This window comes from Dendronephthya gigantea, unplaced genomic scaffold (assembly GCF_004324835.1).
Source record: "Dendronephthya gigantea isolate DGI-Jeju-01 unplaced genomic scaffold, DenGig_1.0 000053F, whole genome shotgun sequence".
Taxonomy (NCBI): domain Eukaryota; kingdom Metazoa; phylum Cnidaria; class Anthozoa; order Malacalcyonacea; family Nephtheidae; genus Dendronephthya; species Dendronephthya gigantea.
The window spans coordinates 1-71101 of record NW_021163063.1 but is presented as its reverse complement, the minus strand read 5'-3'; the positions used below and the strand labels follow the sequence as shown (position 1 = coordinate 71101).

Genomic DNA, 71101 nt, shown 5'->3' with positions numbered 1-71101 from the left:
ACTCGTGAGATAATATCCATATCTTCTCGCAACCGTTTAATGTCCTATATGCATGTTCTAAGTCCTGGATTAATAAAGTAAATCAATTAGATGAGTAATTTGGAAAATTTTATTACTCTGGTTAAAATAAAGATTTCAAGGTTTTTTAGCAGATAGGGAGTTACGAAATAGACACAAAATATCATTTTAAACAGGAAATTAAAAAATTCAAATTAAAACATTTTCAAACTCTTCCAACCGTTTTGTAAAAAACCGACGTGAAATTCGAATTTGGGCAGGAACTCATGCATGAAATGAACGCATTTCGTGATTTCTAATAGTACTGATGAAAACCCCCATCTTAAAATTCAATTTATTAGGGGAATTTTCCATTAGGCACATGAAGACGAAAAGTACTTCATTATGTACTTCATTTTGTTAGCCCTAGGAGCTGTTTACATGAGCCCAGTTACCCGAGGTTCAACTAAGCGTGAGATAATTTTGAGGTATTGAAATGAGCAGATAACATGATTCTGGCAGTCGTATAATCACCGCAACAATAGCATGTGCTTGTTTGGTGACATAAAGACTTATTTCAATACCTCAAAGTCCTCTCACGCTTCGTTGAATCTCTCATGTAAACAGTTAAAGTAAAAGTATTACCTTATTGACTGACAAGTGCGTCTAGAAATCATTTTGAGGTAACATAATGTCAAAAGTATTTTGTTTGTGATGCACATGCGCCTTTTGACAGGTGCCAATCAAGCAAGCAAGAAAGCGCTGATTACATGCGTCGTATTATATATTATTCAGGCAAAATTCTCTCAAAAACCGTACACAACTGTGCATTTTGTTGTCTTGAAGGAAAATTTGCGAGATTTTCAAATTTTTCACGTTCAAATTGAAAAATAGTTAGCGTGAGATATGCAAATATAATTAGGAATAACACGAGAATTTACAATATAACATGGCTATTGTTGGTGAACACTAAAAAATAAAATGTTTTGTTATTTTCTTCGTCAATGGCCATTGATCGTTGACTAACTGTGAACGATCATTGAGTACCAAGCTTTATAGGCAGAATCGAAAATCATATAATGAAAATCTGGCGTTGCAATGTACACTTTCTAGCAATCTTTCTTTTTAGAAATTCAAATTAGAACCCTTTCAAACTCTTCTGTAAAAAAACACTTCGTAATTTATGCTAAAGAATTAGTAAAATTCTAATTTGGGAAGGAACTCATGCATGAAATGAATGAATTTCGTGATTTCTTAAGAATGCAATTTGCAGATATATGCATAGTAGTATTTCCTTCTCTTACATAATGCCGTAATATTATGTAATTATAATCATAATAGCGTTATATATACTTTAATACTATAACTATATATATTCGATGAACTTTATTACTATATTCGGTAAACTTAGACTTACATGCATGAGTAAGCAAATAGCTATCCACACCTTATTCCACAAACGCGTAACAAGATGTCGACCACAAACCACGATAGCATGCATGTGCTACAACGCACTGTATTAAGTAGTGGAAATGACTTGTACAGGGTGTCTCAAAAAAAATGCAGCTACTTAAATATGCATGAATATTAATATTGTTCGGGTTTGCACCGCAGTTCAGCTAAGATGACTTTTAGCATTTTAAATGAAGGATTAGGGGCCATTTTCAATTCCCAGAGGTGCTTATCTATTGCGCTTTAGAGCTGTATTAATGTCTTGCATTATTTTAGACACCCTGTAGTTTTAGTTTAACTAAGCGTATAAAGCCAGAGCACAAATTTTGCATGCGTGATTCACACGGCAATAGCCTGAATAACACGACAATATATATGAAAAGAAATACCGAGAGACACACAAATGCTGAGGAGAGACGAGAAGGCTAGATCTAAATAAAGCCATGCATGCACCTGACAATGTTAATTTAAGCTGAACAGTGGTAGCAGTAGTGTCAACACACCTCTACATGGATTTCCAACCAGGACGTTATTCGCTGTTCAAGTTACCAGTCAGGCTATCGAACTATCTTAGGGCCTACTCTGACCAGATAAATGAATATTAAGAAATAGGATAATGTTTAAATTACTATAGTTCACTAAAAGTTTAAAAATGCTCAACACTGTTCTCATTTTTTTTCCGTCGCACCGGCGAACGTAACACTTCCCTCGGAAAAAGTTCTTCCGAACAGGGTCATAGCTAGAAGTTTAATTGAGGAAGGGGTGTATGTTTATATACTCGTCTTATACGCGACTGATTTCTTTTGCACGATATTGTACGTTCCTATGATATGTAAAAATGAATTTGTTAAAAAGATTTTGTTTGTGATCCACATGTACGTTTTGACAGGTGCCAATCTAGCAAGCAAGAAAAGCGATGATTACATGCGTCTTATTACATAATATTCAGGCAAAAATCTCTCAAAAACCGTATTCAACTGTACATTTGGTTTTTTTTCAACATTTATTCAAGAGATTTGAGAGTTTTTCACGTTTAAATTGAAAAATACTAAGCTTGAAATATATGCAAATATAATTGGGATAACATGCAAATTTACAATATAACATGTGTGAATAACATAGGAACAAAGCACTTGTTTGATTACGATTTTAACAGAACTTTAAACTTGAATAATAAGTTATTGTTGTGATAGCTAAAGTACAGATAGCTACATTTAATAGTTACTTCGTTGAAATTGATTAATTATTTGGCTTCGAAATAAATTGAATTCTTAGTTTGGAAATGGTATTGCATGAATTCTGTGAAAGGCGTAGAAAGTCAGTACTTGTGATGGTTTTATATATATTATTCCGGTCAGGTTTTTCCCAATTGCTTAGTTTTATGCAAACACAGCCTTTAAGCAGAAAATCAAAAATTTCACATTAAAACACTCTCAAAGTCTTCTAACTCTTTCGTGAAAAAACTCTGTAATTTCTGCTAAAGAAATTAATAAAATTCGAATTTCGAAAGGAACTCGTGCATGAGATGAACGGATTTCGTGATTTCCCCAGAATGTAATTTGCAGATATAGCTATGCATGCAGAATGTGATTTTTAGATGTATGCTTTTAAAGTCGACTGCAAATATTCGCAGCATATCGAAAGAATAAGATTTGACGTTCAGACCTGAAGATTTTGTACTGTTTTGACGTTTTGAAGGTTGAATTTTTAACAATTACTAAGCTTAAAGAGTCCATAAATTGTAACTGGGGCATAGACTAATAAATTTCCAGATTGAAGCAGCTCAAAAACGGGTGATGTAAAACTTCAGTTTTATGGCTAGATGTTGACTATACATTTGATTCCGAAAAACAGCATTAAATCAGTTATCGACTCATTTAAGTCATGGCATAATATAAGCTTAGATTTCGCTAGCTGGATTAAATTGGCAAGAGATAATTGCATGCATGTATTTCTTGTATAGTATTTATTGAGATGGTTTTATATACTATTAACTTTTTCCTGGTTAAATAATATTTCAAAGCATTTTGTAGATTAGCACGTATAATTTATTTTAAAATCAAACAGATGATTTTTTTAGAACAAAATATAGACTATACCACTATTAATTTTATTGTCATTTATATTGATTCTTCTCTTTCGGAGTCCATTTTCTCACTCCTCGTTAGAATCGCCTTCTAGTATTAAAGCGATACAAAATGCGTTACTTTAGACCTGTTATTCCTTCTATATTTACATTTATACTTTTTGAACATGGAATCAATTGGTACGTATTCGACTCCTCCTCAGAATCCCCCTCTATCATTCAAAGTGAGCAACATGCGTTAGTCTCACATTGCTGTCTTTACTTCATGTTAAATAATTTCAAGTAGATCCAACCAAACAGGCCACTTACCAGGAGGTTCATCTTCTGCTGCCTCTGAGTTCGAAGAATCTCCTGGTTCCTCTTCAGAATTCCCTTGTAAGATTTCAAGAATCATTATGCGTTAGTCTCACATTGCCGATTTTACTTATAGTTCTACAAAGAAACTTGGATATGAGTTCAAATAGATCACGAGACAAGCCACTTACCAGGAGGTTCATCTTCTGCTGCTTCTGAGTTCGGAGAATCTTCTGGTTCCTCTTCAGAATTTCCTTGTAAGATTTCAAGAATCAATATGCGTTAGTCTCACACTGCTGATTTTACTTATAGTTCTACAAAGAAATTTGGAAATGAGTTCAAATACATCCAACGAGATAAGCCATGCACTTACCAGAAGGTTCATCTTCGGCTGTTTCTGAGCTCGGAGAATCTGCTAATTCCTCTTCAGAATCCGCTTCTGTCATTTTAAGTGATCAATATGCGTTAGTCTCACACTGCTGATTTTACTTATAGTTCTACAAAGAAATTTGGAAATGAGTTCAAATACATCCAACGAGATAAGCCATGCACTTACCAGGAGGTTCATCTTCGGCAGTTTCAGAGCTCGGAGAATCTGCTAATTCCTCTTCAGAATCCGCTTCTGTCATTTTAAGTGATCAACAGATAAGAGTTAAGGTTTATTCGGAAAGTTTTATGATAAACATACTTGCGGGGAGGTGAGTCAGGGATACACCGGGTGTAGCAGGATGAATTTGGGAAACTCTAACCCCCCGTGGCGCGTAAATCCTGCGCGGACTCACCTAACCTGCAAGTATGTTTAGCTTTTACCTCGTGCCAGTTCGGGAAAAAGTGTTAAGAAAGTTACGCATCGGGTTAGGCAGGTGGGTTCGGGTTTGGAATAAATCGTCTGTCTCTAAGTTCAGATAATTCTCTGATTCCTCTTTAGAACCCCATTGTACCTCTTACGTCATCAACATGCGTAAGTGCGACATTACTGAATTTACTTACAGTCGAAAAAACTGAGTTAGAAGTTCAAGCTCAGCAAGACAGGCCGCTTACCAGTAGGCTCGTCTTCTTCTTCACCTGAGTCCAATGATTCTTCTGATTCGTCCGTAGGATCATCTTCTAACAATAAGCATTATTATCAATAATTTTAATGAAGAAATACATGGTAGTTCAACACAACATAATGCAGGTTTACAGGCAGCCCGTGTAAGCAGGTAAATTTAACACAAATAATAAAATTTATATCACAAACCCAGAATCCACCGGGCAAAAAAGAGAGATTTTTTATGCTATAATGTTACTATGAGTCAAAAGCCATATAATAAATATAATTATAGTTGCATGGAGATAGCTGTTGGAGTTTAAATTCATTTTACCTGGCCAGCCACAGCCACTTACCAGTAAGTTCGTCGCCTTCTGTATCCGAGTCCAAAAAATCTGATCCTCCCTCGGTATCATCTTCTAACATTCAAAGTAGCAAAACATGCGTAAGCGTTTCAGTTCTGGCGACGCTAATAATTACGTAAAATTCAAGGTTATTCAACCTGTCGCTTACCAGGAAATTCGTCTTCTTCTGTTTCTGAGGTTGGAAAAGGTTCGTCTTCAAAATCCGTTTCTACTATTTAAATTGATACAACATGCGTTAGTTCCACATTCCTGGCTGTATTTATACCTACATAGAGACTTAGCTGTGAATTCATGGTAATACATTTTAACCTTTGCAAACAGTTACAAATTGATTTCGTATATAAGTCAAAACGGCCAGGTACTTACCACTAGGTTCTTTGTCTTCTTCATCGTCTGGGTTCATCATATCATTGCTGTCGAAGAATGCCCCTTTTCGATTTCTCTTCAGCCGGAATTTCCATCCAGTCCTGGTTAACCTTAACCCCACTATCAGCAAGAATTTTCTATGCCTTCTTTCTATTTTTACCAAGATCCTCCATCTTCTCGTATTCCGCACGTGACGTTTTATCCCGATTGACTTTATTTCCCCCTTGTATCGCTGTATTCTCTGTATATGCCATTTATTCCGTCCTTTCTTTACTCCAATTTTCCATCGTTTCCCTATTCGCATGATTCTCAAAACAATTCTCCACCGCCTTCTGTTTCGTCTAAAAAGTTTCCCTTGTCTCCCATCAAAAACTATTAACCAGCCTGCAATTCGGCGTTTCCTCAGTATTCCCTGTCTCCTCCGTCTCCTCCGTCTCCTCCGTCTCCTCCGTCTCCTCCGTCTCCTCCGTCTCCTCAATTTCCTCCGTCTCCTCAGTCGCCTACGTCTCTCCAGTTTGCTCAATCTCCTCGGTCTTCTCAGTCTCCTCGGTCTCCTCGGTCTCTTCAGTCTCCTCCCTCTCATCAGTCTCAACCGTCTCCTCAGTCTCATCAGTCGCCTACGTCTCTCCAGTTCCTTCCGTCTTCTCAGGCCCCACGTTTTCCTCAATCTCCGTCGCCTCTTCAGTCTCCTCGGTCTCCTCAGTCTCCTCCGCCTCCTCCGCCTCCTCCGTCTCCTTCGTCTTCTTCGTCTCCTTCGTCTTCTTCGTCTTCTTCGTCTCCTTCGTCTCCTTCGTCTCCTCCGTCTCCTTAGTCGCCTACGTCTCTCCAGTCTCTTCAGTCTTCTCAGTCTTGTCCGTCTCCTCAGTCCCTTCAATCTCCTCCGTGTCTTCGGCAATGGTCGATTTCTCCCCTCTTCCGGCGTCTCTATCGAATGAGAAAGAGATCTCGGTAAAAGTTTATGATCACGAATCTTCTTGTTGCCAATCGCCTTCAAGCATGCAACTTGCGTCGATCTTACGTTTCTGACCATGTTTTATAAAATAAAAATGACGTTAAACATGATCGTCAACTAACCAGTAGGATCATTCACTTGATATTCGCTTTCTTCGTATGGAGAGTCCTCTTTCGCAACATCTTCTGATTTAAAATAACAGAACCTGCGTTAATTTTCAATTCCTTGCTATGTTTTATGTAAAAAAGAAAGATTTGCAATATTTAATCGTGATACCTTCATTTTCGTTTTCTTCTTCATTTGAATCTAACGAACGTTTATAGTCCATTTTTAAATCCCCTTCAAAGAAGAAAACATAAGGTTGAGCAAGCTGCCAGGTCACCTCAAAAGTAATTTTTCCAAGATGAAAACTAATAAAAATAGGTTGTATGTGCTTAACCTGAAATAATCACGGCACTTACCCGTGGTTTTCTTCACGGTAGACGATGCAGTCTTACTTAGGTAATTTCTTGGAATTTCTTTCGCTTCCATCCTTGAAAAAAACAAAGAATTCCTAAATCAATAAACGTATTCGTGTCAAAACAAAGAAATTTATAATTCTTACCATTGAATTCCCAGAGCCAAAACGGCAAGGATGACCACAAGGGTCATCGCTCGCTTCGACATTTTGTAGAAGCGATTTGTTCTCTCAAGGTTACTTGATGAACTGAAAATCTGAAGAACTTTTCACTTCGCTTTATACGTAGCTACCTGTAATTTTACTTGTGACCAAAAAACAAAACCAGTAATGAAAAATAAACGCTATTGAGTCATTTTTGAGAAAAAATCAATTTCCTTTTTAAATTGGAGTTAAAATAATCATGGGCTTTCAACAGGAAATTGAACATTTTAAATCAAAACATTTCGAAACTCTTTACAATTGTAGTGTAAAAAAACGTCGCAATTTCTGCCATGAAATTAGTGAAAATAAAATTTGGAAAAGACACAGGACTAACGAAATATTCTCTACAAATCAGTCCATCTTTTTTAAAAGTGAAATTTTCCATTTCATTATATGGCAGTCCGAGTTTATGAAGTTTCTCTTTATTTTTAGTCCATATAATAAACAGAATTGCGCTCACTCATGAGATGCTGTTTTTGCCATTCTAATATTAAATCATATCTTTTCGCAACTGTTTAATATCCTATGTATACAAAGTCCTGAATTAATATAGTAAATAAAAATTTGACTACTCCGGCTAAAACTTAAATTTTAAGGTTTTATCAGGAGGTTACGAAATACACACACATAAAATCACTTTTAAAAGAAAATTGACAATTTCAAATTAAAACACTTTCAAACTACTCCAACTGTTTTGTAAAACACTTCGTAATAAAGAAATTAGTAAAATTATAATTTGGGAAGGAACTCATGCATGAAATGAATGAATTTCGTAATTTCTTAACGAATGCAATTTGCAGATAAATGCATTGTGGTATTTCCTTCTCTTTTACGCAAGAATTATTACTTTCCTTGGAAAATGGTCTGAACAGGGTCATCAGTAGAAGCTGAATTGGGGAAGGGGTGTATATTTATATATTCGTCTTATACGCGACTGATTTCTTTTGCACGATATTGTCAAAATTATTTTGTTTGTGATCCACATGTACGTTTTGACTGGTGCCATTCTAGCAAGCAAGAAAAGCGCTGATTACTTATACATGCGTCTTATTATGTATTCAGGCATTATCCTCTGAAAAACCTTATACAATTGTACATTTGGTTGTCTGGGACGAAAATTTGCAAGATTTGAGAATTTTTCACGTTTGGAATATGCAAATATAATTAGGGGTATCATGCAAATTTACAATATAACATTTGGTGATTTGGTAACATAGGAACAAAGCACTTGTTTGATTATAGATTTTAACAGGACATTAAACAGTTAAACTGGTATAACAAGTTAGTGTTGTGGCTTAACAAGTTAGACTATATTTACACTTTCAAATGAATGTTAATGTTGGCAAATAAGAAACGACAAAAAGAAAATATGGAGTAAGTAAACAAGTGGTAAATATTGATTGAATAACTTCATCCTAGTTTAAAACGATTAAATGTTAAATTTTCAGCCTAAATCCTGAGCGTGATTTCTTGGTTGAAGTTTTAGCTCAAATAGTTCAAGCCGGGAAAAAACTACCAACTCTGGGATTCTCTCAAAAACGGCAACATGCTTGGCACAGCAACTTTTTTTTTAATATAGACCTGCTAAATATAGGTTGTCAGTGCACGGGAGCCTACATATCTTCCTCAAGTCTGGTTCTCAAAGGTCCCCGGCAATCTGCGATGGCTATTGTTGGTGAACTTTAGAGAATAAAATGTTTTGTTATTTTCTTCGTCAATGGCCACGAGCAATTGACCGCTGAAAACTGTGAAAGATCATTGAGTACCAAGCTTTATAGGCAAGACTATAACGAAAATCTTGCGTTACACTATCTACCAATCCTTCTTTTTAGAAATACCCACATAAAATCATTTTAAACGGGAAATTGACAATTTCAAATTAAAACACTTTCAAACTCTTCCAACTGTTTTGTAAAAAAAACTTCGTAATTTATGCTAAAGAAATTAGTAAAATTCTAATTTGGAAAACAACTCATGCATAAAATGAATGCATTTGAACGAAATGAAAGAAAAGCATCATCTACTTCATTTTGTTAGCCCTAGGAGCTGTTTACATGAGCCCGGTTACCCAAGATTCGAAGAAGCGTGAGATTATTTGAGGTATTGAAATGAGCAGATAACATGATTCTGGCAATAGTATAATCAGCACAACAATAGCATGTGCTTGTTTGGTGTCATAAAGACTTATTCCAATACCTCAAAGACCTCTCACGCTTCGTTGAATCTCTCATGTAGTTGAAGTTAAAGTATTACCTCTTTGACTGACAAGTGCCTCAGAAATCATTTTGAGGTAACATAATGTCTAAAGTATTTAGTTTGTGATCCACACGCGCGTTTTGACAGGTGCCAATCTACCAAACAATTGGTAAAATTCTAATTTTGGAAGGAACTCGTGCATGAAATGAATGAATTTCATGATTTCCTAAGAATGCAATTTACAAATATATGCCTGGTGGTATTTCCTTCCATAGGAAAAAGTTCTTCCGAACAGGGTCATAGCTAGTTTAATTGAGGAAGGGGTGTATATTTATATATTCGTCTTATACGCGACTGATTTCTTTTGCACGATATTGTACGTTCCTATGATATACGTAAAAATGAATTTGTCAAAATGATTTTGTTTGTGATCCACACGTACATTTTGACAGGTGCCATTCAAGCAAGGAAGAAAAGCGTTTATTCATGCGTCTTCATTATATATTCTGGCATAATCCTCTGAAAAACCGTATACAATTGTACATTTTGTTGTCTGGGACGAAAATTTGCGTGATTTGAGAATTTTTCACGTTTGGAATATGCAAATATAATTAGGGGTATCATGCAAATTTACAATAACATTTGTTAACATGGGAACAAAGCACTTGTTTGATTACGATTTTAACAGAACATTAAACTTGTATAACAAGATGGTGTTGTGGCTTAGCAAATTAGACTATTTTACACTTTCAATGTTAATGTTGGCAAATAGGAAACGACAAAAAGAGAATATTAAGTAAACAAGTGGTAAATATTGATTGAATAACTTCATCCTGGGTTAAAACGATTAAATGTCAGCTCAAGTACTGAGCTTGATTAACTTCTTGGTTGAAGTTTTAGCTTAAATAGTTGAAGCCGGGAGAAAACTCCGGGATTCTCACAAAAAACTGAAAATTTCAAATTAATTCAAACATTTTCAAACTCTTCCTATTGTTTTGTAAAATAACTTCTTCGGAATTTCTTCGGAAGAAATTGGTAAAATTCTAATTGTGGAAGGAACACATGAATAAAGTGAATGAATTAAGTGATTTCTTAAGAATGCAATTTGCAGATATAAGCATGCATGGTGGTATTTTCTTCCCTAGAAAAATTTTCTTCCGAACAGGATCATAAGTTGAAGTTTAATTGAGGAAGGGGTGTATATTTATGTATTCGTCTTATACGCGACTGATTTTTACGTTCGACACGATATTGTACGTTCCTTTGATACATAAAAATAAATTTGCAAAATGATTTTGTTTGCAATCCACATGTACGTTTTGACAGGTGCCAATATAGCAAGCAGAAAAAGCGCGTCTTTAATATTATATATTCATGCAGGCATATATAATCCTCTGAAAAATCGTATACAATTGTACATTAGGTCCTCGTTATCCTGGGTAAAATCTGTTAATTTCCACTATACATCTTTTCATGGTAATTTCCCCTCATATTTTACTTCCTAATAACGCTGTTCAGAATTTTCGGTTCGTTAATCTTTTAAAAAAGTTATGCAAAATGAATGCGTGTGGTATTTAACTGCTTACTGCAAGGTAATGGTTATAGATCATGGTTATAGGTTGTGATATCAGTGGATATTTGCAACGTGAAATTGTTGTTACTCTGAATCTTGCTAACTGTTTGCCGACCTCTGGATCAATAGAACAGCCGTTTCGCAACGTTTTGATGATCGAATTACTTACCTTGGTCGTTTCCACGTTCGGCAAACTGATTGTGTTCAAAAGCTATAAGGTTTACCTGCCTGATGAGACTGAAATATTCTTGAAAGTAACTGCGAAAGTGTCCGGACCGTACAGAATATCTTTAACAAAATTTCTTGGTGTATTACACGTCGTTTCAGCAACTACCTGAATCGAAATTTTCGTATGAGTGTGAGCGATTATATAAGTTCGTTGAGAGAAAACCTCAGCCAAAACTTTGAGCTATATGTTTCTAAACTTGGCGGATTGTAGAAAGGCATGTGCATCATCGAGCCCAGGGTAAAAGATTGTAAAAACGTTTCCAAATAGCTGCTCTATCGATCTAGAGGTCGGCTAAAAATGCTCGAGGTGTGTGGTTCCGACGATTTTACGTTTTATATTTTCACTCAATGCATGTGATCTATTAAAAAACTCGAAGGACATTATGTATGCATGATATGCAAATTAGTGCAGAAACTACAGCCATATTGTTACCAATTTCTGGTAATGGTTAAGTTTTGTCAATTCTTAAGACTTCTGTCAATCCTTTTTCTAAATCCTGTCTATTTTACGTTACAGTTTTTTTGCTTGCTGGTTACAAGTGAAGTGGCAGTTATGTAGATAGTTATCAAAGCTATAGTGTTTTTCACGACAAATTCACGAACAATTAATAAGGCGAATAGAAAGCAGTAGTAAAAATGCCAACCAAACGAGGTTCGTTGTGGTGAGGATAGTCTGCTATTAAAACTGCGCTTTTGTTTTAAAAATGAGCTGAAAGATCATTTATGAAACGCAGAGAAACTTTTAATTAAAATTTACACTTCAGGAAAGCTGGAAACTGCATGACAAGGCCCAAAGCACATTATTATCTACTTCCGCATGTTAGGATGGAATGTTTAGCACGGGTTTAAATCGATGTTTGTTTAAATTTATGTGCTATAGTTTATTGTGATGGTTTTAAATTTTAATCCTGCATGATTGATTATTACCCGCTTGCTTGGTATTATGCAATAAAATTTATACATTTTAAACAATACTTCCAAGGATTTCACAAATAATTTATTTTAAACATAATCAGATGATTTTTAAGTAGGAGTTAAAGACTATTACTATTATTGCTATCTTTATTGTTATTCTTCAGTTTTTGAGTCCAAAGATTCTTCTCATTTCTCTTTAGAGTCATCTTCGAACATTAAAGTGATACAACATGCGTTAGTCTGTTATTATCACTTAATATATTTACTTTTATCGTTAAATGGAGACCTCTGTAAACGTATAACTTGATATAAACTGCGTGGTGACTTACCATTAGGTTTGTCCCCTTCTGCATCCGAGTCTGATTTTTCCTTAGCATCGTCGTCTAACAACAAAGCGATAGAACGAGCGTTAGTCTGTCATTTAAGTTATTTAACAACAACTTGCATTCCGAGAAGTGGCCGGTGGATTCGGGTTTAGGCAGAGCCGAAGGAAAAGTGAATATAGACAGTGAATCACAGACACTGAATCTTGACCAATTAGAATGCATAAAAATCAATAGTCGTTTCGAAATTTATACGAAATAATAATAGTTTTGCGGACATCTCAGATTTCGAATTCATTTAACCTGGCCGACCACTTACCAGTTGGTTCCTCTCCTTCTGTGTCCGAGTCCATAGAATCCGATTTCTCCTCAGTATCATCTTCTAACATTAGTAGTAGAACATACGTAAGTCTTTAATTTTTATAACTACGTTTTTAACTAAATAGAAATTTTGAACATGATCTATATCGACGTTTAAATCTCTAAACAACATACAGATACATGATGCATATCCATATTTTAATATCTAAACAAAAGAGATACATGATGTATATCCTTATTCTTATATCTAAACACTTAGGTGTATATCCTTATACTTATATTTGAACATTAAGGTCACTTACCAGGATGTTCGTCTCCTTCTTCAGTTTCTGAGCTCGGAGAATCTTTTGATTCCTCTTCCGAATCATCCTCTAACATTTATAGAGACACAAAAAGTGCTAATTCACAGTTGCATAGAATCTTTGGTGCGAGCTCAACTTGATACCGGCAACTTACCACTAGGTTCGTCTTCTTCTTCTTCTGCATCTTCTGAATCTTCTTGAGACCCACCTTCTAAAATTTACGGTACACGTAATTTACAGTAATATGTGTTAGTCTGGTATTCCAGCCTGTATTTATGGCTAGGTGAAGACTTAATATAAGTTGAAGTTGATTTAACCCGACTGGTCACTTACCAGTAGGTTCTTCGCTTTCTTCGTTTTCGTCCTCTTCTTCTGAGCTCGGAGAATCTTTTGATTCCCCCTCTGAATCTTTTTTCAAAATTAAAGGTGATAGAACATTCTTTAGTCTCGCATATTTCTCACTGTATTTACAGTTACACGGAGACTTTTTGGAGTTCAAGTAAAAACTGGTCACTTACCAGCAGGTTCTTCGTCTTCGTCTTCGTCTTCTTCTGAGTTCTGAGCATCTCCATCTAAAACTTAAGGTGATACAGCATGCGTTAATCCCACATTCCGCACTATATCTCTAGTTACATTAATATTGGGTATTTTGCAAGATTTGGTGAGATTTGGTATAACAAATGGAGTTGACGTTATTTTAACCTTCTTCTGTTTCTGAGCTCGGAGAATCTTCTGATTCCTCTTCAAAGTCCCCGCCTAAGATTTACAGTGAAAAAAAAACGGTTGGTCGCCTTCTGTATCCGAGTAAAAAGAATTTAACTCCTCCTCTGTATCATCTTATAGCATTCAAAGTGGTCAAACATTCGGTCTTTCAGTTCTGGCCATGTTAAGAATTACGTAAAATTCGCGGTATCAGTTCAAGGTTATTCAACCTGTCGCTTACCAGGAAATTTGTCTTCTTCTGTTTCTGGGGTCGAAGAATCTTCTGATTGGTCTTCAAAATCCGTTTCTACCATTTAAATTGATACAACATGCGTTAGTCCAACATTCCTGGATGTATTTATACCCACATAGGGACTTAGGCGTGAGTTCAAGTTAAAAAGTTTTAACCGTTACAAATAGACGTGGGGAAAAGGCTAAACGGCCATCCACTTACCCCAAGGGTTTCGGGTTCGCTTTAATTTCCATTTCCCTCGCCCTATCCCTCTCCATTGACGCCTTAATCTCCAGATTGGCCGTTTTGGTGATCTTATCCAGATTTTCCACCCTTTCCCGTCTCGCGTTATTTTTAATATTGCTTTATTGATTCGTGTTTTCTTCGGGATATTCCGCGATGGTGCCCAGACTTTGTGAACTTGCCACCCTCTCCGGATTCGCCGTATTCTGCAGAATTCCCTTCCCCGCCCATTTCCCAATACTCTCCAGAGTTGCCAGCTATTCCTGACGTTATGAATTATTACCCAGCTTATCTTTCTTCTTCGGTGTCGCCTTCCTACCCAGACGCGCCTCCCTTTTCGATGTCGCCTTCCTTTCCAGACGCGCCTCCCTTTTCGATGTCGCCGTCCTTTCCAGACGCGCTTCCCTTTTCGGTGTCGCCGTCCTTTCCAGACGCGCCTCCCTTTTCGATGTCGCCTTCCTTTCCAGACGCGCCTCCCTTTTCGATGTCGCCTTCCCTTTTCGATGTCGCCTTCCTTTCCAGACGCGCCTCCTTCTTCGATATCGCCTTCCTTTCCAGACGCGCCTCCCTTTTCGATGTCGCCTTCCTTTCCAGACGCGCCTCCCTCTTCGATATCGCCGTCCTTTCCAGACGCGCCTCCCTTTTCGGTGTCGCCTTCCTTTCCAGACGCGCCTCCTTCTTCGATATCGCCTTCCTTTCCAGACGCGCCTCCCTTTTCGGTGTCGCCTTCCTTTCCAGACGCGCCTTCCTTTTCGATGTCGCCGTCCTTTCCAGACGCGCCTCCCTTTTCGGTGTCGCCTTCCTTTCCAGACGCGCCTCCCTTTTCGATGTCGCCTTCCTTTCCAGACGCGCCTCCTTCTTCGATATCGCCGTCCTTTCCAGACGCGCCTCCCTCTTCGATATCGCCGTCCTTTCCAGACGCGCCTCCCTTTTCGGTGTCGCCTTCCTTTCCAGACGCGCCTCTCTTTTCGATGTCGCCGTCCCACCCAGACGCGCCTCCTTTTTCTGTGTCGCCGTCCTACCCGGACGCACCTCCCTTTTCGATGTCGCTTTCCTTTCCAGAGATGTCTCAATTTTCTCAATCTTTCCCGGACGCAGTTTCGATTTGCTTCAAATAGAAAGAGATTTCGATAAAAGTTCATGATGACGAATCTTCTTGTTTCAAATCGCCACATTTTAGGAATGCAACTTGGGTTGATCTTACGTTTCTGACCATGTTTTATAAAATAAAAATGACGTTAAACATGATCGTCAACTAACCAGTAGGATCGTTCACTTGATATTCGCTTTCTTCCTCTGGAGAGTCCTCTTTCGCAACATCTTCTGATTTAAAATGACATGACTTCTATTACTTGCTACGTTTTAGGTAAAAAGAAAGATTCGCAAAAATTTAATGTTGATACCTTCATTTTTGTCTTCTTCTGCATCTGAATCTAACGAACGTTTATCGTCCATTTTCAAATCCGCTTCAAAAATACAAAAATAAGGTTGAACAGACTTTCAGATCACTTCAAAAGGGATTTTAGCCCAATTTTTCCAAGATGTTACTATTAACTAATAAAAATAGATTGTATGTGCTTAACTTAAAATAATCACGCAACTTACCCGTGGGTTTGTTCACGGTAGACGATGCAGTTTTACTTAGGTCATATTTTGGGATTTCTTTCGCTTCCATCCTTGAAAAAAAGCAAAGAATTCCTAAATCAATAAACGTGTTCGTGCGAAAACAAAGAAATTTATAATTCTTACCATTGAATTCCCAGAGCCAAAACGGCAAGGATGACCACAAGGGTCATCGCTCGCTTCGACATTTTGTAGAAGCGATTTGTTCTCTCAAAGATTACTTGATGAATTGAAGATCTGAAGAACTTATCACTTCGCTTTATACGTAGCTACCTGTAATTTTACTTGTGACAAAAAAACAAAGCCTGTAATTATAAACTATTTAATCATTTTGCAGTTTAAAGAAAATCACGGTTTAAACCGGAAATTGAAAATTTCAAATTAAAACATTTCCAAACTCTTTCCAATGGTTAAATTTTGTAAAAAAACTCAGTTCTAACGAAAATCACGCTTTGCAATACTCTTTAAAAATCCTTCTTTTTTAATAGTTAAATTTTCCATTTCATTATATGGCAGTCCGAGTTTATGAAGTTTCTCTTTAGTTTTTGTCCATATAATAAACAGAATTGCGCTCACTCATGAGATGCTGTTTTTGCCAGTCTAACATTAAATCATATCTTTTCGTAATCGTGTAATATCCTATATATACAAAGTCTTGAATTAATATAGTAAATAAATTAGACGAGTGATTGGAAAAATTTTATTGCTCTGGCTAAAATATAGATTTCAAGGTTTTAACAGGTAGAAAGTTACAAAATACACACATAAAATCATTGTAAACAGGAAATTGAAAATTTCAAATTAAAACATTTTCAAAATTAATTTCCAACCGTTTTGTATGCATGAAATGAATGCATTTCGTGATTTTTATTAGTACTGATGAAAATCCTCATTTTAAAATTCAATTTATTAGGGGAATTTTCCATTAGGCACATAAAGACGAAAAGCATCTCGTAATTCATTTTGTTAACCTTAAAGTTAAAGTGTTCCCTCTTTGACTGCCAGGGGCGTCTAAAAATCATTTTGAGATAACATAATTTCAAAAGTACTTTGTTTGCGACCACATGTACATTTTTGACTGGTGCCAATTTAGCCAGCGGGAAAAGCGCTGATTACATGCATCCTATATATTATATAATTTTATCATTCTCTCAAAAACCGTTTACAATTGTACACTAGGTTGTCTTCAACGATTATTAAATTGATTAATTGCGAATTTTTCACGTATAAATTGAAAAATAGTTGCTTGAGATATGCAAATATAATTAGGATAACATGGCTTACAAATTGACACAATAACATGTGAATATAACATAGGAACAAAGCACTTGTTTGATTACGATTTTAACAGAACTTTAAACAGCTGGTATAACAAGTTAGTGTTGTGGCTTAGCAAGTTAGACTATATTTACACTTTCAATGTTAATGTTGGCAAATAAGAAACGACAAAAAGAATATATGAAGTAAAAAAGTGGTAAATATTGATTGAATAACTTCATCCTGGGTTAAAATGATTACAGTACACTCGATTTATTAGCACGGCACGGCTAAAATGGGTACCCGTGCCCATTTTATCTGTGCTCGGCCTTGGTTTTTGTAGCCTGAGGACTAATAAAATTTGGCACGGGTACCAATTTTAGCCGTGCCGTGCCGATAAATTGACCGTAGTATAAACGGAGCTTAAACGTCAAATTTTCAGGACTGAGCTTAATTTCTTGGTTGAAGTTTTAACTCAAAGAGTTACAGCCGGGAGAAAACCACAAACTCTGGGATTGTCTCAAAAACGGCAACATGCTTGGTTAGCTCACAGCAACTTTTTAAAATTGTTTTAACATAGACCTCCTAAATATAGATTGTCAGAGGCTATATCCTCCTCATGCAAGTATGGTTCTCAAAGGTCATCTATATTTAAAATAGAAATATATCACTCGCATGAAATATGGAAAAATAATCAATTTTGCCACAGCCACACGTATATTCGAATTCGGTCACCTCGCAAACATTGATTCATAATCAGTTCTCCTTTCTTGCATGACATTCCGTCGGTTGTCTTTCGTATGTATATGAACTTATGTCCATGTGTTTAATTGTTTTAGCCAAACGGTCAAGTTAAAATGTTTTCAGAACAAAATTTCAAGGAATCTTTTAAGGTCTGTTCACACGATCCAATTTTTTCGGATCCAATTCACTTCTGACAAAATGAAGTCAGGTTATTGATAAAGCAGTCTTCCGTTGGTCTAAGTTAATTTGCTGCCCAGATACACTGCAGCAAGTCAACAGACTATAAAGCAAACAGAAGTGAACAGACCTTTCGCCGAGAAACATATATCTAGTTTTACTTAAAAATTTTTTAAAACATAACAAGTTACAGTATTAATTGAACGGACAAACTTTTTTGGCAAATATTGAAGATTTAAAGCCGGTGTAAAGTCAAACTTGTTTAGCGTTTGCCTGCAATCAGGCAAGTTTCTATCAATTCCATCATTTCTTTCCAACCAAACAAGGTTCGTTGTGGTGAGGATAGGCTGCTATGGAAACTGCGCTTTTGTTTTTAAAATTAGGTGAAAGATCATTTATGAAACGCACAGAAACTTTTGGTTAGAATTTATACCTCAGGAACGCTGGAAGCTGCATGACAAGGCCCAAAGAACATGGTTATCTACTTCGGCATCTTAGGATCGATAGAATGTTTAGCACGGGTTTAAATCGATGTTTGTTTAAATTTGTATATACTATTATTCTTTATTGTGATAGTTTTAAATTTTAATCCTGCATGATTGATTATTACCCGCTTGCTTAGTTTCATGCAATAGAATTTAAACTACTTCAGAGGATTTCACAAATATAATAATTTATTTTAGACGCAATCAGATGATTTTTAAGTAGGAATTAAATACTATTACTATCATTGCTATTTTTATTATTATTCTTCAGAGTCCAAAGATTCTTCTCATTTCTCTTTAGAGTCATCTTCAAACATTAAAGTGATACGACATGCGTTAGTCTGTTATTAATTGATATATTTATTTTTATTAGTTAAATGGAGACCTCTGTAAACGTTGAACGTTATATAAACTGCGCGGTGACTTACCATTAGGTTTGTCCCCATCTGCATCCGAGTCTGATTCTTCCTCAGCATCGTCGTCTAACAACAAAGCGATAGAACGAGCGTTAGTTTGTTATTTAAGTTATTTAACAACAACTTGCATTCCGAGAAGAGGCCAGTGGATTCGGGTTTAGGCAGAGCCGAAGGCAAAGTGAATATAGACAGTGAATCACAGACACCAATCAGAATGCATGAAAATCAATAGTCGCTGAGAATTTTATACGAAATAATGATAGTTTCGTGGACATCTCAGATTTTAAATTCATTTAAACCGGCCGGCCACTTACCAGTTGGTTCCTCTTCTTCTTCGTCCGAGTCCATAGAATCCGATTCCTCCTCAGCATCATCTTCTAACATTATTAGTAGAACATACGTAAGTCTTTAATTTCTAGCTATGTTTTTAACTAAATGGAAATTTTGAACATGAACCATATCGACGTTTAAATATCTAAACATACAGAAGGCAGGTCACGTACCAGAAGGTTCGTCTCCTTCTTCTTCGTCTTCTTCATCTTCTTCGGCTTCTGAGCTCGGAGAATCTTCTGATTCCTCTTCCGAATCATCCTCTAACATTTTTAGAGAAAAAAGTGCGGTGAATTTACAGTTGCAGAGAATCTTTGGTGCGAGCTCAACTTGATAACAAATAGCCGGCAACTTACCACTAGGTTCGTCGTCGCCGTCTTCTTCTTCTTCATCTTCTACATCTTCTTGAGACTCACCATCTAAAATTTACGGTATACGTAATTTACGGTAGTAAGTGTTAGTCTGGCATTCCAGCCTGTATTTAACCCGACTGGTCACTCACCAGTAGGTTCTTCGTCTTCTTCTTCTTCTTCGTCCTCCTCTTCTGAGCTCGGAGAATCTTCTGACTCCTCTTCTGAATCTTCTTCTAAAATTAAAGGTGATAGAACTTTCTTTAGTCTCACATTCCTCACTGTGTTTACAGTTACACGGGGAATTTTTGGAGTCCAGGTGTTAAACGGTCACTTACCAGCAGGTTCATCGTCTTTGTCTTCTTCTGAGTTCTGAGCATCTCCTTCTAAAATTTAAGGTGATGCAGCATGCGTTAACCCCACATTCCGCATTATATCTCTAGTTACATTATGATTGGGAATAGTGCAAGATTTGGTAAGTTTAGTGCAAGAAATGGATTTGAAGTTGTTTTAACCTTCTTCTGTTTCTGAGCTTGGAGAATCTTCTGATTCCTCTTTAGAATCCCCGTCTAAGATTTAAAGTGAAAAAAAAACGAAAGAAAACGCGTTGAACAAACATGACGAAACTGTTTTATAGTTACATAGAGACGTTAGACTTTGGTTTGAGTCCTGAGTGATTTAAAACGGCAAGCAACTCACCAGTGGGTTCCTCGTCGTCTTCATCTGAGTCCTGAGCATCATCAGACTCTTCAGAATCCTCTTCTAACATTTTAAGCGATATAAAATGTGTTATTCTCACATGACGGACTATATTTATAGTCTTTTGTGGTTTTATATAGTTGCATATAGAGATTTTCATCTGAGTTTAAAGTGATTTAACTCAACAGCCAGCCGCTTACCAGGCATGTCTTCTTCTGAGCTCGGCGAATCTTCGGATTCGTCTTTAGAATCTCCTTCTAAAATTTAAGGCGGTACAAAAAGCGTCACAACAAGATGATGATACAACATTCCTGGCTGTATTTATAGAAGGCTGTATTCTTAGAGAAATTGGTGTGACTCTAAAGATATCTAACCTTCTTCTGTTTCGGATTCTTCTTTAGGATCTTCCTCTAAAAGAGTTAAAGTAATACAACATGAGTTAGTCTCGCATTCCGAGAAGTGATGGATTCCGGTTTTGGCAGAAGAAATATCACGGCCTAATTTCAAATTCAGAATACTTTAATGACAATGCTACTGGTTATCGATTTCCAAAAATATTTTAAAATAGAAATCAACGAATGTTAATGCAAGTGACAGAAGTGGTGACTGATCCCGGATCGATATCCGCAACTGATTCGATCCGTGGTATATTTACATGCAGATGCTTTGAGACTATAGTGTGACCTTAAAGTGATTTTAAAACGGCCGCCTGCTTACCAGAAGGTTTATCTTCTACTGCTTTTGAGTTCCCTTCATCGTTTGATGCCTCTTCTATTAAGTCATACACGATGCATGCATTAATCTAACATTTCCAAGTATATTTACGGTTGCAACGAGATTTAGTATGGGTTTAAGGTGATTCAAACTGACCGGCTACTTACCAGCAGATTCGTCTTGTGCGGGTTTTTCCGAATTTTGGGATTCTTTTGTTTCCTCTTTGGAATTCTTATCTAACATTTGAAATAATACAAGATGCGTTTGTCCCAAATACCTGGCTGTATTTATAGTTACAGGGTGACTTCCGTGTATGTAAAACCTCGCTGTAAAGCACTGAATACTTACCCATAGCTTCCTTTTCGGCAGCTGATGGCACCTTCTCCGCGGAGTTTGTTGGAAGGGCCGCTGTCTTTGTCCTTGAAAAAGCATAAAAATTCTTAAGCGATAAAAGTCCTCATGCCGATCAAGAGAAATTTCAGATCTTACCACTGTAGTTCATAACTTAAAACCGTGAAAATGACGGCAATGATGATCGCTTGTTTCGACATTTTGTAGAAGTTGTCCTGTCTTTGCAAAACTACCAGATGAAATGATGGCAAGACGTATTTCTCCCATAGCTTTTAAACGTAGACACCCGTAACTTTACTTGTGACAGAAAACAAAAACTGTAATGAAAAATGGCCACCCTGTATAAAAAATCCTTCGGAATCCTTCGTACAATTAGTGGAACTTTCAGGAATGTTAAACTTTCAAGCAATCTCAATCTTTCTTTCAGCAATCTTAAACTTTACGTATAGCTTACAAATGAACGAAAAGCCTAATTTCAAATATTTTTATTTTCCTACTTAAGAAAGGATATTCCGAAAATCACATCGGGGGAACATGGTAATAAATATTCCTGTTTGGAAGCCACATGTAAACACTGACAGGTGTCCATTCAATAAACGAGAAAGCGCATCTTATTGCTATCTCAATAATTCATGTCTAGAATTAAAGCAAAATATGAAAGCACGCTTGAATGTGCTTTTAGAAAACCAAGAAATCCGATAATCTTTCCAAGTGTACAAATTTCTTTCGCAAAGGTAATGCGATTGCAATTTTTCTATTCCGAAGTTTCAGCATGTTAAAAGTAACGATTTCTAATTCAAATGTCGCAATTTCCTTATTAAACGTGTGAATGCTAAATTCTCACCAGAATTCACACGTTCGAATTCACACCATATACGCTTTATATGTCACAGATACGTCTCCTAATGCGCCCCCCACGCACCGCCTGAGCTAATATTTAGTGGAAATAATTATACTTGACCCAGTTTAAAGAAATTATTATTCATAGTAGCAATATAGTTGGACTAAATCGTCAGGTTGATACGTCATCACCAATACGTCACCGTCACATTATGCCACTACATTTATGTACCTCAAAAGCAAAAATTTGTTGCTTCGTGTCAATTTGAAAGCCAGAGAAGAAAACTGTAGTCAAAATCCTACTCACAAAGGAAATATTTGAATGAATCTATTAAGTTTAAGCTTGAAAGAAGTTATTTACCTCCATATAAAAGAAGGCAGGATGTCTGCATCTCGATACAAAAGAAATACAAGCACAAAACGTAGAACCAGAGGAGCAAGGAAACGCAAACAAAAAGATGAAAATTAAGAAGCACCATTGCTTGAAATAAGATGAACTCGATCGAGGCCTCAAGCAAATAAGCGTCCATAGACTGCATCAGCAATTATGCAGCTGTGGAATTTGAACGAGAGAAAACAAACAGTTCTATAAGAAAAATCAATGCGGCTCAAATAAAAGAAAACAAAAATCAAAATATACGAGTTGATTAATTAATCATCCGATGGATTTGAACAAAATAAAACAAAGATTACAATTGTATTTTATGGTTTTCTAAGCTACAGGCCAAGAATCTGTAGACTTCAACAATTAAGAAGAATTTCAAACAAACATGAAGCTTCTATAATCAAGACTTATATAAGGGTTAGACAAGAGAAACAAAAGCTAGTTAGCTACGAATCATGCATATGAACTTTCAAACAACGGAGAAACGCTAAATGCTCATTTACCCGTTTGTAGATATAGCTATATATAGTCCAATTGAATTATTAGCTACAATTCTTAAAGGGTGGTTAAATTTTTAAATTGTTAAACAAAACTGTTTCATATTTTTGGACAAATTTTTGTATTAGTATTAGTAATAATAATAATAATATTATATATATATATATATATATATATATATATATATAATTATATATATATTACATAATATTAATTACTACATATTATGATAAGAATTGTTGTAATTTTTATGAATATTTTTGTAAAATAAATTGTAATTCATTTATATACGACTGTAAATCCAACTGGGGCCGGTTGTATTAAACGGTGGATAAGTCAAAGCGCTCTTACATCCCTCTTGAATGAGTCAACTTGAATATTATGCACTGAATATGTAGTTGTAAAAAGTATCTTTGTATTAAGGTTAAAAACAATTAGTTCGCTTGTTGGATAAAGCGATAGACTCGCTTTTTATTTTGAACTTTTCGACCGTTTAAGCTAAACGGTCTTGATACAACCGGCCAATTTTATCCGAACCAAACATAAATGTTAAAACATAATGTACTTTAATTTTTAGTCAAACCTTATAGTACAAAAACACAAAATATTGTATAAACTATCAAATATATTTTTCGCTGAAGCCCTCTATGCCTATGGATATAGGGAAAATTATTATTCTGGACGCTTTTCGGAGCCTTTAAAGACGAAATAATTCGGTAAAGTGGTTTTGCACATAACAATACGGAGGTCGATAATTGGAAATTGTTTAATATGAATTTTCTTGGACACAAACTCTAATTTATAAAAATCTCAACAGCGGGTGAGATTAGCGTAAAGTCTGTCATATATTTAGAAATATAACTAATGGTTCAAAATGTTAACAACTCTGGCTTCCTATGGAGTAAGCTTGTAAGAAAATATATCATCGCAAATATTTGTAGTGTGTTGTTAAGTCGGAAACCGTGCAGTGACTCCCGTCAAAAGACTAAAAATTAATTAAATTAAACCACTGTATTACCGTAATAACCGCGTATTCAAAGAAATGAAAAGATAAATTGTAAAATTGCTAGTTTAAATCCTTTTTGTCGTCTTGCTGTTGCTTAATCTTGTTTGCCGTCCACCATAAAGACACCCGCCAATATTTTCTTGTGACCGACAAACAAAACCCGCGAAAAAAGGCATCATGCGAAAACAATTTCAACTGAAATGAATGTTCATTTTGGAGAGTTTTTTTTACGAATTTTAATCTTAGTGGACACGGTGGCCATTTTTCATTACAGCCTTGTTTGGTTACCACCAGCGAGAAACGACTGGTAAATCTGCGGTTTTCGCCCACTAGAAAGCATTTCAAAGATAACGTCAAGAGAGCGAAACGCCGTGGTTTAAAATGTCGAAAGGAGTAGTGATCTTTGTGATATTTTTGTCTATTCTTGCTCCACAACTGCAGCAGTAAGTAGAATGTACTTTAATAAATTTGTAGAAACACATCACGTGTATTCTTAACATGTATATATAGTGCAATAATATTATTAGGTAGAAAAAGTTCAAGAAAAAAATCACTCAGAAGAACCTTGTTAACCCAAGAATTAAACTTGATAAAACAAGACAAGTCTATACGGTGACTTTCGAACCCATTTTAAAGTTATCGTCGAACAAGAAAAATGAAAGACTTCTAGAGTCAAACCATTACCGTAAACTTGTTGAGTTTTCTAAATGCTCGAATCTTGATGGGTTTCCAAGATGTTGTTCTTCGGAGTATTTTTCTTATAAAGTAAATTGCCTCAACTTTATAGGCGTATGTCTATATAGCTAGAATGCGCCCGTTTTTTATTTTTCAGGTTGGAGGCAAGAGCACGTCTTTGCAAGCATAAAAGGTTAACAGAGCAGGGAACAGAAGTTGAACCATCACCACCAGGTCCAAATGACGAAACAGAAAACATTATCGGTATGCGTAAAGGCTTGGCTACCAAATTATTCCTTGTACAAGATTTGTTACATAGAAATATCTACGTGCAATGCACACGGAAATGGCAAGATTTTTAAACTCATCTTAAATCATGTAGAAACATCACATGTATTTGTTACAATTCTGTCCAGAAATAACCTAACAAAAACCGCGGTAAACCTGGGTTTAACCTCGGTCTGATAACATTTCGTTTCGTTCGGAAGCGAACGGCAACTGTGAAGGTATTTTTTTCCTTGCGGTCGTATGCGGTTTCTATCGGTCGACCGCAGCCGAACCGCAACCGCAGTTTTAGGTTATTTCTGGACAGTACTGTATATGCACGCAGAGATTTCGGTCTGCTAACCCGGATCTTTATCAGTGCAATGGTGTTTCCACAAATTGATTATTTACTCTTCGTGCATAAGCCGTTTCAAGTATACGTTATAAACTTTTTGAGAGGAAAGATCGATCAAGTGTTACCTATATATAAGCTTAGGGAGAGGTGGAGTATTAATTCTTACAAATTCTAATAGGCTATAAGCAGGAACGGACTATACGACCATTCGTTGAGAAAACTTAATATTTTTTGAAATATGGTAATCTTTTTGAAATATGGTACAAAGGCAATTTCACAAAACGAGGTTTCATTAGGAATGTTGCCATTAAAAGAAATCGTGCTTTGTGCAACGGGTCGCGGTGTTGAAAATCATTTAAAACGGTATGATTTATTTTGGTTTGCACGGCAGCCCCTAGGCCTAGGCACAAGTGCACTGCCGAATTCGACAATAGCGGATTCCCTTCACCGGTCACAATTGAAAAGAAAGTCGAGCGAAAAATTTCGTTCGATCGAAAAATTCCGCCTTGTGGAAAACCGCCTTTATTAATGAGGCTGAAATTTCGGTTGCTACAAATTTTTACAACATGGCACAGACAGGCATGGCGAAGTTTCCTCCAAACTCTCAAACAGTGGTCTCGAATTCAAATGGCCTTGTTAAGATCAGAAAAAATAAATCCCAGTGTTCGTAATATTGTGTATTTTATTATTTCAAATTGATTAGACGAGCAGGGTCAAGGTGGAAGGCGAGCTGTACAGCCAGTAAAACCTCAGGCTCCAACCAAACCTCAACAACAAGGAAAACCCCCCGCACCAACCCAACCTCCCCAACCCCCCGCACCAACCCAATCTCCAAAACCCCCCGCACCAACCAAACCTCCACAACAAGGAAAACCCCCCGCACCAACCCAACCTCCACAGCAAGGAAAACCCACCGCAGCAGTGAAACCTCCAACCCAACCTCCACAACCCCCGGCATCGGCCCAACCTCCACAAGGGCAGCAACCAACAACAGCCAAACCAGCACAACAAGTCCAGCAACCGCCCCAAACCCAACCACCACAACAGCCCAAACCCACACCACAAACGACACCCGCACCAAAGAACAAACACCAGAAAGAAAGTAAGGATGCATGGCGTCATATCAGGCACCACCGCCATGGTAGGCACCACCGCCATGGCAGGCCCCACCGTCATCGCAATCCTGGCAGGAAATAAGCCGCATGTCGCCGAAGACCATAGGCATTAGTGAAAAGACCATCAATAATGCTTTCATAGCGAACTAATCATGATTAGCACTTTGATTGCAAACAAAAATTGATTGTTTGCAAGTATATCTTTAAATAAATGATTATAGGGTGATTACAATCTCTTTGATGTTTACAGAATTTGTTAAAGTCGCACTGCGGCCCCCGTGGCCTCCGCCCGGGGAGGGTGTTGGCAACATTCCAAAGCTGTAAATACAATACAGGGGTTCAAGGTTACAAGGTTATGGGGTTCAAGCACCTCTTGCACAAACATAAATTTACCAAAAATATTTCGTACAACCTCGATGATCTTTCAGCAATACTAAGAAAATTATCTTAAAAACCCGAAAACAGTATGAATTCATTATTTCTACGAAATTGTCTAGCGCGAAATTTCAAGAATATCATTACGTATAAAAACGTGTTTGAATATAGCACTAATAGCAGCGAAAACAACTTTGTCGAAGTATTTTTAAAACAAAATTTGTGTCAAAGCGTTTTGCACTACATGGTACCTTGATGGTAGAATTGATACGGTTTCAAACGTTACAGCTCGCTGCTAGCATTCCGTTTTCTAATCCATACGCCTTAGCGAAACTATATCGCATACCGCTTTCGTGTGAACGGGAGTTTAAAGCATTTAGAGTATCATTGAAGTATACTGTCAGGGCTACTGCCCGTTTTACTCAGTAAACTGCAATATCAAGTGGAACGTTAAGTTGCTAACTCCTATAGTTCAGCGCTATACTTGGTTCAAGCCAAAAATGGCAGCAAAAACTCTGTTTCTCGTTCAATTCTTTAATAAAAATTAGCAAATGATTGTATTTTACATAGTTCTGGCCATTCCTAGATAATTACTCTCTACTCTCTACTCTCTACTACCAAATTTGGCTTCAAAGATGGCGGCCAAGTTAGCGTTCAGGTTTTATTCAGTGGTGTAACCAGAACAATAATTGGGAGGTGAATATTCAAATAACCATCTCTGCCCGACGGATTTTTTTTGTAAGTGCAATTAGCTTACAATAGAAATTCGTAGGGCAGAACTGAATATATGAATAATATTCACCCTCCCCCAGTTATCGTTCTAGTTACGCGCCTAGTTTTATTACAGACTTCACAGTTCAATGGTTCTACCCGGGCTATCCGCGTTTTCTGAGATCAGTGGAACGTTCTGGTTCTGCCCACTGAGCTGTATATAATGGAATTATTATATAGCTCAGTGGTTCTGCCGCGTTTACTAATTGGCCGCGTTTCAGGTGCGTAGCCTGGTAACCGACAACAAAGGAGGTAAACAAAAGCACCTGTCAGCTTCGACTACGTAGTTTTTAAAATACAGTCGATTATTTAGATGATTTGCGGACATTTTTAACCAATTCTTACGCTAATAACGGTGGAAATGTTCGACTTACGAAAGCGTCTGGAAGATGCAAGTATTTCATGCAATCCACGCGAGCATTCTGTCGACGAACAAAACAAAGTTGGACGAGACGCCGAGGAAGCCTTCGCTTCGACTTTGTTACGGAACGGGCATTCGTCCAAGACGATATTTTATGGATTGCGCGTACCAGACGAATACCAGGCGAGGAAAAGGGAGATAGATCTCGTCTTACTTCATGAAACTGGGTTATACATCTTGGAGATTAAGAATTGGTCTGGCAAAGTACGTTTGAGTCGGGACGGTAGATCATGGATTCAATCGAAATACAATGGCTCTGATTCGGTCATGGTCACATATGAAATCGAGCACGAGAACGCTTTGTTTAGTCTTAAGAGAAAAGCCAAGCTTCTGAGAGATCATTTATTCCGTTGCGATGTGCGAATTCGTGACGATTTTTTGCAGCCGAGAGTAATTTTTGTGAACGAGAAGTTGCATGTTGATAAGGGGATTAGCGAAGAGCCACAGGTGGTCACTCCTGACAAGTGCTCGCAATTCATCGAAAGCTTTCAACGAGGTTATGTCGGCTCAATCGTAGACTCTATCATCCCATGTTATTTTACGGGTCGACTTTCTAACACTACGTTGAGTCTTGCCAGCCAGGCATTGAGCAGCATAGGGACATGGGATGTTGTCCATTTGAATGGTGGCAAAAAGTTATATGGGGACTTCAAGGGATGCCCCTATTTTTCTGTGGATCGCAAGCAAACTGACTGTCTTGAACTGACACACAGCAGAAGTCGTGTAATGACTATGACCTGGGCTATATTGGGTTACAGTCCATCGGCTGTGGTATCGTTTCGGCAGAGGGGTAGTACCGGTTGGTTATGGAATAGCTACAGGGCCGTCATCCACATCCCATATGATACAGAGTTTGTATTTCGTATTTGCGGCGATGATGTGGATTCAAAGATCATCGCCAATGATGTTGAAAGGATTTCGCTTAGTATATAAGCCTAATGAGGAAAGATTTTGGGGCCTGGAAATACTCTCAACATATCACCTAACTCTTTCTTTATGACCAGTAAATCTAGACAAAGTTAACCTACCTGTAAGAAAAGCCATTTACCAGGCTGTTCTAGTGTCCAGTAACATTTATGGTGATGGTTCCACCAGTTATGACTTCAGCCTATATTTTTATCGAAACTAAATGTAAATAAGAAAAGAAGTATATATTGATATCAGAGAGTTATTAGTCATGTAAACATTGTAAATAAAATTTCTATATGCCATTTGATGTACAGTGGTGAATATACCTTAGAATGGAGTATGCTCATTATTGGTAAGATAACACTAGAATTTTGCATTTAAAATGTCCCAGCTTAACCAATCTCCAGCACTATACTGCCACAATTTATCACAAAGACAAAAGTCACAAATATATATACATATATATATGTATATATATATATATATATATATATATATATATATATATATATATATATATATATATATATATATATATATATATAAATATATATATATTATTTTAACAAACCAACATTATAAACAGGAAAACATAAAAAATACTTGCTCTAATACTTCATGTACCTCCAACAAAGTGTCAAAATGACTGAACAGGAACCATGCCCCTGGCTGGAACACCGCGGTCAAACGTTTTGCACATGCGCGTGCTCTTAGAAGAGCGCGTGAAAACGTATTGAGAGAAAACACAGAAGAAACTGAAATAAAAAAGCGCCTGCGCGATATACAGGGGCGTAACTAGAACGATAATTGGGGGGGGGGGTGAATATTCATATATCCAGTTCTGCCCTACGGATTTCTTTTGTAATTGCAATAGTTTACAACAGAAATCCGTCGGGCAGAACTGAATATATGAATATTCACCCCCCCCCCAATTATCGTTCTAGTTACGCCCCTGGCGATATAAGGTAGCAATCTCTGTGTCCCATATTTCTTGGGTTAACAGCTTTAAAATTTCATCTCTTGCAATACACCTTTGACCTTTCGCATATCTTGACGTCAAACCGAAAACCTGATGTTAGTTTGATTGGCCCATTGCGGAGCTAATGAAACTTCGTGTTATATGACATATCAGGCTTTCCGCGTTTGACGTTTTATGAAAAAGGTTTATTGGTAATTTTGTCAACTTAATTTCGGAGCTTTATAAAGTGGTAAGCGGCATACTATTTCCCAGTCTTTTCGCAATTGATGTGACTAACACGGACGAGGATAAGGAATGTGCATTTGAACCCGGCTCATCCCAGGCGAGGAAAAAACCCAGCGGTATTCATCATATGCAAACTTGGCAGTTGGCAATACAATAAACGAGAAATTGCGCATGCGCAAACGTTTGACCCGGTTGTTTTGTGGTTGTTCTGAGCAGGTGGCGTATATTGATGTGGCTTTCCCCTGATGTAACAGATGGGCTGATAACATTAGAGGTTGCTGGACATCAAAGTTCGGCTTTTAATCGGAAAGTGCATGGTCGCGTTTTTAGAAGGAAATGCCAACACTTCTTTTCAAATGAAGCAATTTTAACAATAGTTACCCAGCCGCTATTTTTGTTTTATGAGATGACAGACACAACAGGGTATAAACTAAACTAGGTGTTTTCTGAACCCTCAATTTTCGTAATGATACTCCATGTGAAATTTACAAAATCAGCCATGAATAAAGTTTTACTAAGCTTTGTCGTACGGATTACAAAGGCCTTTTTATATGTAACCCAATTCGTCATATATTTGGTCATAATAGATTATCCCAGTTTAAAACTGTTTTTAGTAATAATGATGAATCATGTAAAATTGTAAATAATGTATCTTTTTACCGGAGGTTGTTAATATTTATGCATTCTGATTGGTTCACTTAGTCTTCTGGTTAGTCTAACAACGAAATTTGTCTTCACGGTAAACTATCAGGCCGAGAAAACCCATGGAAAGACTGAAACTGCCACCCAATTACACTTCAAATATTAACACAGATATAACCGCCAGTTGTCGTTTCAGTCTTGGGTGCACAGGTGGGGTTTCTTCTCGCGAAATGTACTGAACAAATCAAACGTAAATTATCCGGGAAAAGATGGAAGAATTTATATCAATGGCAAGTGGCAGAAGGCTGATGGCCGCCGACATACAGTGTACTTACTCCCTAAAATAAAAAGAACTGCAACACTATTTCTCCCAAATGCAGTGTCATGCGAAGTCATTTCACGTAACACAAAACGCATTTTAATAGTCAACCAATCTCGTAATTCGGGTTTTCGCCCGAAGTCTAAAGGAAACACGCGTGTCTAGAGGTAGAACACGCGTGTCTGGAGGTGGCATTTGGCTTCAAAAAGTTTAGTCATGTTAATCGGGAAATAACGTTCCAGTTCTTTTTAGTTCATTAGTGTACCCCCTTAAGCCCTAATAATGTGTGATTTACACACGGCGGCCTCTGATATCTCTAATTGTTGTTCCAATGAATCTAACGACACTATTGATAGCACCAAAAATCACGTCAAGAATTTTCCCGATAGCGTTCGTTTTCAAATGGCCATTTCTAATGCTCCCTGCCGTGTCCAGAGGCCCGTAGTAGAGTTTAGCGAAGAAACAGAAGTCCATGATAATCGCGGGAATGAACCAGACGGCGATACTGTAGATTAAGCTGGTGACAGCGAACGATATAGTTGCGTCGATAATTGCGCCCCAAATTGTCCTCAAACTATATAAAAGACGCAGCAAAACAATCGCCAGTTAGCAATGGTTTGCATGCTGTCTCAACTTGTACGGTTGGACAAAAACGCAAGCATGAGTGGACCTTCTAGTCCTCTCATTATTATTCTATTTCATTATATAATATTCAGTGTTTTATTGACGAATCCGCCATTTTGAAAAGCGATAATAACACATGTGCGATTATATTCATGATAATAACGCATGTGCGATGTGTTATGTGTGATGAGTTATGATTATCGCGTTTGACCCACCAATCAGGAATCAGATATACGCGCCTTGGGGGATAAATTTTTTTTCAAAAAAAGTTTTTTTTATATAATAAAAACAAAAATACTTGGATGCTTGAATATGTGGAATTTATTTCTCATGTTGAGAATTATATCTCACGCTATTATTCTCAATACTCGAAATAAACGCCATATTTTCGCGTATCACGCATTATCCCCTATTATTTACTATTAATTTATACTAATTATTACCTGATATTCGCTTTTTTTAATAGTAACGCCTCACGCACCGTCAACATGATGCAATGCGATATGATAATCCACATGGTGAAGAACTGAACGTCGGTAAAGTGCCACGCAAACTGAGAAAAGAGATAGTATGGAACAAACATCGCCTTTATGTAGAACCAGACTTTATCCCTTGACGTCAGTATCATTGTCTGAAAAAAAATGCGGATTAAAAATATGGATTATTCCTCTACATATATGGGGAACTCGTCAGTCGTGACGCTACACATTATCCAACTGATATCCCCAAAGGGAGAATCATTAAAATCTTTTTATTAAATACAGGATTTTAAGCCTGAGGGGAGGTTGCTCAGAGTCGGTTGGGGCAGTGTGCACACGAGCGTCGTTTACGAGCGTTTTCAAAATCGTTTTTGTAAGAAAAATATGCTTTATATTATAAATTAACTTCAATTTCTTTTTTAAATTGACGGTGTTTAAAACCGTTTTGGCATAAAAACGTAATTAGCTACTATGTGAAAACGCCCGAAAACGTTACCGTGTGCACATATAGCCTTAATACCTTCTAGTAGATAAAGGTAAATTAATTAAGATTTTCTGGCACTTCACCCGATGTAGAATAATTGTTAAAAAGTTAAAAGGTTTTCACTTCGAGAGGAAATCATACTCATTATTCCCTGGCTTGACTTTTGAGATGTGTATAATTTTTACTTGAAATTAAGATCCTTCAACCCTAAGAGCAAATTTTATTTTAACTATAATTCTAATCATTTCGCTCGATTGAGATAAATGCATACCAGGGGCAAGTTGTATAAAAGACTATGCTAAATGCAGTTAGGACTTTTATACAACCGGCCCCAGAACTAAATTCCAAATGAGCTAGCCTCAATAAAACCCGGTTTGACTGTACTAACTGACCTGTGAGGAACATTTTGATTCGCCTTCAGAGTCATCATTGTCATCATATAAATAATCGTCGGGAAATTCTTTCTGTTCACATTGTGGTCTCGCAGCCACAGTCCGCATGAAAGGCATAAACACTGTATCATGCCACATGAAACGGTGTAAAAAGATTGTAAGCCGTGGAAAATCTTGGAGCATGAACAACAGGAAGATGGACGAAATTCTATGCGCGTCCTAGATAAAAGAAATACACTAAATAGTGCCCAACGTGTAAAAGGATATAAAAAAAAAACCATGCTTAAACTCAAGCGAGGAAATTAAGAAATAAATTCAAGTCAATTCAACGGTTGAAAGAATGTATGAACAATCGATCCTATAGCAGGAATCGAATCTACGCCATTGCGATGTCACTGAGTGCAATGCTCTTGCCACTGACCTGTGTAGAGGTAGCTGACATGCAAGAGCGAGAGAGGTTAGTTTGCATTTCAAGACCTAAATACGACGTTCTTTTGATCGTAGTATTTCCGCCGTGGGCCTTTATGACAGCCTTTCAATTAACCTGCAATCAGGCTAAAAGCCTGATTCTAAGAAAGATTCTAAGGTTACCCGAAATTTTGACCCCCAAAACCGTGCCAAAGATGTCGTGGCAAAAAAGCGAGAGAAATGTTTTGAAAAGGTTTGGATTCTTACATCATATACAAATATATTCTTGTTGAAAATGAAAATAAACAACCACAGCAAGAAATTGCATACTGAAAACAGTAAAATTCCAAAGTTTGATAGCGAAATGGCTTGGTAAAGTACGGAAATTTGAAACTTTTTAGTGCGCACAGAAATGTTACCACTTTCGGCCCATGCCTCTGAGGTTAAATGAAGAGTTTTTGAGACACTCTAAAACACCAGTAATCTGTCTGTACTGAAATACAACAGGACCGCTCAAGTCGTTTTTACCGTATAAAGCGCCCGTTGATATTAGCTGCTTACCTTGTATTCCCAGATATCCTTGGGTTGTTTTACACCGGCCAAATTGAGTTTATCAATTTCGGCCATAATGATCTTTCGATGTAAGGATGAGAGAATATTCAACGGATCACTCGCGAGGTCTTTTTCGTTCAGTGAAAGCATTAGCTCTCCATTGATCCCGGCCTTAGAAAAACGTTCGGAATAATCATAGCTCAATTGGTCAGTAAACCCCTGGGCCCAGCTCGCAACCTCTCTCACTGTCCAACTTTGTGCTGATTTGGAGTAAATGACTTCGGCGGGCTTTGCTTCGGTAAAAATAATCCAGTAAAATACTACCTATCAGAATAATGGGAGAAAAAACTATTCAGGACGGCAGCATTTCACATGTATAAGATTAAAATGAGACCCTTTTCCATGAGGTTATGTTTCATGGTATTATTCAACTGCTAGGAGCGTGATGCTTTGCCGGATTTATTGACAGATCTCGCAAAACATCTTGGTCTTCCAGTTAAATTGTTGCGAAATGGGTGAAACGCTAGATAGAACAGCAGGCTCAGTTTTTTCAGCAGTTCACAGACGAAAAAATCTACCGATTTGAAATTTACCCACTGATCTTAATTTCACACGAGACAACCGCTGCCGAGTGGAGGAAATTAGGGACTGTTTACATAGTCCCGGTTTATTACCCGAGAATAAGCGAAGCGTGAAAGGATTTTGAGGTATTGAAACAAATCTTTGTGATACCAAACCAGCACATGCTATCGTCGGAATGATCACATGACTGATGACTGACTGGATCATACTAACCTGAATATACTTATTTCAATACCTCAAAATCATCTTATGGTTCGCTGAATCTCTGGTAACCGGGTATGAGTAAACAGCCTCTAAAAACCTACAGCAACCTCAACTTGGTCTTGCAATAAAATCGTAATGAAATATAGCTCGTGCATGCTCTAAAAATGCAATTAATACACTTACACACTAAATATACTTACAATTAATAAAACGATTAAAAGAGCAATGATCACTAGAATGAATGCACCAATAAAACCATTAAGTTGTTCTTGGGATAGCTGTGCGTTCCGTCGTCCACCATCACCCTTCCCGTGTTCTTCAAAGTCCTTTAAGACATCTTCATAATCTGCAACATTTGTCTGCGACCTCGTTCGAATGTTCACCTGAGCTGGGAATGACTTTTCAATGATGCTCCTTGAGAAACAAAAGCGAATTCCGTTTGGGTTCAAACAGGACCTATTCTAAAGATTTTTCAATCTTTCACGTATTAAAGCATGTTAAAGTGAACTTGCATTAGGACACGCGCAACTACAGTATGCTTGAAAATTGATGAATAGGCGGCCGTATGCCTTGAAAAAATTGACCCTCGATCTCCAGCGGATAAGTTTAAAATGGAAAATAAAATGATGTAATGATTGAACAACTGAGCTGAAATATTTCGATGTAAATATTTTAGTTTTCAAATGAAAGTACATATTTTAATGATGTACCGCGCCTTGACCGTGGGAACGAGGTTGGTATACGAGAGTATTTTTGGCTTATCCACGGTTTATATAAGCTGAACGCTTTTCGAACGAGTAAAAAATAGATTACACGAGCGTTCCCTACAAATTTTGCAATTATCGACTTTCAAAATTCAATTACTTCAAATATTTCAAATTCAGTGCCCTGGGACCGGTTGTACGAAAGCTGGATAGCGCTATCCACCGAATTTTTTTTAACCGTTCTAAAAATATCAGGAAAGCAAGTCTAAGAGAAATCTAAGGTTTACTATAAGGATACTATAAGGTTAAACTAAAGTTATTCGATTCCGAACAACAGGTAACTGTAGAGCGATTGAACTGAAAACGGATAGCGCTATACAGCTTTCGTATGTACCACTGACCCCAGTAGCCTGAAAACGATACTTTTCAAATTTCAATACTGCACACACTCAGATTCAATACCGCCCAAAGTGTGCAATACTGCACGCTAAAATAGGCCCTAAGATCTTTATTCCGATTTTAGCGCGTAATTTTGCTGAGAACGCTTTATCAATTGGGGCTGTAAGGTATAATTATGAAGATTTACAACACTGTGGAAGATTGAAATAGAAATCACCCCCCCCCCCCTCCAAAACAGTGGCGTTGCCAGCCTGACGATTTTGTCGCGCTATGTAAATTTCGAGTTATTATAATTATTCATTTCTTTAGAATTTAATTGTTTTCAGTCAATGAACACCAAAATATTGGCTATCTGTAAAACAAGGAACGGGGAATCGGGGAAAGGAATGAGGAAAGGAACGGGGAACGGTAAAACCAGGAATGGGAAAAGCCGGAATCTGTAAAACAAGGAATGGGAAAAGCCGGAATCTGTAAAACCAGGAATGGGAAAAGCCGGAATCTGTAAAACCAGGAATGAGAAAAGCCGGAATCTGTAAAACAAGGAATGAGAAAAGCCGGAATCTGTAAAACCAGGAATGGGAAAAGCCGGAATCTGTAAAACAAGGAATGAGAAAAGCCGGAATCTGTAAAACAAGGAATGAGAAAAGCCGGAATCTGTAAAACCAGGAATGAGAAAAGCCTGAATCTGTAAAACAAGGAATGAGAAAAGCCGGAATCTGTAAAACCAGGAATGGGAAAAGCCGGAATCTGTAAAACCAGGAATGAGAAAAGCCGTAATCTGTAAAACCAGGAATGAGAAAAGTTTGTAACTAAATTAGTTACAATTTCCGCGCGTAATACAAAATATGCTAATTTGACATGGCTATGTTTTCCGTATTTTACCAAATTTCGCAGCCAAACTTAGCATTTCCACTAATTCAAGTACGCTTAATTCTTTTATCTGTTATATGGAACATAAACTGCATTCTTTTGTGGGGGAAGGAATATATAATACATATATAATTATACAAACGATGAAACGATCACAAGCACTGACAAGGTTAGTTTGTAAACAGTTAAATTTGTTGATTTGGTCTTATTCATAAACCTACAAAGTGGTCAGTGGAGCTTTGCGCGTTGCTATCTACCGTTTAATATCTACATTGCTATTGAAATTGAATAATGTTTGGTTGGAAATGAAAACTTTTTGGATCCAAATTTGAATTTCCAAATTTTCATATGAATTGCATACTGCAATGATATAATTAAAATATGCAAGAACAACTTCATTATAAATACGCAATATATTTTATATTTTCTATATTCAGTTCATTGTATTTACAGCTACCTAATAATATATCAGTATAAATCTATGCGAACAACAATTTTGCTCCATTTGATACATACATATTAAGCTTATTTTGCAATATATATTTGTCATAGTTCATGGTACAGCTTTTCATTATTGAATCAGATTACCCCTGAACAATGCACTACACTTTTGTTGTCCCAAATATAATATAATTTTGCTTGTAAGTAAAATTGTATAGAAAATGAAAATATTTTAGTGCATAATTTGTACCTTAATTAACTCAGATTATAATTAAACAGTTACCATTCTCACCCAAGGTTTTAATGACTGGAGGCTGATTAAAAATATACAATAATAATCTGTAAGTAACTAACAGTTGCAATTAATTAAAATCTTGGCTCTTTGAGAACAACTTTGTGTTGGGATGGAATTTTGGAATATATCCTATTGTTGTTTACATACTGTAGAGTAGATTTATATTAAGTAGCAGCAGATACAATATACTGGTAATATTCCAAAATTTAACAACATATCTTAATTCTTTTATCAGTTATATGGAACATAAACTGAATTATTTTGTGGAGGAAGGATTGAAGGAATATATATACATATATAATTATGCAAACAACAATAATTTTGCTAACACTTAATACATTATTTTGCACTATATAGTCATAGTTCATAGTAAAAGCTTTTCATATTGAATCATGCTAGGCTAGAAAACCACAGCTAGGTTTAATTTCCCTACACAATTTCTAAAGCATTTTTATTTGATTAAATTATTTGTAAAAGTAAATGCTGGTTGGAAATTATACTTTTCTAAACAAGACCTAGGATATATTCCAAAATTCCATCCCAACACAAAGTTGTTCTCAAAGAGCCAAGATTTTAATTAATTGCAACTGTTAGTTACTTACAGATTATTATTGTATATTTTTAATCAGCCTCCAGTCATTAAAACCTTGGGTGAGAATGGTAACTGTTTAATTATAATCTGAGTTAATTAAGGTACAAATTATACACTAAAATATTTTCATTTTCTATACAATTTTACTTACAAGCAAAATTATATTATATTTGGTAATTTGGGACAACAAAAGTGTAGTGCATTGTTCAGGGGTAATCTGATTCAATAATGAAAAGCTGTTACCATGAACTATGACAAATATATATTGCAAAATAAGCTTAATATGTATGTATCAAATGGAGCAAAATTGTTAGATTTATACTGATATATTAGGTAGCTGTAAATACAATGAACTGAATATAGAAAATATAAAATATATTGCGTATTTATAATGAAGTTGTTCTTGCATATTTTAATTATATCATTGCAGTATGCAATTCATATGAAAATTTGGAAATTCAAATTTGGATCCAAAAAGTTTTCATTTCCAACCAAACATTATTCAATTTCAATAGCAATGTAGATATTAAACGGTAGATAGCAACGCGCAAAGCTCCACTGACCACTTTGTAGGTTTATGAATAAGACCAAATCAACAAATTTAACTGTTTACAAACTAACCTTGTCAGTGCTTGTGATCGTTTCATCGTTTGTATAATTATATATGTATATATTCCTTCCCCCACAAAAGAATGCAGTTTATGTTCCATATAACAGATAAAAGAATTAAGCGTACTTGAATTAGTGGAAATGCTAAGTTTGGCTGCGAAATTTGGTAAAATACGGAAAACATAGCCATGTCAAATTAGCATATTTTGTATTACGCGCGGAAATTGTAACTAATTTAGTTACAAACTTTTCTCATTCCTGGTTTTACAGATTACGGCTTTTCTCATTCCTGGTTTTACAGATTCCGGCTTTTCCCATTCCTGGTTTTACAGATTCCGGCTTTTCTCATTCCTTGTTTTACAGATTCAGGCTTTTCTCATTCCTGGTTTTACAGATTCCGGCTTTTCTCATTCCTTGTTTTACAGATTCCGGCTTTTCTCATTCCTTGTTTTAAAGATTCCGGCTTTTCCCATTCCTTGTTTTAAAGATTCCGGCTTTTCTCATTCCTGGTTTTAAAGATTCCGGCTTTTCGCATTCCTGGTTTTAGCATTCCCCGTTCCCTTCCCCGTTCCCTTCCTCGATTCCCCGTTCCTGGTTTTAAAGATAGCCTATTTTGTATTACGCGCGGAAATTGTAACTAATTTAGGGCTGTTTTCCACTGTCGCGTTTTTCATACGCACGTACACGCACGTAAAAGTCTAAATGCTTATATAAGTTATCTTTAAAAAAACGAAATGAATAAATCGAAAGAACTTAGTTTTCCGCGTAGCTTCGTATGCATTTGCTGACCTAGATGTTGAATAATAAAAATTTAAAAGCACTTAAACTTTTACGTGCGTGTACGTACGTGCTAAAAACGCGACAGTGGAAAGCAGCCTTAAGTTACAAACTTTTCCCATTCCTGGTTTTACAGATTCCGGCTTTTCTCATTCCTTGTTTTACAGATTCCGGCTTTTCCCATTCCTGGTTTTACAGATTCCGGCTTTTCTCATTCCTTGTTTTACAGATTCCGGCTTTTCTCATTCCTTGTTTTGCCGTTCCCCGTTCCTTTCCTCATTCCTTTCCCCGATTCCCCGTTCCTTGTTTTACAGATAGCCCCAAAATATTAGCATAGCGGGACAAATGATCGTCAGGCTGGCTACGCTACTGCCCCCAAGGGAATTACCTTACCATTTGATTGGACGAACAAGTTTTTCCATGTCGTTCATAAATTTTGATTGGACGAACGAATTCTTTAGCTGCTGATTGGTGAAATATTTATTGGGATTTTAGCGGTAATAGGTTTACATACTTTTCAAGATGGCGTTGAAAATTTGCGAGTTGTCAACAAAATTACAAAGAAATTGAACGGTAATTTGATTTTTATTGCTTGCTTTATCTTTGTTTTTCAAACGCGTGTCACTTGCATTGCAAATACGCATGAAATAAACAAATCACTTCGTAGTTGGCTCTTTTGTGCCTTTTTTACAAATTTATTACACTCGTTGCAAAGCCAATGGCAATGCCAATCAAAGGATCGCTAAATAAACAAAAAGACACGTTCCTCGTAGCTTTAATATGAAAAAAATGATAAATTTATACGAGTTTGATCAAAAAGCGCTTACTTTCCCGGCAAATCGAGTAAAATAAGCTATTGAAAATCAACACTATCGGAGTAGAATATGTCACTTACTTGCATGATTAAATTACCATTCTACAGATTGCTAAATGATCACAGCTTCGACAAATATGTTACTTTTGCAAATTAGTTACAATACAATAGGTAGGCTAATACTCTATTAATTGGGTAATAATAGGTATAATATATTATGTAATACTCCACCCTCACAAGATCAACCTTGCCTTTCCCCACAAACATATATTATTACACTATTTGAAAGCAATAAAGTAGAAATTTTGAAATACCGTAGGTGAACATTGACGCTGGGAAATCCAATCCAAGTCTGTCTACATTCTGGACATTCTGCTTTCTTGGAAGTTTTAAACCATTTGGCCAAACAATATCGACAGAAACTGTGACCACAAGTAAGTGTTGTTGGGTTAAGAAGTAATTCATAGCAGCAGCCACATTCAAGTTCTTCCAAACTCACCATCCTCCTTTGACTTGCTTAGAATTAAATGTTGAAGATAGATGAAACATCTTAATTAATCATTTGTTGAAAAGCCAATGTATAATTAGAGAAATACATTTATACTAAACAATTACTTAATGGTTTTCGTATTTGGTCCAGTGATTTGGTCTGATCCAAACACCTAGGAATGTAGAAAGTGTGCAAAACACAAGTGATTTTGTGAGCTTTTCTTTACCAAAGCAACATTCCCAAGTTTTAAAATCCTGGCCAGCAAAACACAGATAACCATTAAAAGGTAGTATTCCAAGTTTGATTTCCATGAGCACATTAAATTTCTGTGTTTGTTTCAGATCTAAACACATGCTTTGGCCAATCAGAACACTTGTTGTATACATGTTATTTTATACAAGAGATTATATACCATTTATATTTACATGCAGCCTGATTGTTTTAAACTTCTTAGAGTTAATGGTTATCTACTTAATTCTAGAGTGTTGAGGCAAAAAATATGCTTTGAGCAAGCAGACTGAGAATCTTTTTAAACAGGGTTAAAAATTCTCCAACCATACTTAACAGAAATATTCATGTGGGTATTAGAACTTCTTTGTCATTCTTTGAAGTTCTTTGATGAGTCAGCACGCAGGTCAGCTAGAATATACTAGCTGCTTTCTTCATATATGAAAATATAGAGGCATAATCTTACTGGCATACAAACATTTATATTATTGTCGTGGTTGTCTGATCTTCCATACTTCTAGACTCCATTCATTTTAGTTTAATGGTTATAATATTCAAGTTAATAATTCTAAAGTTATGATGCCGTAATTAATTGTTATAGCTAGGCAACATACAGTATGTTATGTTATACTATTATTCATGTTATGGCAAAAACTCCTTTCACCTTTGATGTTGATATTTTCTGATGATTATCAATGTATAAATCTAATTTTTACAATTGTTGTATTCTCGGCCGCGGGGGAGTAAATTTCCATTGTATCCTTAAATAATTATAATTATTACCAAAATATAAATACAAACAAATGACTGTGTATATCAATAAATGCACAGATATCAGAGTTGAAAACTTGTACACTTTTTAAAAAACTGATACTCGTAGATTGCATAAGATTTTACTAATAGTATAATACTAATACTGTCTTACAGTTTTAGGTATCACCAACACTCTCTGAAATCGTCGAAGTCAGAAATCAGCGAGATATAAACACAGCATTTTAACAACATCCAATGTCGCTTATAATTTTGCAAATATACTCACCTAAAAAGTCCACAAAGGTATTCTTGAATACGCTCTTAATTAAAATGAAAACGAAGCATAAAAACAAATGATTTAGTGTAACATTTGGATATAGAAACACCAATAACGAAAGCTTCTTCCAGTGTATTTTATAAGAAGACGGATGTTCCCCAGTCAATATACGGTATATTACCCCCGGAGAACAGAACCACAATGCAGAACCATTATTATTTAATTGTTATCTAATTTTGATGATGTTTTGATTGTCATAGACTTATAAAGTAAAGGCTTCGAACTTCAAATACTCCAAAATGTTTATTGATACCCAAATTTACAGCCCACTCCAAAATTTAGATAACAGACAATTACAATACACTTTTCTCGGAAAATTCTTGGTTCATAAAAGACGGAATTTTATTTTAGTGCGAATTCATGATTTCAAAAGTGGAAGCACAGTTTTAATGAAGTGATTCCATTGCATCACGGTTAATAGAACTGAGATCTCAGTTCTAATCAGTGGTTTTAATTAACCGTGAATCCGTGATTGCTGACTATAGACTGTATGTCTACGACACCGAACACCAGGGTCTTACTGAAACAAATATGTCCACTAATTGTGGTAATCACGGTAATAATCAAGTAACTCGGGAGGGAACACAAACTACAGAGAGACGGAGACCTAACGAATGCGATGTTTGTAAGAAAAGGTTTTACCTACCCAGGCACTTAGAAAATCATAAGAAAATACACAGCGAAGAAAAGCCTTATGAATGTGATGTTTGTGACAAAACATTTCGACAACCATACGCCTTAGTAATCCATGGAAGAACCCACACCGGGGAGAAACCATATCAATGTGATATTTGTGACAAGAAATTTGCACAATCTGGCCACCTTGCACTCCATAAAATGACTCATACTGGAGAGAAACCATATGAATGTGATGTTTGTAAGAAAAGGTTTTACCTGCCCGGGTACTTGGCAAATCATAAGAAAGTACACAGCGAAGAAAAGCCTCATAAATGTGATGTTTGTAACAAAACATTTCGACATTCATGCGCCTTGAAAATCCATAAAAGAAATCACACTGGAGAGAAACCTTATCAATGCGATATTTGTAACAAGAAATTTCCACAATCTTGCAACCTTGTAGTCCATAAAAGGACTCATACTGGAGAGAAACCATATGAATGTGATGTTTGTAGCATGAGATTTGCACAATCTGGAAACCTTGAACATCATAAAAGAACACATACTGGAGAGAAACCATATGAATGTGATGTTTGTAGCATGAGATTTGCACAAACTGGAAACCTTGAACATCATAAAAGAACACATACTGGAGAGAAACCATATAAATGTGATGTTTGTAGCATGAGATTTTCATACACTGGAACCCTTGAACATCATAAAAGAACACATACTGGAGAGAAACCATATGAATGTGATGTTTGTAGGAAGACATTTCCCAGTTCGACAGCATTACGGCGCCATAAAAGAACACATTCTAGTGATTCTAGTGATGGACCTTATAAATGTGAAGTATGTGAGAAAGGTTTTGCTACCCTATATAGCCATGAAGTGCATAAAAGAACACACACAGGGGAAAAACCTTACAAGTGTAACATCTGTGCTAAGAAATTTATATGCTCTGAGGATTTTACAAGACACATGAACATCCACAAAAAAAAGCACCTGCTATGCGACAGTTGCAGCAAGGTGATGGTACAACCACAAGATTTGCTGGAACATTTTGTAAAAGATGAAAGTACTGGAAAGGTTATTTGTAATTATTGTAAACAAGAACATCAAAATTTCAGGCAATTGGTGAGACATATTGCAAAGGAGCATGGCAAGGATAGAAAATATCAATGTGGTCGTTGTAAAGAACTTGATTCAACAGAACCAACTGGTGTTGGATATATTTGTTATGTGTGTGATGCTGTGTTTGATGTTGCCAAGGATCTTGAGGATCACATGCTTGCACATGCAGCAGACTGAATATTTTTCCATGTATGTTTATTAATGTATGTTTCAAATGATTTACTATTTACAACCTATTAAAAGTTGAGTTTATGTTTATTGTGTTGAGGTTGTGTTTTCTTTGTGGTTTGGCATATGCTGCACTATGCAGCTTTAGAAGGAATATTAGGATGGTAAGGTGATACCTAATCTTCAGAACACTGGAAAAGGCTGTGAATTTCCAAATACTCCAAAGTGATTATTGATACCCATTATAATTGCACAGCTCTGGACTAGGGTGGGGAGGTTGCATCATTGCACACCTCTTGTATAGCCTATAGGGTGGGGAAGGCTCACATCCTTCCCTAAGTGAAGCAATACCTTTAGTGTATGCTATCCTACTGGTTTCTCCCCCTCCGCATGTGACCAATAGGGAGATTTAACATGATGACCTGAACGTAATTACGTAAAAGTCGACGTCTATACATCGACATGCGTCTATATATGGTCCATGCGTCTATATATGGACAGCCGCGCCATTTATTTGCCATTTTCACGTCGTCCTTGACATTCACGTGAATCACGTCCTCATGCTAAATTTCCCTAATATATTAAAATTCGACAGTGCATGTATCAGTTTTTTAACTCTAGATTAGCGCTAACCGTGGGCTATGTTGTACTCCGCTGCTTTGGTTTATGTGCTTCTGTACTGCTGTTCGTTTCAAGACTTTAAAAAATAAGACGTCTATTCATCCAGGAAATATTTATGGAAAAATATGTTCAACTTCATAAAAGAAAGATTAAAAAAATTGATGTAAAAGTTTCAGTTAACCCACGGTTAAGCTGACCGACTTTTGACCGTGCGCGGAACTTTATTTTGTTCGAATTTTTCAGTTTCAAAGCGGAAGCACCCCTTTTCCCGCCAAATTGTAAACTGGTGATTGAAACTTGAAAGCATTGTTATATCCACTTCTCACTTCTGTACGTGTTCTTATATAATCTCGACTTTACTTCAGCTTCGCGCCTTTGCAAAATCTTCAATTTTTGTCGAGATTTCTGTTGAGTTTATTCCATTGTTATTGGAACAGAAAATCATCTTCATCGCATCAAGAAATATGTCCAGCCATTCTCGTAATCATGGTCGCTCACGCACTGTTGATAACTGTGCTGTCTGTGAGAAGCAGTCCAGACATCTTTGCACAAGTCATAAGAGAATACACAACGAAAAAAAGCCTTATGAATGTGATGTTTGTGGGAAAACATTTCGACAGCCATACACCTTAGTGATCCATAGAAGAACCCACACCGGGGAGAAACCATATCAATGCGATATTTGTAACAAGAAATTTGCACAATCTGGCAACCTTGCAGTCCATAAAAGAACTCACACTGGGGAGAAACCATATGAATGTGATGTTTGTAACAAGAGATTTTCGGTAATTGGAACTCTTGTTCTCCATAAAAGAACTCACACTGGAGAGAAACCATATGAATGCAATATTTGTAACAAGAAATTTGCACATTCTGGCAACCTTGTACTCCATAAAAGAACTCACACTGGGGAGAAACCATATGAATGTGATGTATGTAACAAGAGATTTTCAGTAAATGGAACTCTTGTACTCCATGAAAGAATTCACACTGGAGAGAAACCATATGAATGCAATATTTGTAAGAAGGGATTTGCACAATCTAGCAACTTTATAGCCCATAAAAGAACTCACACTGGACAGAAACCATTTGAATGTGATGTTTGTGACAAGAGTTTTGCAAAATCTAGTAACCTTGCAGTCCATAAAAGAACTCACAGTGGATCTCAATGTTATAAGTGCAATGTTTGTAAAGCCAGATTTTCACACAATGATAGTCTTAGAGAGCACAAAAACAAGCACTTGCTGTGCAACAGTTGCAACAAGGAGATTGTTCAACCACAAGATTTGCTGGAACATTTTGTAGAAGATAAAATTACTGGAAAGTTTATTTGTAATCTTTGTGATCAAAAACATCAAAATTTCAGGCAATTAGTGTCACATATAGCAAAGGAGCATGACAAGGATGGAAAATATCAGTGTGGTCTTTGTCAAGAACTTGAATCAACAGAACCAACTGGTGTTGGATACATTTGTTGTGTGTGTGATAATGTGTTTGATGTTGCTAGAGATCTTGAGGATCACATGAGTGCACATGCAGCAGACTAAATATTTCTGACTGAATCTCTGAATTTCTGACTTAAGAGTAAATCTAACTGTCAAATACTAAAAGTTGTGTTCATAGTTTTGTTTTATTTTGTTTGGTTTTGTTTTGTTCCAATTCAGTTGGATTTGCATCAACTATCAAATTTTATAACTACTAATTTAATTTTTATATGCCTATTTAATGATGACACTTGGGTATTGGGGAATACGTACAGGGTGTATAAAAAAATGCAACCATGCTAATTATTTGTTAGTGCTCAATCTTTTGTCTTGGACAATAGAAAACCACCTAGGCAAATATTTATGAATATTAGGTGTTGTGTTCTTTTTGATAACACCCTTTAGTTGACATTATTATTCTTCATTTATTCTTCATTTATAACTAATTGACTGATGGTGGTGACTTTAGTTTGGTCCCAGCAATACAGGTGTCAATGTAAATAATAATTAAGTATTCCATATAATAAGAGGCGAGCATGTTTTAAACTGTAACCAGTGAATTTGATCGCAATCCTGAGACTGACAGATTTAAAGATTCCTAAATTATTCCTGGATCTAGTAGCGAACTGCAAAGCAACTATGGACTGTTTGGAGGGACAAATGATTTCAGACTTATATTTCCTGTCCCTCCCAACAGTCCATTGATGCTTTTCGGTTCACGACTGGACCCAGTACCCTGCTTGATTGGGAAATAGCTAATACTTGAGAAACGGTTGTCATTATTGTTGTTCATTTTGACTAATTGATGAGTTCAAGTTGATGACAGCGTAAGCTGCTATATTAATAATGGTAATAGAACGAATAAGAGTGGTATTAATGGCAAAATTATACGAGTGATTGCTTTAAGAAAAAATACCAAAACAAAATTTAAGCTCATGAAAGGGTGCGATTAATGATCAATTGCACTCCTCTTAACCAATGAAATTGCAGTATTTGACCCTAATTGCAGAAGGTACATAATTAATTGGTAAATAACACATGATATCACTGAATTGCTATGACATATGGAACAACCTATTATGTCTTAATATTGTTTTCCTTATTTATTGACTATTGTAAAGAAATCTTAATTTTATGGCTCTTCAAGCATTTTTAGAACGGTTGAAAAACACTATCCGGTGGATAGCGCTATCCAGCTTTGGTACAACCAGCCCATTTACTGTGCTCTCATCCTTAATGTTAGCAAATCCTAGCTATGGTCTAAATAACCTTGTGTTGCAACCCTTGCATAACAAATGTATTTTTTTGTTTCATGACATAAATTCGTCGAAAACGTTTTCTGGTAAATCTCATAAAAATATCAAGCATGACAATGCTTTTTTATTACCTGCCAAGGTGGAGAAGGTGGAGAAGTCTCAAAATCACTTGTTACATACATTACATTTGTAAGGTTTCTCTTCAGTTTTGCTTAGCTAGTTTATATTGCCGTATTGCTCAGTCTCAAAGTGTAAAAGCATCTCCAAAATAATAAAAAAGATAATTTGAGCCTTGGAACCAACAATTATTGAAGAGGATCCTAAAAGTTATTCCTAAGACTGAACGGGCGATTGAAAAAAACACCATCCGGTTATAATAGCGCTATCTGGCTTTCATATACAACCGGCCCCAGAAAGTTTTTTTTAAATTTTTGCGAGCATGACAAGAATGGGGGAAATATCAATGTGGGATTATATCTGCAGTAAATCAAACCCTGCAATATATGCACTAGTGCGTTATTGTACCAAGAACTGATGAATCTCAGGGACGCCGGAGAGGGCGACAGCAGCGGCAGCTGCTCTCATGCCTTTTACAAGCTGGAGCAGAGGGTGGGGGGGGGACGTGCCCTTTACAATCTCTGTCTTGTGAAACCAACAATCTGAAAGAATAGGACAATCGAAAAACTCCTAGACAATGGAATCATCTTGAAAGAGGGTACGTCACGATGAAACGAAGTTCAACAGACGATGTTTTACAAACATTTGGTTGTATGCCCCGCTACAGAAGTGCACTTTCCGAAAAAATGCCGCCCCTCCCCCCGCCTTTGTTAATTTCTGTCTAACTGTCTCCTTTCTCCGACACGCGCGGCATTCCTCGCAACCTAATTGGTGACGTAATAATTAAAAGGAGCTTTCTCAAATGACGATTATTAATTGTCTATTACTATTTGTAATTTCTTGAGTGCAACTGCGAGTTTTTAAAGAGAGTGTTAAATAAGTGTTAATTTGGTTTATTTGGATTAAAAATGGGCCAGTGTCTGGTCCGACCGAATAAAGTCAATCCTATATTGGACAAGGTTAACGGTGGAAGGGTTAGTCCTACCGGTGAAAGCAGCAGAGCGGCATATAGGAAGTCTCCAAGAATTGGTATGTTTTTACACTAATGTTCGGTGTATTACGGAAAACTTCGACCGATTCAAACAAAAACTTCGGCTTTAAGTCTTTGTTAAAGCCCGTTTTCCACCGTAGGCGCGAATTCGCGCGACGCGAAGCGATTTTTGAAATCTGGTGATGTAATTGGTTTGCGAAAAAAATCGCCGCGAAAAAGTAGAATCGCTTCCTACAGAATCCTACTTTTTATCTGTTCCGGCGAATAAATTCGCCTGGTGGAAAACGGGCTTTACAACGCTAGCTGGCTACCATATTGCTCATCAGTCATTGAATCACAGTTTTTAAATCATATTCGTAGCCTTTCCTCCAATCTGATTGTTGGAGTTGTAACAGCAGGCGGAATTTCGTACGATATCTGACCACCGTCTGAAGCCTATTTGCGGTTTTGACTTTTGTTTTCCAAAGAATTACTTACCAACTCTTAACTAGTTTATATTACTGGGGTTGGCTGTATCAAGGCGGATAAGTTCAAAATAGAAACCAATTATCTAACTGTTGTATTCAACAAGCGAACTAAAATTTTTTTTACCTTAATACAAACTTAAAGATACTGTTTTCAAGTACATATTCAGTGCATAATATTCAAGTTGACTCATTCAAGAGAGATCTAAGAGTGTTGTTTAATTTTGACTTATCCACCGTTTAAGCTAAACGGGCTTGATACAACCGGCCCCTGAATATATATATATATATATAGACTAACGATTATCACGATAAAAGTGAATTTTAGTAGAGTAAAGAATTGAGGTTTAGCTTGTCTTGTTTCTCATTTTGACTGAGTTTGCACGATTGCGTAAGTATAATACGACAAACCGCTGACTTTCAAAAAAATGAACACGTTATTTACCGTTTTGGTCGAACTGGGTGGAAAAATGTTGGCTCTCATGGAAAATAAATTTCTACCCGGACTCGAAGCCGGTAAATAAAATAAAAGTTCAGTCCGGACGGATGATAAACTGTAGCAGTGCCAGTGCGCGCGGTATAATCCGAGGAAGTAAAACAATAGTTTTTTTGCAGTTAATTTTGTATTGTGATTAATATATTTATATGGATACATGGTAAGTAACCCAGGGGCCGGTTGCTTGGTTTCGAAAGGCGTTTAGTTTACACGGCGGATAAGTTCAAAATGGAAAACAAATTTATCTCTTTATTGGACAAATGACCTGAAATATTTCGATTTAATTAGCTTAATTTTTAATGTATAAGTAAATATTTAAAGCATAAAATCCAGGTTCAGTCATTCACAATATATATGAGAAACTTTGGCTTATGCATGCACCGTTAAAGCTAAATCCTTTTGAGTAACCGGCGCCAGATGTTTCCCTCCACCAATCTTACGTATACATTGCATTACTTATTCCAATGCCGACTGATTTTCTTTTTTCAAGGTGAGAGGGTCACTTTACCTCCTCTTCGTAATTCCCCGCCGAGATATCGCTACGATCACAGACAATCGGCCAATGTCAACCAGAAGCGGGCTTGGCACGAGAAGAAATTCACCTCGAATACTGTCGAACCCATTTCACTCCGTGGTATGAAATTGCGAGGTACCATGCATAATTTCTTCTGTTTTTGATTTTTAAGCAAAAATTACCATGATTTCTTCTTTTTTTAATTCTTAAGCAAAATTTCCACGCGGGATTTTTTGTTTAGCCGGAATATGATATGGTCTGAGATAGCCTGCATGCATTCAGAGACTATTGTTAATATTATTATTGGATGCACTGCATGACGAAAGCCCGGGCTAACGGGCTGAAAGCTTTGCAGTATTAAATACTTACGTGGTGTACCTACAACCTTATTTACGTATTTGATGTCACCATGCAGACGTACAAGAATATTATTATATTCACTGCGTCGATGCCGCCAATTGAAAATAACATATCTTATACTGTCTCATGCATCTATTTTACAGAAAACAATCAGTATTCGCTATCGAATCAGAAAAGAACTAAAATGCTATTAGCGCAAAAAATTGATCCTTTCGGGCAAATCGACCTCGTTGAGCTTCCATCGTGCGAAGCGGATGATAATGATGATGAGTGGACTGGTGTATTCAACACGGCAGCGACGAGCAACGTGCAATACGCAGCAAATAAGCGCTGTTATGATTACGGCAAAAAAACCTGGACCAGCCTGAGTTCGTCGAACATGGTCGACACTTCAGAGAATCGCGATTTACAGAAAGAAGATGTGAAGAAGCCGAAGGCATTGAGGTAAGACAAATTATAATAAAACATTTATAGTACGTGCGTGCTGAACAGGACTTTTCCCGCCGAAATTGACAAGCGAAGTATTGTAATGAGAATTTGCTTTGTACAAGAACTTTTATTGGAATCTTAAGGTGAATTTTTATAATAGCTTGTTTACAAAGTTGATTATTTTATTTTTTTTCATAAGTATTTTTGTTTTGATGTATTCCGATTGCAATCTGCCCACCGTAATATCTCTTAAAAATGACATAGGATTTAGTCGACCGACCTGAAAATCGTACCACAAAAATCGCGTCGTGTGCGCCTGGCTTAAATGTTAGCAAGATGTCTTGTTACGCAATGGCCGTGCAGGGTTAGCTAAACTATATATGTAATTTTGTTCAATTTAGAAAGCCCTCAACTCGGGCGGAAATCGCACATTTGGCCGTGAAAAGCCAAATTGGATTTCATGAACAGGAGATGATGAACGAGAAAGGTATACATGCATGCACCATTAGTCACACATGAATTAATCATTTCTTGTTTCCATAACATGATATATCCTATTCTTGCCATTCTAAATCAAATTTACCAAGAACATAATGCTAGTTAGTAGTTATACCACAAAAGTTGAAACACGGATCATTATGTATATGCTTTGATACATGCAGAGATCGGAAGTCAAGCAAATCAGTTTAGTATTGGTTATTACTTACGTTTGGTTATTAGGAGGCGCACGAGACCCCATTCAATTGCATGGGGTAGGGGGCTGAGGCAGTATACACTTCCCGAGTTTGTTCTCGGGCCATGAAAGCTAGCCGACTAACCAGGGACGGCGGAGCGTTATATCAAGTGCGGGGGCTACATTTTTACTCCTACTTATGATGTTATAAAAACGATTCTAAGTACTAAGTACTGCTCAGTAAATAAGAAGTGTAAACATCTTTTGGTTTTACTGTAAATACAAAGTGAGGGGCTTGAAAAACAAAGCGTAAATAAGTGTAAACGGTCCTTTAAAAATCGCAGCAAAAAATTGTGAGCTGGTAGTCATTTACCTTTGCAACTCTAGAGAAAGAAAAGCTTTCAAAACCTCAACCTTTCTGGATATTGGGTGATGTTCCCATCAAACCAACCAACTTGCCAAGCATTGAGGAAGTTCAACATCAGATGAGGAACATTGAAAGTCAGATGGAAGCACTTTTGAATCCCGAAGAGAAATATGTCAGACGAGCCTGTGCCTTTACCATTGGCTGGAAAAAGGAAACGGCTAGATCCCAAGCCCCAGGTTGTGCTCCCCAGCGGCTGATAGATCACCAAAAGGCAGTGGTATGCAATGAAACCTTTCTAAACTATATAAAATCTGTAATCTGCTTTGAAGTAACTCAACAGTCCCTCTCCATGCACGTCACAAATTCACTGTTTTTAACTATACATTAAGTAAAATCGATTGCAAGTTTACCTCTGAGAGCTGTGTTCATGCAAAGATGCAAATTACATCATGCTTGAATTTTAATCCTATTTTAATACCTTGTTGTCGTTCTCTTATAAAACAATCCCTAAATGGTTTCCCGTGTTTTGATTACCTGATGGAAACACTTGGGAAAGTTGCTAATTAAGTTAAGAAAAGATGGCAAAATCACTCGCCATCGGCTCGTGTTTCATGCAGCGCGCTTTTCTTAACTCCCGCAACATTCCCGCGTGGATCAAACACGGAAACCATCAAGTGATTGTTTATTATCACATTCAGGGGTCATTAAAATAATAAAAGAAATCATGCATGTATTGAAGAGAGTTGTTATTAAAATAGTGAAGTTGTGATGTAATTTTTCGAAGTTCTACCTATTAGCCGTTCAGTTGACTGAACGATGGGGCTGTTTAAATGAGCCCGGTTACCCGAGATTCAACGAAGCGTGAGATAATTTTGCGGTATTGAAATGAGCAGATAAAATGATCCTGGCAGTCGTATATATAATCACCACAAAAATAGCATGTGCTTGTTTGGTGTCATAAAGACTTATTTCAATACCTCAAAGTCCTATCACGCTTCGTTGAATCTCGGGTAACCGGGCTCATGTAAACAGCCCCTATGTTTACTATTCCGACTGGCTCTACTTAAGGCGGATCGCGTAAGAATACTAGAGAAAGAATGCGAGGTTGAACGTCGTGAAATTGCAATCCTCGAAAAGAGAATACAGTCCTTAAAACGCAAAAGAGATCCCAAGGTCGATCTTAAAATCCTTCTAGAAAAGGAACGGTAAGTTACGATTCTTGGACGATGACCGCAGACCGATTGACAGGAAATATAATAATTTGTCTACACGATAGTCTAGGCCTTTTTTAAGGAATTCTTTTCAAAGTCATCGACCCCCTGTTTAAAATATAAGCAATGTCATATAAAACATAGAAGCATGTTCCACCCAATATTGTTTTTGCCTACAAACTATGAAAGGAAACAGGGGGGGGGGGGTGTTGGCCCCTCCAGTGTTGGCAACATGGATACATGCTTATATATTTTATAAAGCATCGCTTATATTTTATGCGAGGAGGGGGTGCTTTCTCTCAAAATGACTCCTTAAAAAGGCCCGGAGTCGATAAGAGGGAATCACCTTTCATTAATGCGGCCTCTGAGGATTGCAGAAACTGAGTCATGAAAATCATTTCAACTATTGCAGCAAACATGGAAGAAAGACCAAAAGGGAAGTTGATTCCAAAATGAAAGCAGCGACTGAGCGCAGGAATGAAATTCTCGGTGAACGGGCACGTGTTGCCAAAAAACAAGGTGATCTTTCCTTTTTCTGCTTGTAGTTCGTTACATAACCCTAATTCCTATTTTCTAGCATTCTGATTAGATGTATGTAACTTCGAATCAGATTTAATTGATGGTAAAGTTAACCATACAGGGGCGGATTTTTCGGATAAGCCAAATTTCCAAAACACTCTCATAGATGTTGTGAATGATTGAGCCTGCATCTTGTGCATTAAATATGTACTCGCAGCAAAAATTGCAAGTTTAAACGGGCCTTAAAAGAGCCCTCACTACCCTTACCTTTCCTGGAATCCTGTGGGAGAGAGCTGTAGAGGTATCAAATTTCTTGCCGGGAAAATTCAATCGAATCTCTTTTTGGCTTCAGCTCGAACTGAACTTGTCAGCGACGGTGAAGTCGAAATTGCTGTGGCCAATAAAGGCAAGCAAGATGTGAAAATGACGAATGAAAAGCGGGAAAAATCAAAGAAAAAAAAGGGTAAATCATTGAAGTCCCAGGACAAGAAGCGACAGCTTGTTCGTAAAGAGGTACGCTGATGACTACGTGTAAACGTTTGAGCCGTGACTAACGCCTGTATTCTAAAAGCTCGCACACACTCAAACTCGAGTGGGAGATCTCACACTCATTGAGTGGGCGATCTCAATCTTCTCATAACATTTTAATGACGGTATTTCCAGCCGAATAGCGGCTTCGTTTTCAGTGATTTACCTTATATCTTTCATTCTATTGCTCAGCGAAAACTCTCTCATTGATCAGCATTAACAAAATTTATATGTCCCACTTAATGAGTGTGAGTGAGCTTTTTGAATACAGTCGTAAGACAGGAGTGTCGCAGGGGTGCAATAAGATATTTGTGTTCACTGACCGAAAAACAAACCATTTAAAAAGGTCAGGAATGAGTATACGAATATGCCCCCTTCTACATAGTGAGCTGGTGACACAACTGCATGTGTAGTTGTTAGTAAGTTAGTGGAAACGCTTCAAACCTAGCAAGGCTCAAAGTGGCTGAGCAGCCAAAGAATAACGAAGCATTTTAAGATGGCAGAGAGGGAAGAAAACATGAATTCCATTGATTGCAATGAATCCCATTTGTGAACTTTAGAGATCTTTAACGAGTCTTTATGGAGTAGACTTCGTATCTTTTATCACAGACCAGCATAGTTCACGTGCATGAAACTAGGTGGAATCGTTTCGAACTAATCGGCCCGTTTATTTACATTTTACACGCTAAGCCAATCAGAATCAGCCTAAATTTTTAACACTTCATGTAAAACGATAAATAATTTTCCGTTTACCGGAAGTGCTCAATATTTTTGCATTCTGATTGGTTTACCGGTCCTGAAAATGTAAACAAATTTGCTGATTGGTCAAAAACGAAATTCCTTGTTCGACTCTACGAGAAACCTATGCATAAGGTTCGAAGATATCCGATCGACCCATGTTAAATGGTAGTACATGTTTCCTGTTTCATTATAGCACGCTCTCCAAAAGGAAGAAGGTGAACAACAATTTCACACATCCGTTGAAATGGAAACACGTAACGCTAACGACGACTTCTGGGGGCATGAGGGGTACTAAATGGTCTTGGGCAGTGCGGTGGTGAAGCGGCTCGCGCCTTGATCTCGTGTTGATTTGGATTTTTTATGGATAACTCGCGGAAGATCTCGATTAAACAGTTCCAGGGAAACGGACGCTAGGCGAACGAAATATTGCTTTCGTATTCACGGGAGAAAGTTTCATGTGCATGCACTGTAAGTGGGGGATGTTTTAGACCTACGACGCTAAAGCAACTGCAAAAATACCATCTCTATCGTCTCTATCTGTAACTGTATCGTCCTGATCGTTTCGTCTTTATGGTCTCTATATTCTCAATCTCTTATCTCAATCTTCTCAAAAGCTTCTATGTAATTTTCTATCGTCTTTATTTCTTTCATCTCTATCTTAAACTTAAAAATATTTCCAATATTCCCTTCAATCGCCTTCGTTTCTTTCTTTTCTCTCTCGATCTTATCTATATTTCCTATCTCTTCTTCTATCGTCTTCATTTCTTTCGTCTTTACCTCAATCTTCTCTATCGTCCCTATTTCTACGTCTTTTTCTATCGCCTTCTCTTCTTCTTCTCTATCTTTTCTATAGTTTCTGTTTCTTCTTCCATCGTCTTCATTGCTTTCCTTTCCCAGCTCAATCTTCTTTATGGTCTATCTTTTCTTCTATCGTCTTCATTTCTTTCATCTTTATCTCAATCTTTTTTACATTTCTTATCTTTACATCTTCTTCTATCGTCTTCACTTAAAAAAAAATTATAAGTCTTCTTCTATCGTCTTTAATTACTTCTTTCGTCTTTATCTTATCTATATTTCCTATCTCTTACTCTATCCTTTTTCTTCTATCGTCTTCATTTCTTTCCTTTCTAACTCCATCTTTTCTATAGTTTCTATCTCATTTTTCCATTGTCTTCCCTTCTTTCGTCTCTATCTCCATCTTCTCTATAGTCTGTATCTCTTTTTCTATCGCCTTTATCATTATCGCCTATATTTCTCTATCGTCTTTATCATTATCGCCTCTTTCTCTATCTCGAACTCTCCCAACTGGATCATCTCGATCGTCTTCACCTCTGAATCTTATCATCTTCTGTCTCTATCTCTTATTCTTCAAAATGCATTTTATCTATCGATCCTACATCGCCATTCATATGTCGATACTCAAAATCAGAGACGCCGAACAGTTGCTATAGTGAACGTTACACCCCACATTGCATAGCCGTTTCGACTTCCTGTTGAAGAGGCTTGAGTAAGTAAAAGAACGAGGTGATTTACAGCTTTTCCCTCGCGGTTTGCTGTGAATGCGGGTGCAATTTGGAATTCGTCTAGCTTCTTTTTCCCTGGATACTGTTTTACGTCATGGACCAAAAGTTGTTCATAAAATCTCACATAATTGACACGATATATCCATCTGATCTCTTCAATGGCCGTACTCGGGAAACCATTCAAACTGCCCTATACAACATTGGACTGTATTCGTAAAGTTTGCTGTAAATAACAACGTCTTCTGTAAATTCATTCAAAATCAGTATTATTAATGTCTTGAAATTTGGGAATTACTATGTTTTGAATTTAAACTGAATGAAGTTAATATTGAACTGCAAGAGTGAAGTACGATTCTTTTTATGTTTCAACAGTATACGTAGAAATCTATACACTCAATATAAAGGCATATATGCACTAAAAACCAATCCGATCAGTAAGGACAAAATTTTAGTTCTATATTTTCCCTGCGTTGAATAATACTTAGCCTAAAACAAAAATTATTTGAAGGAAACGCGTTTACATTCATATTAGTAGCTGCTTTCTGGTTTCTTCGAAGCATTTTGCGTTTTGCCCAATGCATGTTGACATTAAGTGGAGAGGGAGAAAGAGGGAGCGAATATTGATGTGTAATATAAGGGAAATTGTTTGTTATATGCGCACAAGGGTTTTGCACGTGATGCACAGACGGAAATGAATGACACTTTGCACTATGCACAATGCACAATGAACAATGCACAATGCACAATGAACAATGCACAACAACGCACTATAGTTGTAGAGTATAAAATATCACGGGCTGCACTATTTTAGAAGAAGGTTGATGAAGAAGGTTGATGACTTGGTCTGGGGCACGACAACAAAATAAATATACATGAAAAGGAAGTTGTATTGATATTATCTTAATTGAGCTGTCCCTCATACGGCCCCGACGATCCCGCGGATAGCATCATATAGAAAAAGGGGTCGTTTAACCGATGTATTCATGTTAGCAGAGCATAATTATTATTTTTTATCATAATCGTTGTTTTCTTTGTTTCAAATAAAGAAATCAAAGGGCCGACTAAAACAATGTTTGACTTCTTTTCTCAGTAATCTGGCAACCCTGGAACCAACCCCATTTTGGACTTTCAGGGTTAAGCACGTTTTACCGGTGGTCCGTTGGGGCTGAACCACTGAGCTATATAATAATTCCTGGAGGACTTGCTTCCTAATGTTTTGGGCTAAAAAAGTGAAGCAAAAACATTGCGGATTTTGGCCTCCGTGACGTCGTTTTTTCATAAATATTTACTGGACCGATAGAAGTAATATTTTCTAAAGTTTAGAATCGTCTGAAACGAACAGTGGTTCATGATGCACATAACAAAAACACCGGATTAAAATTCAACCCAGGGTTAGCGCCAACCTAGCTTTGAACAACCTAGCTTTGAACTGGTTTTTATGAATAACAGCTTGTTTTATGAATATTTGTTTCTTTTGCCGTGAAACCTTGTTGTTTTGTTTTTTTGCTATATTTTTTTACCTAACCTCAGTAACCTGTAATAAAGCGTTCATTTCAGTTATGTATAAGTCATACAACAAATACTCGAGCATCAAAACTTGTTGACGAAAGCCGAAAAACTTACACCTCTAGCTGCCAGGTTTTTTCTATTTTCTTTGTTTTCATTTTCTAATATACATTCCTGTACAAAATTTTAAAAATGCTTGAGTTTTTTTGGCATTGTCGTAATTTTTTAGTATCTTTTATGGATTCCAATCTGACCTTTCGTAAACCCTGAACTGAAAGAGTACAACAGAAAGTATACAGTTTGATATGTTGTCGTGTGCCCATGTCTGTGCATAATCTAGGGAAACAAAGGCCAAAGCTCATGCAAGATACTGGGCAGCAGATTTCTAGTTGTACTGAGGCGGGGGGGGGGGGGTAGTTACAATAATTATAACCAGACGTGATATTTACGGGACATAATTTTATATTTATTTAGGTCATACCTTGTGCCTCAATGAGCTATGTACAGGCAATGCCAATGTATATGCTTCTTGTAATGCACCTTAAAATAGGTTAAACCTGTAATGCTGTAAACAAAGCTCACTATTTCCCTCGGGAGCATACATTAAGTCTATAATATCCCTCAAAGGCCAAAGCATGCATGCGTTTACTTAAAATAATTTAGCACTTAGCAGTCTATATATATAATATAGAAAAGCCGTCAAGTCTATTTCTTAAAATTTAAGCAAAAAAGCTTTTATCGGTATCGATGAAATCTAGTTTGATTTTAAGAGTTACAGTGACATGCATTTCAGACTTTAATTTGGCTTAAACAAGCAACTGAAGTAAACGCGTAATTATTGCTGATGTAAACAATTTATATGAATATATAGGATTATGTACAGTATATACTTTACAACGTACGACGCAAGCACGTGTCAATCCAACGTGTGGGCGGAAGGCAACATTGTCAGGTGTCGCTTTGCTTGGATTAACTGGCCTTTCGCTGGCATGCTGATTGACACGTGCGCTCTCTCTCTCTCTCTGTGTTGTATTTATATATATGTTATTGACTGAGCAAGAGGTCTGTACAGGAGGATACTGGTCGAGTTCCTTTTTTGCTTGTATGAACCGAGCCTTTTGGCGAGGTCCATACAAGCGAAAAGAGAACGAGACCAGTATCCTCCTGTACGGACCGAACAACCTCAGTCAATAAACTATTTATTATATGACTAAAAACGATTAAGAGAAACCTGGCCGGTCCGTACTGTTCGTTACCGACCGCTCAGGAACCAATCAGAATGCTTGATTCTAGTTGATGGACCGATGAACTATTCTAGTCATATAATAAATAATTATATGCGTTGTAAAGTATTGTATTTCATTCTGTCTGAAGATGATGTCAAATTTTGGACGAAATGATAAAAGTGATTAAGTTAGGATAAAAACTAGAGTTTTATCAAGAAAAGATATCTCCGTCAGCTAATAAAGTTATCCATTTTGCGTAATTTATACATTTTGCGTGATTGCGACAGCACAATTTATCTACACGGCCAAAAATTGTTTAGGTTGTCGCATCAGGGGGGGGGGACAATGCTGTGCTGCACCCCGGGAAAAGTATTGCTAAACATGTTTTTGAACCTGGATGAGTCATCAAAGATGATGCAATCACGATGCAATGTTGTTGTAACCAGTTGCAACAACATTGATGATTCAACAAGCTTCAACAACATTGTTAACAATACTGTTGACAGGGTGCAGCACAACATTGTTCACCCCTGTTTTTTACAACTTGCATCAACATGATGATTTTTACGCGTGCATGCAGTTTAATCAAAGCTTAGCGGAGTTAAATGAATTTTACATTGATTTGCACGGCTAAGATGATGCACCTGTTTTGTACAGTACGTGAGAGTTATAGTTTTAAGCGGTGATTCAAAGTCGTTCAGAATAGCTCTGTCCAAAAGCTCTGTATACTGAACAAAGGCTAATGGGAGAAAGGATTAAAATATCACTGAGCTAACAACAATTTCTTTGCAAATACATGGTATAGTTTACATTGTCTTCGATCATGCATAATTTTACACCTAACTATTCGCGAATTCATGCTTCAGTTTTTAGAGGCGGCTTAGGAGTCACTAATTAAAAATTGCCCCATCCGAAGCTCAATGATAAACAAATTATTCACCTCTTGAGATTTGGCTAATAGGGACTGGCGTAGTGCGACAGAAACCAATGAAAAGTAAGGTTTAGGAGTTGTTTTCATCACACATGTTAGTGAGACTATTTATGCACGCGGCCGCATAATTAAAACGTATTGTAATATAGTAAAAATTGACGGCTCGAAGCACTTTATTCGAGACAAAAATGCGCGGTAATAAGTGGATGCCATGTGAATGGATCGAATCAGTTTAAAAGCAGACGTTCTCCTTCTAACTTAACAGTTTTGCATCGCATCTAGTAAAAGAGAAAGCGACATGAATGAGTCACAGAAAGTCTTCGAAATATCATGTCATATTCTCGGAAACACGCATTCGATAATAACAAACCTTCCAACTAAAAGGTTGCTGATCAATCATACTATCGCAATCGTATTTAATGCAGTTTTAATAATTCCTACGATATTACTAAACGGCGTTGCAGTAGTGACTATCTTAAATTGTTATCAACTGAAAAGCAAGCCCTGCTATTTCATAATCCTACTTCAATCCGTGAATGATTTGGCAGTGGGTGTGCTGGGACTACCTTCTTTCATCTATTATCTTTCAACGGGAATTGGAGCAGGATCAAACTGCATCATCGCGACCCTCGCCTTGCGTTCGACATTGATTCCAATGGGAATATCTGCCTTCACAATGCTGGTCATGACGATGGAAAGATACATTGCAATCTTACATCCCTACCATTACGTCACCTTGGTGACAAAAAGAAGGTTACTGATATCTGTGGGTTTCAGCATCGCGATCAACACTATAGTCTTTGTGCACTCTCTTGCCTTTGACAACCTTCTTGAAATCGTTGGATTATTAACGGCATCGATCGTCTTCCTCATCGTTGCATTTGCTTATACAAGAATATCCTTCGTCATAAGAAAGTTGGTTCGTTCCGAAAAGAAGCCCCAAGACGCAGATTCTGAACAGGACTTGAAAAAGCGAAAGCTATTCCTCCAAGAGATAAAACGAGCAAAATCTTGTTTGATTATTATCATCTTTTTTTTCGTTTTCTTCTTCCTGCCTAGAGTCGTTTGGACTCATTACATATTAAACTCCAGAAAAACCGAACCGGGTGAAAATTTAATCTGGAGTGTCAGAATGAGTTTGTGTAATGCAAGTTTCAACTCTATCATATTCTACTGGACCAAGACACCGTTGAGAAAAGAAACTTTTAAGAGGCTGAACGGTATACGACAGTTATTTAAACGTTAAACCGTTTGACCGTGTGAGTATGTATATATATACCGGGTGTCCCAAAAAAAACTTTACCTCTTTGTCTTAATATAACTCAAAAACGAATAAAAGTCATTAAATTGAAATAAACTCCACTGCATGCAAGCAGGGCTAACTTAGATTTTGATATATATAACACTAAATTATTGATGCGATATTTACGGAGATACAAGCATTTGATGTCGCAAGGTACTTTCAAAATCTGTGCAAAATTGACAAAAATCGGCTATTAAATTAATTCGAAACTAATACTTTAACTTTTACGTTTTTAACTTTAGTGATTTTAACTTTAAATGTACGCTTTTCCATTGCAAACTTACTCTTATATAAGAGCGAACAATTAAAGTTAAAATCGCTGAAGTTAAAAACTTACCACGGGAAGTGGCATGCAAGTATTTTCGAATTAATTTAATAGCCGATTTTTGTCAATTTTTCACGGATTTTGAAAGTAACTTGCGACGTCAAATGCTTGTATCTCCGTAAATATCACATCAATAATTTAATGTTATATATCAAAATCTAAGTTAGCCCTGCTTGTATACAGTGGAGTTTATTTCAACTCAATAGCTTTTATCGTTTTTGAGTTATATTAAGCCAAACAGGTAAAGTTTTTTTTGGGACACCCGGTATATATATATATATATATATATATATATATATATATATATATATATATATATATATATATATATATATATAATATATATATATATATATATATATATATATATATATATATATATTTATATATATATATTATTGTGTAATATTTCATTGATTTGATTTTATAAATTGCTGCATTAAATTTTAATATTAGCACTCTTTTATCTTGGATACTTTACTTAATTGTATATATATATATATATATATATATATATATATATATATATATATCCAAATAATTGACTGTAACAAAAAGATCACAGAACTTGACAATGGTTGGAGAGCGCTCAATACCATTACTGGCAGAGCGATAATATATATTTATTGAAAGACTAGCTTAGCTACTCGGAGTTTCACGCTATAAAGCGATCATCAGGCTAATGGCAGGTCTGGTTGCTATTCTCTATATTTACATCGTGATATAAGGTGTCGAATTACGTGTCTACATTTCGTAAAGAGTTCAGAGCGTTTGTTCAGCAGTGTTCTAGTTTTGTCTTTCATGATATGGAGTTTCTCCTCAAGGCAGAGGTTGCATCTTCTTGAACCGGCTTTGTAGGCTGGGACAGTTTTCAGTAGGGACCATGAAATCGAAAAATCTTTCTTAGCTTCCTTCAGCTTCCATATGTGTTTCGACAGTTCCGTCTCCTTGGCATACTTCTTATTCGCGAAAGATTTTGCGTGATTTCGGTAGCGTGTTTTGAAAACGTCCGCAGTGACTCCGATGTACCTGGCTGGTGGATCGTTGTTGCGCGTGGACACTTCGGCTTGGTAGACTACGTTTGATGTGAGGCATTTACCTTCAGCTGGGCATTTTTCCGGTAGTCTGCAGTTGCATTGTCGTTGTTTGCTTGTGTCGTTTGTGTTTGCGTTTGTCTGTTTTGTGTGTTTGTTCAGTATTTTCTTGTTGTGTTTGTTTATGAATGAGCGCATGTTGTCAAGACAGCCGTAGCTGATTCGTACGTTATGTCGATTGAAAATTTTATGGAGTTGATTGGAAGGTGGGAAGTGTTTGTCTAACAGATGTAGGAATTGTTGTCCGATGTTCGTTTTTACGTTTTTCGAATAAGGGGGGTTATACCAGATTATATGGCGATGCCGTTTACGTTTTTGCGTTGTGTTGCTGCTGTCGATGTCTACGTTGTTGGTTGGTTGCTCGTACGTAAGTGTTGCGTCGTAGTTGCTTTGTCTCAGTGCGTTGTTGTACAATTGAGACGCAGCGTCAAAAGTTGTTTTGTCGCATGATAATTTGTTGATTCGCTTGTTGATGGATGATGGAAGTTGTCGTGTGATAGCGGGTGGGTGATTGGAAAGGCGGTTGATGTATAGTGGGTCGTCGTTGGGTTTTCTGTAGGGTTTGTATGTTCCGTTAGCCAAGTCAAGTGTGACGTCAAGAAAATTTACCCGCTTCAAGTTGGCCGTGGCGGTGATTTTCAGCCCGAAATTCGAGAAAGTTTTAGTCAACTGTTTTCTGGCTTTGTCACATAATCTGCCTGATGTAGTGCGTATAACGGCGAGGCCGTCATCGCGGTACAGTCCGACGTTCTCCAGTTGCCCTTCAAGTTTATTCAAGATGAATAGACCGACGAGTTCGCAGATTTCGGCCCCATCAAAAATGCCCAGCTGAAGGTAAATGCCTCACATCAAACGTAGTCTACCAAGCCGAAGTGTCCACGCGCAACAACGATCCACCAGCCAGGTACATCGGAGTCACTGCGGACGTTTTCAAAACACGCTACCGAAATCACGCAAAATCTTTCGCGAATAAGAAGTATGCCAAGGAGACGGAACTGTCGAAACACATATGGAAGCTGAAGGAAGCTAAGAAAGATTTTTCGATTTCATGGTCCCTACTGAAAACTGTCCCAGCCTACAAAGCCGGTTCAAGAAGATGCAACCTCTGCCTTGAGGAGAAACTCCATATCATGAAAGACAAAACTAGAACACTGCTGAACAAACGCTCTGAACTCTTTACGAAATGTAGACACGTAATTCGACACCTTATATCACGATGTAAATATAGAGAATAGCAACCAGACCTGCCATTAGCCTGATGATCGCTTTATAGCGTGAAACTCCGAGTAGCTAAGCTAGTCTTTCAATAAATATATATATATATATATATATATATATATATATATATATAATATATATATATATATATTATATATATTATATATATATATATATATATTTACTTAATTATATATTTACCTACATCGAGTGAAGTGCCACAAAATCGTAATTAATTTACCCACACCTATTCCCGGCTATAAATGCATGCGTTTGCATTTAAGAAATAGATAATGAAATAAATTTTAAATAAAATAAATTTTACTATACACCCAAGCGCCAGATATGAGGTATGCTGCAATTTCATTGGTTGGCCACAAGACAGATATTAGCTCATATCTGCCTAGTAGAGAAAGTAAACAAAATGGCTGAAAGATTTGGGGAGTTGAGTGAAATAGAAATCCAAGCTTTAGTTGATAATAGCGCACCAAAATGCACCGAAAGGGCAACAAAGTTTGTTTATATAATAAAACAGTTATTCTGCGAACTCGAGTCGTATATATGAGCGGATAGTATGAAATATGACGAGTATAAAATAATAGTATACAGTTATATAAATATTAGTATACAATTACATAATATTAGTATACAGTTATATAATATTAGTATACAGTTATATAATATTAGTATACAGTTATTTAACAATTAGACAACGAGTCCGAGTTGTCTATGAGCGAATAGTCAACGAAGGCGAAGCCTGAGATGACTATTCGCTCATAGACAACGAAGGCGAGTTGTCTAATTGTTTTAGTATGCACCCTGTACCTATAGGTATATTAATTTCGAGAAAATAATCGATACACCGCAATTACACCAAAAAATAATTCAATTTTATACGGTCGCGCGAGCGAAATTTTTCCCAAGCGTGCACCATCACGAATAGACAATGGTTGAGTAGCCAATCAGAATGTAGGATTTGTAATAGACGATAGTCGGGTGTATACTAAATAATATTAGTATACATGCATGCAATTATATAATATTAGTATACAGTTATATAGAAACACGCGTGGGAGTTTGGGAGAACGAGAAATAATCAGTCGGAGAACGAGCCCGTATATAGGGCGAGTTTTTCCAAGTTATTTTGAGTTCTCCCGAACTCGAACAATGACTTTCTATAGTTCATTCTCATTACATTACTACGCTTGTCAAGTTCGGCGGGAACTATACAGTTATAGACAGGAACCGCGAAGCGTTTTTTGTGTTGCTGCATGGGGCTCGGAACCGCACGCCTGCTGCTAGAAGAGTCCGGGAAAATTTTAGATATACATAGGCCTCTGAAATAGCCGCAAATGCCTCTCAATTTAAGGATTATTGGAAAATTATAGATACTTTGCAAAGTTTCCAGCATGAGTTTATCGCTCATATACAAACATTAAACAATATAAACATACTTTGGTTATGATGTCAAATTTTTTGAAATGGATAACTACGCTGTTTTAATGGTCAAATGCTTGTCCTATGTAAAGTTTCCAGCATGTTTGGCGCTCATATACAAACATTAAACAATATAACCATGCTTTGGTTATGATGTAAAATTTTTTAAAATGGATATAACCACGCTGTTTTAATGGTCAAATGCTTGTCCTATGTAAAGTTTCCAGCATGTTTGGCCCTCATATACAAATATTAAACAATATAACCATGCTTTGGTTATGATGTAAAATTGTTTGAAATGGATAACCACGCTGTTTTAATGGTCAAATGCTTGTCCTATGTAAAGTTTCCAGCATGTTTGGCGCTCATATACAAACATTAAACAATATAACCATGCTTTGGTTATGATGTCAAATATTTTGAAATGGATAACCACGCTGTTTTAATGGTCAAATGCTTGTCCTATGTAAAGTTTCCAGCATGTTTGGCGTTCATATACAAACATTAAACAATATAACCATGCTTTGGTTATGATGTCAAATATTTTGACATGGAGTAACCACGCTGTTTTAATGGTCAAATGTTTGTCCTATGTAAAGTTTCCAGAATGTTTGGCGCTCATATACAAAATCTATATAAAGTTGCAACTTGCAAGCATCGAATATGGCCGGAAAACGATAAATCCACCATGGTCGAATGTGCCAGAAAACAGTATACTCGACCATGGTCGAATATTGTCGGAAAGCGGTATACTCCACCATGGATAATCACGATGTTTTAATGTTTTTGGTGCTTATATACAAACATTTATATAAAGTTGCCACTTGCAAGCGTCGAATATGGCCGGAAAACTGTATACTCGACTAAGGTCGAATATACCGGAAAATATAACCATGCTTTGGTTAAGATGTAAAATATTTTGACATGGATAACCATGCTGTTTTAATGGTAAAATGCTTGTCCTTTCTTGTCTCTGTTTTTTATTGTGGCCAAACATGTATACTGAACGTAACTAATTTCAATCCATTTGTAAACATGGCGGATTTATTACGACAGATATCGTTGGAAATTAGAATACTCATTTCTTTGAATTGGTTATTAAAATATACGTTGAAGAAGTAAAAGTTACGATAGTATTCAAGATAAGATATACTGCATATATACTTGTAAGCAAAAAATACAAATTGCTAAAAATATTGCTTGTAAATTTGAGCTAACTAAAAAATATTCGATACTAATATTCTTGACCAATCAGCACGCGCGTACTATAAATGTTATATTATAAATCATATCAATAGTTGTTTTCTGGTTTCTTCCAAGCATTTTGGCCGGCAATATCAATATTGCCGTTAAGTGGAGGGGGGGGGGGGCAAATATTCATGTATTCATGTTAGGAGTTCGTAAAAACAATCAATTCCAAATGAAATTATGCCCGACTGATTTCTTTCAGTGCACGCTATTGTTCCTGCGGTATATCAACATGAATACATAAATGTACACCCCCCAAATTAAGCGGTCTAGCACTCTAGCTACGGCCCTGACCAGCTGGTTTAGGGCCTGTTTGCATGAGCCCGGTTACCCGAGATTCAACGAAGCGTGAGATGATTTTGAGGTATTGAAATGAGCAGATAACATGATCCTGGCAGTCGTATAATCACCACAACTATAGCATGTCCTTGTTTGGTGTCATAAAGACTTATTTCAATACCTGAAAGTCCTCTCACGCTTCGTTGAATCTCGGATAACCGGGCTCATGTAAGCAAGCCCTTAGTTTGCCTCTAAACGAACCCATTTTGGACTTTTAGAGTTTCAGAGTGAAGCAACCGGTTTTAATGGGTGGGACCATAAAACACCATGTCTTATAACTCTTATTTCAGATCAGTGTGACAGACGTATAAATTCTCCATATTACGCAATTCTAGATCTATTCTATTCTATCATGCGTTAAAATTTTGCTTTGTGTTATCCTATCTACGCTCATGGTTATTCCAATGTTATTTATTATCGGTTATGACATGAAACATCGCTGAACAAATGTTTGCAGAATGCCGAATATATCCATTTTGAAGGCTTGTATATTCTACTCAGCAATTATTACGAGGGTTATCGAAGTCCATCCATATATACCAGCTGTAAAAGTAACAAAATATTCTCCGTTATGGAAGTTGCGAGAGTCGAAGAATTATTTAAAAACATCGGAGATCCCGGACGATTTCAACTGATCTCGTATTTTTGTTTGGTTACAAACATGCTGTTCGTAGTAAGCAACCATCTTATAGCAGTATTTTATGCCGCAAAGACACCACATCACTGCAAATTAGGTGTTAATGAAACCTTGCAGGATTTTATACCTGTTGTTGTGAGGGATAATAAAGAACACTTGGATGAGTGTAGGATGTACACTATGAATGGTAACATGAATGTCACAGAACCATGTCGTGATGGGTGGACATACAATTTGCAAGATGGTGAGACCACCATTATCTCTGAGGTATTTAAAGGCTAACCAAGTATTATCATACAAAGTTGTGAAATATATAGTATTTAAACTGATATTAGCAAACCAGGTAATTAACAGGGCATAGCTATATATATAAAAGCTTAAATGGGGAGGGGGGGATATAATCCTATTATAGATATATTTGTCCTATGCCAGAATGAGTAGTATATTAAGTGGTCTACTTATAGCCCTGGGACCGGTTGTATAAAAACTCTGTAGTTGCATTTTGCAAAGTTAAATCCTAATTAACTCAGAAATACAAAACTCTGATTGGCCATTATTCTGTCCTTTAAACTACAAGTAGAAGTTAACTATAGTCTTCTTCAACAACTGGGCCCGGGTAATAATTATCTACTGTGTTGTTGTTTTAATTAATGGCTTAAAGAGGAATTACAGTAAGTCTATAATGTAAACATAGTGTATGTATTTAAGTGCTATTTAAATTTTGTTTACATTTTCAACTGCTTAATTAACTGTGTTTAAATAGATATGAACGGGAGAAAGTTGCATCTCCCTATTGGTGGAATATATATATATATATTCCCACCGCGGTCAAGTAGAATTTTCTGCTTGCCCGGTTGGTCATACTTGTGTAGAAGAACAAACACACCTTACATATATATATCCACAAGTGAAACATGGCTCAATTAAGAGCAAAAAAGCACAAATATATATATATATATATATATATATATATATAATGGTTAATATGGGACAATGACAAGCTATAAAAATTTTTTTCAACCAAATATATCTTGCTGTTTCTATATATTCTCCCAACTGATCTTGCTCTCAATATCTTCTAGTTTGATCTTGTTTGTGATAATGCATATAAAAGTGAACTATCAACAACAGTGTACTTTGGTGGAGTTCTGGTTGGTTCCTTTATTTATGGGTTTCTTGCTGACAAGTATGGTCGAAAGCCTGCCCTCGGAATTGCTCTTCTATCAGGAGGACTCTTAAGCTTCGCAATATTTATATTTCGAAATTATTATGCTTTTGTTGTCCTCAGATTTTTCCTTGGTATTCAAACACAGGTAATCAAACATACCATGTAAAGTATACAGTTTGTTAAACTAAATTAGACTCTGAGATTTAAGTATATTGCCTTTATGGCATTATTGTAACTGAACAATGAATATAAAACAATGAGCCTAATTTCCTACTTTATATTGTGTTAATTAATATTTAACAATAATCACTGCTACTGATCTGATAATTGACCAACTATGCCAATAAAAAGAAATGACAGGGTCAGTTAGTCTCTGTGGCAGGCAACAGACTTTTTTCTCACCCAAAAATTGAGTAAAATTCTGCATTGGATGTGAAATTTACTTCTTCCTCCCCATAGGCTTTGGGCTCCCAGAATGCTCCAATACCATGTTTATAGGAAACAGTCCATAGAAACTTTACCTTTTTAATCAAAAAGTAATAATGGCCAAAAATGATAAAGTATTGATTTTGTTTCATGATAAACTCTTCTGTTTCAAAAAGGGCTCTATGTTGGTGTCGTTCACCTTGGCGTTGGAGTTGTTCCAGACGAAGTATCGTGCACGAGCTGGCGTATTTTTTGGCATTATGGCGGTGATTGGTGGCGTGGTGTTAGGAATACTTGCATACCTAATACGAGACTGGAGATACATTCAACTAGCCCTCTCATTCATTCCGTTTATTTTACTGCTTTTATTGTGGTAAGTCTTCGTTGTTGGTAAAGTGCGTTCTTTTCGTAACCATGGCAGTTTTATGGTATTTGATTTTAGAGCTTAAACCAGTGCCTTCCATATGTGTAAGTCAGACTGTAACCAGAGACAGCTTGAACTAGATGGATCAAGCGGCCAAAATGGTCAGACCGGTCGTGTTGTATATTGAAATAGAGCATTTTGTTAAGAATATAGCGGTGAAACTAGTTTTCCCGTGCTAGGCAGATGTAAATAACGATATATTGAATGCAGAGTTCTTGAAACATTCTAAAATACCAGTAATCTGACTGTACCGGCCGGAATACAACAGGACGGTCTGGCCGTTTTTTCCGTATAAAGGAAAGCGCCCCTGATATATCAGTTGGAAGAGCATTGATTTAGCAAATTAAAGGTCATAGGTTTCATTTCCCTCCAAGGGGGGGGATTGGGGGGATATCTATTCTTTGTTGAATCTAATCTTGGCCAATCAGAGTCGTGTATTTCTAAGTTAACTAGGATTTCACTATCCAACATGTAGGGAAGAGTTTTATACAACCTGCTCAAGCGTTCCGCGTTTGTCCAGTTTTGTAACATGCATAATCTTCTGTTTTTATGGTATTTCTAGTTTTGTTCCTGAGTCACTTCGCTGGCTCATTCTTCACAAAAAGTACGATAAAGCAGAGCGTGTAGTTCGACGCATAGTTATGTTCAACAGGCTGCGGTGTCCTGAGGAAATCCTGGCGGAAATTAAAGAGAGTCGCGTACTGCAAGATAACCGAGCGAAACGAATCCGAAGACCAAGCGTTATAGAACTCTTCAGATCTCGATCATTACGAAAGAGAAGTTTAACTCTAATTTTACTGTGGTGAGTAGTACGTAGTAATGAAAATTTCAGGTTCTGATTGACTATGCGGACAATCTTGACTCCATAACCCGTAGGATCGCAGGTTCTGATTATGGGATTACTATTGGGAATGCTCGTACCCGAGGTTTTTGGCTTTTTTCTCGTAACCGTGGGCAGTTGTAGACTGAAAGCTGGATAGTGCTATACCCACCGGATGGTGGTTTTTTCAAGCATTGTAAGCATGCTTTAAAAGAAATTGCAGATTCTGACCTAACAGAGAACCCTCGATTTAAAGGGTTAAATCCAGGTTATAACGAACCACGGGCAATTTTTGAGCCATTGAAAAAGCGCTATAGCTGGTGGATGTATAGGATAGAACTGAATATATGAATAAAGGAGCGGCGTTACTAGAACGATAATTGGGGGGTGTTTATTAAGCTATTGCATTACAAAAGAAATCCTTAGGGCAGAACTGAATATATGAATAAACACCTTCCCCCTTCCATGCAAATATTGTTTTAGCTACCTTCCTGAGAACTATCCAGCGTATGTATAGCTGGCCATATGAAACGTACCGTTCTACCTTAAGACACTTTTTTAGTCTTTAGAAACCTTTATTTAGCCTCC

At 36.8% G+C, this 71101-nt stretch overlaps 7 protein-coding genes across 14 annotated transcripts; 4 read left to right on the top strand and 3 right to left on the bottom strand.

Moving 5' to 3' along the window:
• Positions 1-3491: 3491 nt before the first annotated feature.
• Positions 3492-7415, bottom strand: LOC114529154 (trichohyalin-like). Of its 6 annotated transcripts, none has more exons than XM_028550918.1 (13): positions 7147-7415; positions 7004-7074; positions 6819-6881; positions 6665-6727; positions 5591-6514; positions 5373-5435; positions 5216-5275; positions 4871-4933; positions 4386-4451; positions 4203-4268; positions 4021-4083; positions 3845-3907; positions 3492-3626 (listed from the first exon to the last, which is right to left on the bottom strand). In XM_028550918.1, exons 1-13 carry the CDS (start codon positions 7206-7208, stop codon positions 3604-3606), a joined length of 1650 nt encoding a protein of 549 aa, XP_028406719.1. In that variant the 5' UTR covers positions 7209-7415; the 3' UTR covers positions 3492-3603. The 6 variants fall into 6 exon arrangements, with proteins under 6 accessions (XP_028406719.1, XP_028406718.1, XP_028406717.1 ...); XM_028550917.1 differs by having other exon boundaries at positions 5216-5278; positions 7147-7413; XM_028550916.1 differs by having other exon boundaries at positions 4871-4936; positions 7147-7412.
• Positions 7416-12175: 4760 nt separating this feature from the next.
• On the bottom strand, positions 12176-15454 carry LOC114529026. Its single transcript, XM_028550753.1, has 11 exons — positions 15443-15454; positions 14218-15256; positions 14005-14070; positions 13764-13817; positions 13580-13639; positions 13395-13469; positions 13216-13272; positions 13062-13130; positions 12758-12820; positions 12445-12498; positions 12176-12321 (listed from the first exon to the last, which is right to left on the bottom strand). The coding sequence occupies exons 1-11, from the start codon at positions 15452-15454 to the stop codon at positions 12302-12304; spliced, it is 1569 nt and encodes a 522-aa protein (XP_028406554.1). The 3' UTR covers positions 12176-12301.
• An 8978-nt stretch (positions 15455-24432) lies between these two features.
• On the top strand, positions 24433-26846 carry LOC114529025 (proline-rich protein HaeIII subfamily 1-like). The gene is made up of 4 exons (XM_028550752.1): positions 24433-24556; positions 24946-25052; positions 26111-26509; positions 26773-26846. The coding sequence occupies exons 1-4, from the start codon at positions 24495-24497 to the stop codon at positions 26844-26846; spliced, it is 642 nt and encodes a 213-aa protein (XP_028406553.1). The 5' UTR covers positions 24433-24494.
• Positions 26847-27940: 1094 nt separating this feature from the next.
• LOC114529156 lies at positions 27941-29293 on the top strand. Its single transcript, XM_028550921.1, has one exon. The coding sequence runs from the start codon at positions 28030-28032 to the stop codon at positions 29020-29022; it is 993 nt and encodes a 330-aa protein (XP_028406722.1). The 5' UTR covers positions 27941-28029; the 3' UTR covers positions 29023-29293.
• Positions 29294-31099: 1806 nt separating this feature from the next.
• LOC114529150 (bifunctional apoptosis regulator-like) lies at positions 31100-42314 on the bottom strand. Of its 3 annotated transcripts, XM_028550902.1 has the most exons (8): positions 42147-42314; positions 41005-41051; positions 40704-40905; positions 35089-35302; positions 34112-34426; positions 33143-33361; positions 32231-32418; positions 31100-31737 (listed from the first exon to the last, which is right to left on the bottom strand). In XM_028550902.1, the coding sequence occupies exons 3-8, from the start codon at positions 40889-40891 to the stop codon at positions 31455-31457; spliced, it is 1407 nt and encodes a 468-aa protein (XP_028406703.1). In that variant the 5' UTR covers positions 40892-40905; positions 41005-41051; positions 42147-42314; the 3' UTR covers positions 31100-31454. The 3 variants fall into 3 exon arrangements, with proteins under 3 accessions (XP_028406703.1, XP_028406702.1, XP_028406704.1); XM_028550901.1 differs by lacking the exon at positions 41005-41051; XM_028550903.1 differs by lacking the exon at positions 41005-41051 and having other exon boundaries at positions 40704-40901.
• A 337-nt stretch (positions 42315-42651) lies between these two features.
• LOC114529185 (zinc finger protein 845-like) lies at positions 42652-46621 on the top strand. Its single transcript, XM_028550953.1, has 3 exons — positions 42652-44117; positions 44218-44234; positions 45043-46621. The coding sequence occupies exons 1-3, from the start codon at positions 42729-42731 to the stop codon at positions 46283-46285; spliced, it is 2649 nt and encodes an 882-aa protein (XP_028406754.1). The 5' UTR covers positions 42652-42728; the 3' UTR covers positions 46286-46621.
• A 20644-nt stretch (positions 46622-67265) lies between these two features.
• Positions 67266-70560, top strand: LOC114529152 (solute carrier family 22 member 20-like). The gene is made up of 4 exons (XM_028550906.1): positions 67266-67942; positions 68758-68988; positions 69446-69642; positions 70256-70560. Exons 1-4 carry the CDS (start codon positions 67610-67612, stop codon positions 70497-70499), a joined length of 1005 nt encoding a protein of 334 aa, XP_028406707.1. The 5' UTR covers positions 67266-67609; the 3' UTR covers positions 70500-70560.
• Positions 70561-71101: the final 541 nt, after the last annotated feature.

Coding starts and splice junctions, on each gene's coding strand:
- LOC114529152 (XM_028550906.1), top strand. CDS start 67,610: ATGGAAGTTGCGAGAGTCGAAGAATTATTTAAAAACATCGGAGATCCC. Junction 67,943..68,757: donor AGACCACCATTATCTCTGAG/GTATTTAAAGGC, acceptor AATATCTTCTAG/TTTGATCTTGTTTGTGATAA. Junction 69,643..70,255: donor ATTTTACTGCTTTTATTGTG/GTAAGTCTTCGT, acceptor TGGTATTTCTAG/TTTTGTTCCTGAGTCACTTC.
- LOC114529026 (XM_028550753.1), bottom strand. Junction 13,273..13,394: donor AGAAAGCGAAGAACCTACTG/GTAAGTGACCAG, acceptor CGTAAATTTTAG/AAGGTGGGTCTCAAGAAGAT. Junction 13,131..13,215: donor AGAAGAAGACGAACCTAGTG/GTAAGTTGCCGG, acceptor TATAAATGTTAG/AGGATGATTCGGAAGAGGAA.
- LOC114529185 (XM_028550953.1), top strand. CDS start 42,729: ATGTCCACTAATTGTGGTAATCACGGTAATAATCAAGTAACTCGGGAG.
- LOC114529156 (XM_028550921.1), top strand. CDS start 28,030: ATGTTCGACTTACGAAAGCGTCTGGAAGATGCAAGTATTTCATGCAAT.
- LOC114529154 (XM_028550915.1), bottom strand. CDS start 7,208: ATGTCGAAGCGAGCGATGACCCTTGTGGTCATCCTTGCCGTTTTGGCT. Junction 4,937..5,215: donor AGAAGGCGACGAACTTACTG/GTAAGTGGCTGT, acceptor GCTTATTGTTAG/AAGATGATCCTACGGACGAA. Junction 4,452..4,870: donor AGAAGAAGACGAGCCTACTG/GTAAGCGGCCTG, acceptor TTAAAATGACAG/AAGCGGATTCTGAAGAGGAA.
- LOC114529150 (XM_028550902.1), bottom strand. CDS start 40,891: ATGGTGAGTTTGGAAGAACTTGAATGTGGCTGCTGCTATGAATTACTT. Junction 35,303..40,703: donor AGCGTCAATGTTCACCTACG/GTATTTCAAAAT, acceptor TTGTTTCTCAAG/GAGCATCATTGAAAAGTCAT. Junction 33,362..34,111: donor AGGATATCTGGGAATACAAG/GTAAGCAGCTAA, acceptor TCTTTTATCTAG/GACGCGCATAGAATTTCGTC.
- LOC114529025 (XM_028550752.1), top strand. CDS start 24,495: ATGTCGAAAGGAGTAGTGATCTTTGTGATATTTTTGTCTATTCTTGCT. Junction 24,557..24,945: donor CTTGCTCCACAACTGCAGCA/GTAAGTAGAATG, acceptor TTTATTTTTCAG/GTTGGAGGCAAGAGCACGTC. Junction 25,053..26,110: donor CGAAACAGAAAACATTATCG/GTATGCGTAAAG, acceptor CAAATTGATTAG/ACGAGCAGGGTCAAGGTGGA.